At 38.1% G+C, this 72,089-nt stretch overlaps 1 protein-coding gene and 1 pseudogene across 1 annotated transcript; both read left to right on the top strand.

Moving 5' to 3' along the window:
• The first annotated feature begins 11,378 nt into the window (after positions 1 to 11,378).
• LOC124252674 lies at positions 11,379 to 13,974 on the top strand (annotated as a pseudogene).
• An 18,564-nt stretch (positions 13,975 to 32,538) lies between these two features.
• On the top strand, positions 32,539 to 50,609 carry LOC124252663 (probable glycosyltransferase STELLO1). The gene is made up of 4 exons (XM_046686328.1): positions 32,539 to 33,376; positions 44,361 to 44,562; positions 49,504 to 49,680; positions 50,204 to 50,609. The coding sequence occupies exons 1-4, from the start codon at positions 32,539 to 32,541 to the stop codon at positions 50,607 to 50,609; spliced, it is 1,623 nt and encodes a 540-aa protein (XP_046542284.1).
• Positions 50,610 to 72,089: the final 21,480 nt, after the last annotated feature.

The following is a 72,089-nucleotide window of genomic DNA, read 5'->3' as shown; positions in this document are numbered from 1 at the left end:
CAATATCCGACATAAACCTAAAATATCATACATAAACCAACAATACCAAACATGAACCTACAAATTCCAACATAAACCAACAATACTCGACATAAACTTTAAATATCCTACATAAACTTACAATATCCTATATAAGCCTACAATATTTTACATAAACCTACTATATCCTACATAAAACTACAATACCAGCCATAAACCTACAATATCCTACATAAACCAACAATATCTCACATAAACTACAACACCATATATAAACCTACAATATACTACATAAACTACAACACCATATATAAACCTACAATATCTGACGTAAACCTACAATACCAGCCAAAAACCAACAAATTCCTATATCAACCTACAACATCCTATATCAACCCAAAATATCCGACATAAGCCTACAATACCAAACATAAACCAACAATACTCGACATAAACTTAAAATATCCGACATTAACCTACAATACCAAACATATACCAACAATACTCGACATAAACTTAAAAAATCCGACATAAACCTACAACATCCTATATAAACCTACAATATCCGACATAAACTAACAATACTCGACATAAACTTAAAATATCCGACATAAACTTACAAGACCATATATCAACCTACACTATCGCACATAAACCTACAATATCTGACATAAACCTACAACATCTGACATAAACATAAACAAAATCCAACCTAACCGTAAAACATACTACGTAAACCTACAACATCCTATATAAACCTACAATATCCGACATAAACTAACAATACTCGACATAAATTTAAAATATCCGACATAAACTTACAACACCATATATAAACCTACACTATCGCACATAAACCTATAATATCCCACATAAACCTACAAAATCCGACATAAAGCTACAATACTAAACATAAACCTACAAATTCCGACATAAACCAACAATACCCGACATAAACCTAAAATACCCAACATACAACATCCTATATATACCTACAATATCCTACATGAACTACAACACCATATATAAACCTACAATATCCGACATAAACCTACAATACCAGCCATAAACCTACAATTTCTCATATCAACCTACAACATCCTATATAATCCTACAATATCCTACATAAACTACAACACCATATATAAACCTACAATATCCTACATAAACTACAACACCATATATAAACCTACAACACCATATATAAACTACAACACCATATATAAACCTACAATATGCTACATAAACTACAACACCATATATAAACCTACAATAGCTGACATAAACCTACAATACCAGCCATAAACCTACAATTTCCTATTTCAACCTGCAACATCCTATATAAACTACAATATCCTACACAAACTACAACACCATATATAAACTACAACACCATATATAAACCTACAATATCTGACATAAACTACAACACCATATATAAACCTACAATATCCTACATAAACTACAACACCATATATAAACCTAAACTATCCGACATAAACCTACAATACCACACATAAACCTACAACATCCCACACAAACCTACAATATCCTTGTAAACCTACAATATCCGACATAAACCTACAATATCCGACATAACCTACAATATCCTAGATAACCTACAATATCCAACATAAACCTACAATATCCGACATAACCTACAATATCTGACACAAACCTACAATATCCGACATAACCTACAATATCTGACATAAACCTACAATATCCGACATAACCTACAATATCTGACATAAACCTGCAATATTCGTCATAAACCTACAATATCCTATATAAACCTACAATATCCTACATAACCTACAATATCCGACATAAACCTACAATATCCGACATAACCTACAATATCTGACATAAACCTACAATATCCGACATCACCTACAATATCTGACATAAACTTACAATATCCGACATAACCTACAATATCTGACATAAACCTACAATATATCTGACACCGATATAACCTACAATATCTGACATAAACCTACAATATCCGACATAACCTACAATATCTGACATAAACCTGCAATATTCGTCATAAACCTACAATATCCTATATAAACCTACAATATCTGACATAACCTACAATATCCGACATAAACCTACAATATCCGACATAAACCTACAATATATGACACAAACCTACAATATCCGACATCACCTACAATATCCGACATAAACCTACAATATCCGACATAACCTACAATATCTGACACAAACCTACAATATCCGACATAACCTACAATATCTGACATAAACCTACAATATCTGACATAACCTACAATATCTGACATAAACCTGCAATATTCGTCATAAACCTACAATATCCTATATAAACCTACAATATCCTATATAAACCTACAATATCCTATATAAACCTACAATATCCGACATAAACCTACAATATCCGACAATGTTCCAAGACACAGATGTAGATGTACCTTGTTGTTATGCTCCTTATCAAGTTCATAAAGGAAGGTGCGGAATCTGACTCTACTGGTGTTCTGCGGAGTCCTGGGAGATCAACTTGTGCTCGGTAGCTCTGGTGCAGCTTTGAACCAAGCAAGCAAATACCAATGATTAAAACTTCTACTTGCATTTAAAAAAGCTTTGAATCAAAACTACCTCACTGATGTTTTAAAGGGGCATTTGCCTACAAAGCTGTGCTTTACAATCCGACAGTGTGACAATACTTTTGTGGTACCCCCAACTGAGCCCGAGCTTTCAGGTAGGCTGCCATCTAACACCAGTCCTTAAACACTTGGTAATGCAGTGCAACGCAATTTATGGGTGCCCAGGTTGGCTCATGGCTGCAAGCGAAGGGCTTGACAATTTGTTTTGCCGTTCAACGCGTTTATACAGGAAATCTGCGATCGTTGCTATTCAATCCTTACTGCAGGAAGTTGGAGTCCAGATTTATGGGCGACACGACACATTGGAGGTCAAGCTCAAGGGGAAGCCCAACTGTAACTTCTGGTAACAGCCGACTTGTTGTATTGAACAGAACGTCTGACCCTATTGCACCTCACCTACCTGAGATAAAATATGACGTTGCATTTAGCGATCTTGCCCTCAGTCAGCAGATTGTATGATACTGGAGTGTTTAGTTTGTTTTGTTTTGTTGTTTAATGCCGCACTCAGCAATAGTCCAGCTATATGATGGCGGTCTGTTAATACTCGAGTCTGGACCAGACAATACAGTGATCAACAACATGAACATCAATCTACGCAATTGGGATACAATGATATGTGTCAACCAAGTCAGCGAGCCTGACCACCCGATCCCGTTAGTCTCCTGTTACGACAAGCATGGGTTACTGAAGACCAATTCCATCCGAGATCTCCACGGGTCTGATAATGATGATATTAAGGAACATCAGTGGTGATACACCTAGCAGGTGTTTCTTGTTATTGAGTGAGTGTGTGTTTTGTACTCGTAAGTGCGCGCGCTTTCGCACTAGGTGCTTTAAATAGACAAGTCATTTTAATATTAAACATCAACGGAATAAACAGTGCTTTTATACAAATGAATGACTTTGAAAAGCTTTATGAATTAATCGTAAACACAATATTTAAGGTTAAACTTGATTAAAAACGTATTAATACACTTTTTTTAAAAACCGAATAAGGTCTTTTAGAAGAATTTATTGCGTTAGTTCAAGAGCAATTATTTATGTAATTTCAATGGACAAAACGGTGCAAATTCACACGTCTATGGACAAAGAGTTCGATAACACAACAGCAGCCTTTATTTTTATGTTTCTCTTTACTTGAGTCCACTAGATGGTGTCAAAGTCAGTACTTTGCATGGCCATCACTGGCAACAATTACATGTACTGCTCGACCCCGTCTCGGCACAGACTGGATAAGTCCACGAAGTTACTCTTGTGGAATTCATCCCCACTCTTCCTGCAATGCAATGGCCAGTTATGGACGTGTCTGAGGCGTATTTTGACGTTGACGTACACGTTGATCTAGTTCACCCCACAGGTCTTCTATCGGGTTTAGATCTGGTGATGGGGAAGGCCATGGCATGACGTTGACGTTAGAAATGGCAAGGTAGCGGACCGTAGCGCGTGCTGTATGTGAAGTAGCGTTGTCATGCTGTCGGTCCATATCGGAAGTAAGTGACGTGCAAGGACTTCGTTGATGTCCTGATTTGCTGTCAGATTTCACAAAATCAGATCTCTGTGTGCTGGATATCCCACCCCACCCTATGACACTTTCGCCACCGAATCCGTCAACCTGTCGAATGCAATTAGGGGCAAAACGTCCATTTCTCCGACGGTAAACACGCTGTCTTTCATCTCGCCGTTGAAGAAGAAATTGTGATTCATCACTGAACCAGACTCACTCCCAGTTTCTAAGGTTCCAGTTCCGGACTCTACGACACCACCGCAAGCGGTTGCGCCGTCAGAAGTCTCTAAAAACAGGGGCGGTAAATGGCTTTCTTGGTCGAATCCCAAACTTCACGCAATCGATTTCTGACAGTGTGGTCGGAAATTCTTCTCAAACCAAGGATGCGTTGTGCAGTCTCCGCGACGGTCAACGCAAATGAGCATCCCGTATGTAGCGGTCCTGGGCTTGGGTGGTTACTCTTGGACAGTCGCTTCTCGGGCGATCGTGGGCGGAATTGGTCTGCAGGAAACTATCTCAAAGCCGAGATATGGTCCTCTGATGAACGTTGTATTGGGCAACTGCATACTGCGACTCCCCGGCTTCAAGGCGGCCTTTGGAGATGTTTCCACTGGCGGCACTCAGCCGTGGCATGATGATTTCCTGTTTTCAAAGCAAAAACGAATGATAAAATTATACACAACGTTTGCCTTTTCATAGTGATCTATTCCAATTTTCGATTACTTGCACATGCATTTTGCATTGCATGTTTTCTTGGTGACGGTTTCGCGAATATTTCTTCAAACGCTTCTAAAGGAAACAAATTAACATTGCCGCGTTTTGGCGCTGGAGCTGTTTACAATCACACAAAGATGAGGTTTTGGAAATAATAGCATATTTCTAGTGTTTTTTGCGCAGCTACATCAGTCCAATATTCTCAAAATCACCTATAGATGTGTTTCTTTTTCTGAAGAGTGCATATATTGATATAAAGTTCGTAACTGATCACCTCTTGGTGCATAGCAAATTGAGTTTAAACTGCAATATATTGGAAAACATAATACCCAAACGCGAACATGGGAGCTATTCCGTAAAGAAATATAAGCGACAATACCCATCCCACACCTGTAAGAAATCACTGCTAGAAGCAGAGTCGCTTGTACAATTTATCATGTGTTTATGTGTATGCAAAGGTTTGTCAGTTGTTCCCTTGAAAAAAAACAACAACCTGAAACGTGTAGTACAAGTCAAAAAAGGGAACATCGGGCACACGTTTTGTCACTGATTCGTTAAGTTTAGAAATTTCCTCCACATGTCCACCATAAATATTTTAGAGCTTTACTGTTGCAACCTCGATAGAAAACCAATCTACGACGATCGTGAGACGCTCGTTGAAATCTTGCTGAAATGAGCATTCTCGATGCTTGTGTTCTGTTTACCACAATCGTAAATCTTGACATCATAGAGAGTGTTTACTTTAAACTGAAGACAAATAAATTCAAAACGCAAATCGTTTATTATATCATCATAGAACTAGCAACAGGAATGATTATTGCACAGGCCTTCTTGGCAAGGCTTTGTTTCCTTTCACTGTAAGTGATTTACCACACAGGCGGTCGTTATTCAATCTTTTGTGTCCGCGATATCCGTCGGTAATGTACATTCTACTCCGCGTACTGACAAGAAACAGCCGCTGACGAAACTTCCAGCAAAAATGTTCATGAAGAAATGGTTTTTGTATCTGATACTTCTCAGTGTTGGATGTTTACTCGTAATTTTCATCAATGTGAGCAGGTCATCATCATCAATGTATTTAAAGAAGTGGATCCAAACTTATACAAGGTAAGTATCGCCAGTTTCTTGATTTTAAAGGCATTGATACTAATGTTGTGTCTGTGTGTGTGCGCGTGCGTGCGTGTATGTGTGAGTGTGATGTTGAATGTTGATTTGATCACAATGGGTTCACAATTTAGTCGCCCTTTAAGATATACCGATGGTTCTCTACAGGATTTAATTTGTTTTTTATAAACATCTACTTTAATCTAACCATATGCTCTTGATACATGAGTAACCATAAAATTTTTTTTTATGGCACCAATCAACCATTTTGCAAATCATGGAACGAGTCATTGACAAGTACACAACACCTGTGAATAGCAGGTATGGGATCCACAAGATGCAGTGACATACTGAAACCTAGGATCCATGCTTACAATAAGCTTAGATATTTAAGCCAAATTAGACCCCACATTATAGTTTTCTGTCGAATCAATGTTTTGATCCTTAGCAAAGTGTGAATGGCATAAATAATCATGTTGTTGAATATTTAAAATATTTACATTTGATTATATTTCTGTCATTTTTTAGAAATCAAAATGTTGGCATATGGTTAGTTATAATTAGTAGTGTCACTAATATATTAGTGATTGCTCGTTATCGCCATTACGTTTCACATCACCCTATCGTCATATAGCAGTTTTGTATCATACAATGCTGTCGTTTAGTGACAATATCGACGTTTTACGACTATGTAGCGAATGCCCGTCAATAGGGACGGTAAGGTAGCCTTGTGGTTAAAGTGTTCGCTCGTCACGCAAAAGGCCCCGGTTCGATTCCCCACATTGGTACAACGTGTGAAGCCGATTTCTGGTGTTTCCCGCTGTGATATAGCTTGAACATTGCTAAAAGCGGCGAAAAAACATACGGTGACTCAGCCACAATATACTGTCAACAATAGTGTATAAATAAGAAGAGAACGTACGTTCCTCCGTATGTTAATATTACCTCTGTAAGGAGTGCTGGATATAACGGGGAGCAAAGTGTTCGTTTCTGTATGTATATTGTGGCCTTTTAAACAGTTTTTAAACAATGTGAAATACATATTCTGTATTGATATTTAAATTAACTGGCCATGGACATAAGTCACTCTATTGAAAAAAAGGTATATGTTTTTACAAGAACAGTTTATACATTATATGAAATACATTTAGAATGTGAACAGCGTCGAAAAGCGACGGAAAAAACAACTTGAGTGTCGCAGATGTTTATATAAAGCTAGCACGTCATGATAAAATGGATAACACTGCACAGAACATAACAACATATCACCTATTCTCACGAAATGTGCACCAACTGATAACTGGAAATGATAAAAAATAAATTTCTTTCTTTTTAAATGAAAAGTCATTTTATTGATAGAACATCATTTATTGTTCACAAAATTCAAACCATCGAAAGTCAAATATCAAGGAGAACACGAAGATCGCCAATCATGATTGGGTACACTTGTCACTAGTTAATTTGCATACATTAATCATCAAACTTACTATACAGGTTTATTTAAACTACGTGTTACTGGAAATATAATATTATTTCACATAAGTTTTATCTGTATTAGACAGTAATACACAACAAAACTTTGCCATTTTAAAACTTGAATACAAATTTTGCAATCTACGTTACAGTAGCTCTACCATATCTATATAGAAATTTAGAAAATTACTGGTGAAATGTTGCTGTTCTATTACACAGAGTTACATGAAAAGATACAAAAGCTATTAACTGTTTCTTCGTTTCATTCATTGTATACTCTCCCAAAAAGAAACGCATATAGGAATTTCAACTGTATTTTTATGTTTATTTTGAAACATCTTGTAGGCTTTATGAGTCAATGAAATATAGCGAAATTGCACACTGGGAATGCAGACTTATCCGTCTTTGGCACCAACTCGAGAGAAGTCAGTTTGAGTGTCACATGGAGACGTGTGGTGGCGCTGAAGTCAATACCTCGTGTGACCACCGTGGGTATCCAGAACTGCACGGCATCGCCTCGGCATCGAACGAATAAGTCTCAGAATCTCGTGTTGCCCAATCGCAGCCCACTCTACCTGTAGTGCCTGTGCGAGTTGCTGAAGTGTCTGGGGCTGAGGGTTACGGCGTCGCACCTGTCTGTCCAGGGCACCCCACAGATGTTCGATCGGGTTTAAGTCCGGTGATCTTAAGGGGCGAGGGGAGCACATTGATGTTGTGGTTCTGGAAGAAGTCTCTAGTGTGATGTGCTGTGTGGGGCCTGGCATTGTCCTGTTGAAACAACTCCCTCTGGCGATCAATGATTGGAAGGAGGTGTGGGCGTAGGATTTCGTCACAGTACCGTTGAGCTGTCAGGTTGCCCTGGATCATCACCAAATCACTTCTCCTACGGCAGGTGATCGCTCCCCACATCATAACACAGCCCCGGCCGAATCTGTCCACCTGGGCAACTCAAGCGTTGGCGAAACGTTCACGTCGACATCTGTACACCCGCATTCTTCCATCGCGTCGTTCCAATAGAAATCGTGATTCATCACTGAACCAGATTCTACGCCAATTCGGTAGGTTCCAGGCCTGAACGTTGGTGCACCATTGAAGTCGATGTCGACGATGTTGTTGTCGAAGCACAGGGCCAAAATAAGGTCTTCTGGCACGTAAACCAGACTCTCTCAACCTGTTCCAGAAAGCCTCCTCAATCCGGGTATTTGTCGAGCGGTACTGGTCGCGTAGCTGTTCGATGACGCAGGTGATGTACCCGGATGTAGCGATCCTGTGCCGCAATGGTCGCTCGAGGTCGCCCACTACGAGGGGCATCTGCTACCACATTCTGCCGGCGATATCTCTCCCAGAGCCGTGAAATGGTGCTTTGGTGAACACTCATGCGTCGGGCAACTGCACGTTGAGACTGGCCAGCTTCAAGCAAACCAATGGCGATATGACGGTTGGCTTCACTTAGACGTGGCATTTTGCGTTCGTCAACAATATTCCAAATACAGTGAGTAATCGACAGACAGCGATCAACCTTTTATACCCATCACTGAGACTATCTGATCCCCAACTTTCACGTGCATTGCATGTGAATTGTGTATTCTGTGACACTACATGCCGAAATTGAAAATCATGAAGTTAAATACGGGCATTTTACGGATGGTGCGTTTTGTTGTGATGTTTCAAAACATAAACACCATAGGACTCATGAACAGAGCAAAACCTTTTGTAAAATGAATCACGTTTTAATTCATTGCTACCACAAATTGATAGTTTCATGATGCGTTTCTTTTTTGGGAGAGTATATAAAGTACAGACAGTACATAAGCACAGTGAAAAGTCATCCAAACTATAAACACGTAACAGTTTAGTTTGATGTAGAATATCAACAATGATAGGCCAATTAAAAGTAAATTATCATTTCATGTTTGGAAGAGTTCATGCCATAACTTTAGATCCATAAAACTGTCTTACCTGAGTAGCCGGTGTCCTCCCATTACGCAGAGAGGCAGTTTGCAGACGCCCCACCACAGTGTAAAGTGTAAAGGAAGTGCATGTCCTTCCCCTAGTTGACACTACTGAACAGGTCCGTTCATTTTAAAACTCTTTGTGTGACACTGGATGTACAGGTTGTATCTTATGGTGGTCACGGAGATTACATCCTTAAAACATCTCTACAACTTTAAACCTGTGAAGCATCATGGTGAGAAATCGGCTGAAATTTAGTGGCTATGAGATTGATATTGTATTGTTCCAACATAAAACTGCAAATAAAGAATACTATCTAATGAATACATATAATATGTATACTTATTATATGGTCATTATCATGGGGTAACGTAGATTACACTTTTCGGAGACATACATAAAGTCTAAAAAGATTAAATCAGATGAAGATATGTTCTGGGTACGGACGAAAGGGATGACAAGGTGACTAATTACTTTGAAAGATTCACTCAAAATGTTATACTATTATTGGAGACATGCACATTTTGGTGATTTTGACTAACTTTTTACCCCGAGTCACACAAACGAATAACAGATCATTAACAACTTTTATGTCTCGGGTACCTACTAAGCCAGTCGCCTAATATCAACATGAAATGAACAAGTGAAATCATTAAAAAAAGAAATTAATGCGGAGACACGTAAAATTACAAATGTTGCACATTTCGTGAGAATAGGTGATATCAACAGGCTCTAGATCGCCAGCAACTGAAGGCAGATCACCATTCAGCTGGAGGCCATGGGGACCTATCGTGCCTTTGCTACCTGCATGGTCTCCTGTTGCATTTACATAATCCCTTCAGGTATTGTCGAAATTTAGACAAACATTACAAGTACATATATTTTCTAAAATACTTTGAATGGGGGTGGTCAGTGGCAGCCTCTCATGGGGGCAATAATGTCACTGTACTTCAACCCCGTCGAGGACACGGCAACTAACAATCTCAAGCAATAATTATATAATATCTACATGTAACATAACACAGTTTGTTCATCCGAATGTGTCAGTTTCGATTTCAGGTACAAAAACAATGTATAGGTGAGAAACCACATTTACAATACATATTCCCTTCAAAATTTCTTCTACAGCATCATCAGCAATCGTGACTTCTACGACAGAATAGAAACTTACAAACATATGAAGGGGACAGGTGGATTGTGCTCACAACGATTGCTCATCCTACTCCTGACGTCCAGTTTCTTGTCAACATTCCTGGGTGGAATGTAGTGGTGGTTGGTGATACCAAGACCCCGGCCAGGTGGAGGTGAACATAACAGACTTACATTTATCATATATTGTGTGATGGAGGATATAAAAGTACCAAAAGTCCTTTTTGTCTCAGTAAGGTGGCCTAAAATTGTTCTGTTGCGGTCCACTGCCTAAGTTCCATTTATACCATGTAATATACCGAAATATTCTGTATTTTAAGGTTGATTTGGTTTGTTTTATACCTAAACAGTGACACTTCACTTACACTTTTACTGCTCTTTATGGATAAACGTTTGAAAATTAACCAATTACCATCGCGATATGGCTGCAATATTGCCGATGATATATACATTTTGAACTCACTCTGTCATAGAATATAAGGGATAGTGTTATGAATGAAACAAACCAAGGCGATGAATTATGACATTTACTGAAGAAAGTAGTTAATATCTCAGGCATCTTGTGACGAGAACAGTTCAATCATAATGTCACAAATGACAGTAAACATAGTCAAACAATACGACTCTGAAAAACAAACCATTTCAAACTCTGAAATCTTCTGTTATCGTTTCTCCACAGACTACCAAACTGCGTGTATTTAAGTTTAGAGGATCAACAGAAACTGCCTTTCGAAACAGTAGGTTTTCTACCAAGAAACAGCTACGCAAGAAAAACAGCAGGATACCTGTATGCTATTTCTAAAGGGGCACAAATCATATACGAGACCGATGATGACAATCGACCACAAGACTTACTAAAGAATTTCGTCCAAGAAAGAACGATGTGGGGATTGGTATATAAAGGAGGATCACGCTTCAATCCATACAGACATTTTGGACAACCAACTTTGTGGCCAAGAGGTTACCCTCTTAGTTCCATTGGAGAAAACATCTCTACTGAATATGTACTGAATCACTGGAAAACACCATCTATTCAACAGGGTGTGGTCAACGGTGACCCGGATATGGATGCCATTTTTAGACTGACCCGGAAACAAACCCATTCCCAGCTCAATGTGACCTTTGATGACCGAGCTCCACCAGCAATTGTTCCAGCTGGTGTATTCTCTCCCTTTAATTCCCAGAATACCCTTTTCCTCTATGATGCATTATGGGCTCTCTTGATTCCAACTACAACCACGTTCCGAGTATGTGACATCTGGAGAGGCTACTGGGCTCAGAGACTTCTTTGGGAGATGGGAGGAAACCTGGGATTCTTTCCACCAAATGCTTACCAAAAAGAGGAATTCACATTCCTACATCCGGGATGCTGTGAATGAAAAGGATTTGTATTTTCAAACTGAACGTCTTGTCGACTTCCTCCAAACGTGGACATGTGAACCAGACAAACCATTCTTTGCCTGCATGACTAAACTGTCTATAGACATGGCACATGAGAAATTTTGGAAGGCAGCGGATGCTGACCTCATTTACCTCTGGATCAAAGACCTCAAAGCTCTGGGATACAAAGAACCAAAACGAATTCCATTCGGTTCGCTTCAAAATGGCGTTCAAGTCACACTAGATCCGAAATTGCCAAACCAAACACGCCTGACAAATCAACAGGTCAATGTCACATTCTGGGCAGCTGAACAGACACCACCTCAAGTATATTCCACAGGCAAGGTGTCACCAAATGTTGTCTCACACATTAGTGAAATAGCTTCTTATTGTAACAATCATACCAATCATTCGTTTAGCATGTTAGAACTGAACGGTCTCAATCAAATTAAAACATATCCTAACCTTTTATTAATTGTTGTTTTCAACTTTCCTCATTATGCTAACTTGGCATTTCTTGAGACAATGTACAGATTGCACTTCCCGCACATTGTTTATTGTGGAACTAACAAAAATAAATTTCAAAACTACTCCAAGCCTCTCGGCAAGCATTTGACCTTTGTAGAGGTTGACATTGGCCATGGATGGTTTGCTCAGAACTGTCTCATTCAAGCCATGAAAATGCAATACACTGTTGATGGATATTTATACATGGGTGACGACGTATTGCTTAATGTGTGGAATATTCATACCCTTCCTCTAGACAGACTCTGGCTTGTACGCTCATCGGTTTGGCAACCCTCTGAAAAAACGAAATGGGTGTGGTTTTCACATCCTAAAGTTGGTTTAAAAACGTACCAGACTGCCCTTGCAGCTTTGAAAGTGGTAGACACACGTAAGTATAATACTTTCAAACAAATGATATGGAGAAATTCAAAGCAAAATGATTCCATATTTTATGGCGGATCAGACATTGCTTATGTTCCTGCAAAATACAAAGATCAGGTACTGTATTACATGGATCATTTTTCAAAATTCAGTCTGTTTGTTGAAATCATATTTCACACGGTGTTTGGAGGTACCGAGGAGTGGGTAAAAGTGGTAAAGTTACCGGGAGCATATTTATGGTATGATGGGAAAAGGGACCATTTTGAAAAGTATTACAACAAGCATAATGTTTTTCTTCATCCTGTTAAAATATCTAAATTTGTTTCTGTGCCAGAAGGAAGAAGGTTTTTCTGTGATACATTCCTGCCTTTAACGTTGTATGACTGAACGGGAGAAGAATCTACCGGGTTTAGCTCACCTGGTAATAGTCATGTGATGGCATGTTAGTCCTTTGAGTGTCCTAAACATCTTGTTCTCATAAACAATAGAGATCAAATAGAGATTAATAAAATTACACATGTATGTTTCCACCAATGGTTACATCCCCCAATGGTTACATCTGCCAAAGAGGTTCGATTTCGTTTTACTTTTGCCACCACGTCAATCATGTTAAAAAAACGTATTTTGGGGCCATTACTTTGTCATTTTGTTTTCAAAATGAAATGTAGTTTTGTACACTTGCTTAGCAGTGGGCTATACTCTTTTTGCCACATTGTACCATTTTGTGTTGGATCATACCTTTGCACTTTGACCTGATGTTTGCCTTTACGTTTTGCTTTATCATCTAATCTTCATATCTTAAAATGGTAATTTTCAGACAGTATTTATGGAGTATTTATTATTATAGCAAATGTTTAACGCGTCTGGAATGGTTTTGATCCTAAAACACGGCATCTGTAGACAAAGCAATTTTTTGTTGTTTTTTTAAGAATGTAAGACAGTGAGAGATGGAGTTTATGATTTATGCCATTCTCAGTCGTTTCATATTGGCTCAAAATGTCGCGAATCTTAGGTGTTTTTACATCTGGCGAATTAAACAGGCAATAGCATTTGTGAAATGACAAGAATATGAAGAAAATGATTATGTAATATGCATAATAAACCTAGGATGAAAATTAGGAGATACTATATTGTTGAACAGCCAGTGTGATTTATTGATAAATCATATTGTCAGGATGTTAGCCAAATTCCGATGGGTGTATTGACAATTTTGTGTAAAGGAGGTTTACTAGATGTCATGTGTGCCGAAAGTTACTATATCTATTTGTTCATAGTCATAAAATTGTTTGTAGTTAGTTCAAGTATGTTTTGCAGTGTTCACTGTATTTTTATACCTTCGTAGATGGGGATTTTGAGTGTTTTCTTCTCAAAACACAATATCTAACTATATACCCCGAAACAGCAACACAAAGTGTCAGTGTTAATATTGCGATACTTGGCATGTGTTTTTCCAAGATAATAAGGATTGATATTTTCTTTCTTACAGTATGTTGTTACAGTATTAACCGTTATGATTATTTATGAATCATATTTACCCTTATCGGAATAAATAAATATATAGATGTGTCTGTGTGTCTTGTTTGTTATGTGAAATAATTGTAAGTTCTGATACAGGTAAACTATATGGTCTTTGCAGTAACGCAAACTTGTAACAAGGATATGAGAGTGTGTTGCGATCTGACTGGTTAAAACGGTTGTTGAATGAACTTTCATGCTGAACATCTACCACTATTAAATGCTCTTCTTGATCATGAACTGTTTCCCAAATCTACAGCCTGTTTTTAGATTATGTATTGTCAAATAGTGCTATTAATTCTAACTTCACATACTAATTTTAGTTCGAACTGTGGTATTCTATTTGTTGTAGTATCAGTTGACGACAGGTTATATAAAATATACATATTCTTTATAAACATCAAATTTGTTCTCGTAACGATATGGCTGAAACATTTCCCATGTGACGTTAAATATTCACTCACTCACTCTCATCCCAATTTTGATACATTTAAAACCTACTATTCGGTATGCATCAAAATGTTTTATCAATATTAATAAAACAAACCCTAACATTCGCCATTTTTTTTCATGTAATAAAATGATAATTAATAGCATGTGTATCAGCAAAACCTCGAAAGATTTGATTGAAATGTGTAGGAAATGACAATGTTCGATTCTGTCACAGGACAAGGTGATTTAACAAAGAAATTTAACTTTCCACCATTTGTAATGTTACGTGACTCCGCATTGAACACACACCCCACCCCAACCCCCACCCCAACCCCACCCACCCCCTTTCATAATGACTTCACCTGTTCATTTCATGTTTATATCAGGCGATAGGCTTGGTAGGTGTCCGGGACAAAGACATTGTTAATGATCTGTTATTCATGTGTGTGAAACAGATTGACAGGATAAAACGTTAGTCAAAATAAAATAAAAATGTACATGTCTCCAATGATATATAACATAAATATACCATCTTGAGTGAATATTTCAAAGTAATAATTCACCTCGTGTGAACAAAACAGATTTCATGTTCAGCATAAGGTATTGTCCCATTCGTCTTTACCCAGAACATATCTTCATATGGTTTATTTTTTTATAATTAGAATTTATGTTTAATATGATCTTCATCCGACTTCTCACCATGATGCTTCACAGGTTTAAAGTTGTAAAGAATTTAAGGATGTAATCTACGTGACCACCATAAGATAAAACCTGTACATCCAGTGTCACCAGAAGGGTTTTAAAATGTATAGTTGTGGTCGTGATAGGACCTGTTCAGTGGTGAGATGCTCTTCCTTCACACTTTAAACGTTTGGTGGACGTCTATGTAATCCTCGTTATGTAATCTACGTGACCACCTTTCAAAGGAGCATATTTTTTCGCGGTTCCACACAACAGTTACATACCTTTGGCACTGACCGTCCACTGGTTCCAGAAGTAATATTGGCGCAGTCATCCAAGCGCCAAAAACACACATGACATGACGGACATTTTGTTCAGTGGCGTCATTGAAACATGGACGATTGTCCAGTGACACTTTACAGTTTATCACACACTACCAGGGTGCCGTTCCACTAACCGATCTTAGCCCTACGCCAATCGTAAACCCCTAAAATCCCAATCTTAGCGTGACGTTACGATCGGCATACCGTTCCACTAACCAATCTTACCCAAGTCAATCGTAAAGTTAAGATTCAAAGTCTAAGTTGCTCATGATCAACTTAGGATAGCTAAAATCAATCGTAGAGAAACCAAAATGGTGGCTTTCCTATTCTGTGTGAAAAATAAGAGCGAGCATTTCACCGTGAGCGTCCCCTAAAGTCACCATGAAATGAATTTGTATATTTCTGTGATGTAAACAAACACTGCACTGAAGCCTTACAAATGTCAGGCCAGTCTGACCACTGTCGTCATGGGAACACAACCGAGCGTGTCGGTATAACACATTTGTACAACAGTATTGCAACGTCATGCTTAAGAATAGGGACAGCCGTGAAGTGAACAATGTTCTGAAGCAAACAGATACAAATATGTTTGATTTCACTGCGCATATTTGGTGGGGGATTCTAAAGGCAGGCCGCGTGTTATTCAAGACCACTGACAGATTCTACATACGTTATAGCCCCGTCACGCCTTGTTTATTTTGATTGACAAGGTTCAGGCACATATTAAAAGCTCTGACACAATTGACATTTTTAAAGTCCAGACTTAAAACCTGTTCTCTGTATATTACTTATAATCTCGGCTGTAAATATTCTCGAGTAAATTATCTGTTCACAGCGCTTTGAGCATGCCCAAGGATGTGGAATAGGCGCACTATAAATATGCCTTTATTATTATTATATTATGCTTGGTACCCAGCGTTCACACGCACTTGCACCTGAAACCAAGGTGTTCACTACCCTAATATTTTGCTCGAGGTTTTTTCTCCACGTTTACACTTGGTTGGAAAAATACCCATGAAGGCCCGGGTTAGAATATTGAACTTCAATAACCCATGCCTGTCGTAAGAGGCGACTAAGGGGATCGGGTGGTCAGGCTCGCTGACTTGGTTGACACATGTCTTCGGTTCCCATTTGCGCAGATCGATGCTCATGCTGTTGATCATTGGATTGTCTGGTCCAGACTCGATTATTTATAGCTAAGATACATAGCGTTCACTAACATGAACGCTCATGTTAGTGAACGCTATGCATCTTAGCTAGATTATTTACAGACCGCCGCCATATAGCTGGACTATTGCTGAGTGCGGCGTAAATCTAAACTCACTTCGTAAACTACTTTCTATCATTTGCTAGACTATGCAAAGGGAGATAACTCGTTCCTCGCATTCCTGTATCTCTCGCACGAAAGAGTCTTGATCTAAGCTTGGATCGGATCGTAAGATCGGGACCGGCTACGATCGGCCTAAGATCGGTTAGTGGAGCGGGTGTAACTTTTAGCTAAGAAGATTGTAAAATTGGCGTAACTTGCTAAGATTGATCTTTGATAAGATCGGTTAGTGGAACGGCACCCAGGACTACTCAGGCTAGACAGTTTTATTGGTCTAAAGTTATGGCATGAACTCTTCTACATTAAATTATTATTTACTGTTAATTGGATTATCACTGTTGATGCTCTACATCAAACTATACAGGTGACGTGATTACAGTTTGGATGAATTTTCACTATGCTTCTGGGGGCGGCGGGGTAACCTAGTGGTTAAATCGTTTGTTCGTTACGCCGAAGACCCGGGTCAGAATCCTCGCATGGTACAATGTGTGAAGCCCATTTCTGGTGTCCCCCGCCGTGATATTGCTGGAATATTGCTTAAAGTGGCGTAAAACCAAACTCACTCACTCACTGTGCTTCTGTACTGTCTTCACTTTAAATAATGAATGAAACGAAGAAACTGTTAATAACTTTTGTATCTTTTGATGTAACTCTGTGTAAAGGTTTAGCTCGCTGACTTGGCTGATGCATGTCCTCATTTGGGTTTTGGAAAAACTTTGATATCGCTGATTTGTCTTTGTTTCTAGATCAGTACAACAAGCAGACGTTTCTAACTGAAGTCAATTTATGTCTGCGTCAAGATTTTGTTAACATTAAGAGGGCTTGACGAGGTCATCTGTGAGTCAGGATGAAGATATCTGCACCGATACGCTACTGTCCATGCTATATACTCTAACTGCAGAGAGAATCAACTACACTTACCAAGTTCTATATGATTTTGTGTACAGTGGATATTGATTGCACAACGTTCCCAGGTAGTCAAGGGACCCGTGAAGATCCATACTTGTCGTAAGAGGCGACTAACGGGATAGGGTGGTCGGGGTCACTGACTTGGTTGACACATGTCATCGTTGATGCTTATGATGTTGAACACTGGATCGTCTGCTCCAGACTAGATTTGTTACACACCGCCGCCATATAGCTGGAATATTACTGAGTGAGGCGTTAAACAATAACAAAACCACACCAAAGCACTACTACTACTACTACTACTACTACTACTACTACTACTACTACTACTACTATTATTACTACTACTACCACTACTACTTCTACTGCTACTACTACTTCTACTACTATTACTACTACTATTACTACTTCTACTACTTCTACAACTATCCTACTGCCACTTACCAGCGACTACTACTACACTTATTACAATAGCTACTGAATCTAGAATGACTATCTTTTACAAAACCCAGTTACATGTTTGGTGTCTTAAGACTTTTAAAGATAGGTCTGTTACATGTCAAGCTGAGAAATCATTATAAAAGACACGACTTTGAACGATTACGCCCGGTAGAGTGAAACACGTTATCGGAACAAAACGCTGAATCAATCAGAATTGTAATGGACTGATAACATTTTCTGTGTGGAGTACTTTTTCGTAAGGTGACCTGACTTCAGTTGCTGGCGATCTCTAGACGCTTTATATCGTTTTATTAAATGATAGTTTAATGTATTAAACGCTTAAATTAGATTACATTACAACAGATGTGATAATGCCATTATCAGGGCTCCTTGCCACAAGGCAGGAGACCTATTGGAATCGTTAATGTTTTTATTATTTATTATTCCGCCGTATTTTGTACCAGTCCTACAAAAAGCACCGCTGGACAGAATCGCTTGAAAAAAATCACCATGGTGCCGACAGTGCTGAAGTTGTTTCTGCAAAAATCTCAAGGCTCTAGGCCCAATGGCAAAGGGGAGATAATTCAAAATTAATTCAAAATTTTCAATTTCCAAAGCAATAATCTCCGAAACTACAAGTCCGATGTCTACCAAATTTCTGGAGCAGGTCTGGAATCCGATTACCTTCAATTTCAACTGCAGGATCCATGGGGATACGAGGCACCGTTTGGCCGCCATATTGGATTTAAGGACAATTCACGTTTTTGACGGGTAGGCATTTCTGCAATCCATAACTCTGAATGTATGATGTCAAGAACTTTGCACATTTGCACATATAGAGTATATACCTCAAATATGAACATCCTCGAGCTACGTTGCGATATCTTGATTAGTTACGGATATCTAGATTTTTGGTTTTGTTGTTTATTTTTTACTAAACTGTATCTTTAAAGAATCGCAGCGTCATTACTATTTCAACTACGCAGCTAGAATCTGGCAGCATGCAATAACTTGATGCGCTGAACAGTTTTTGTTCTTTGGTGCATGTCAAAATGTGAATCGTTTGGCGGCCATATTGGATTTCGGCCCATTCTGGTGACACTACTCTAGAAACAGCGTAGCTGCTCCGATTCTGCACAAAAAGACATGAAAGTTGGTACAATGCATAAGCGTACAATGTTTAACATTTTGTGTTCTTAGATGCTTATCAAAAACTGCGTGGTTTGGCGGCCATATTGGATTGAATCTTACACACATGGATTTACAAAAACAATCACAGCGTCATTACTATTTCATCTGCGCAGCTAGAATCTGGCAGCATGCAGTAACTTCATGTGCTGAACATTTTCTGTTCTTTGGTGCATGTCAAAAGTCACTGCAAGCGCTACGGCGTTCAACATTATCCGTGTGAATACAACGTATGGGAGGTAAAAGGAAAAAATACTGTTTGAGACGAGCCCCAAATGAAAGAAAAAGAGTGCAAAGCAAACTGACCGAAAACTCGAGGCACACCACACCAGAAATCACTAAAACAGACTATTAACATCGTACCAGTCATCATAAATGATACTTACACTCAAAACCCCAAAGTTTGGACAGATTTAACAAAATACGGACTTCTTTATATCACCGACGGCCCAGGGATACATTGCCGAATGTGTCATAAGTTTCATCGACATTTACAGCACAGCAGATTACCCGTGCAAAACATGCGACAGTCTGAAGGAAAGCGAAAGGACGATATCTCCTATAAAGAGACTACCACTGCAAAGCGTGGTCCACGTGCAGATATGGGAGACGATGTCAATTTCAATTGACAATGACGAGAGCTGTCCAGCGTGAGCGGGTTAAACACAAGCTAAACGATACTGAAGTAAGAAATAGTATGTCTAAGTGTATTTTCCAAGACAACAGACGGACAAGTGAAATTCTATTTTCCTCACTGTATAGTTTCTATCGTTATTGGTTCTCTAGAGAGCGCAATGAAACTTTGCAGTATGTATCTCAAACGTTTGCTGATCATTTTCTGTTCATGATGAGAGCATAAACATGTTATTCTTTCCGTCGAATGGCACAGGTGTTATGTGCCAAAAACCCAGAGCGTTACACAAAATTAAAATACAGTGCAGTAGAGGTGTTATATCTTCATTGAAATTCAGTCTTTTGTAAGGGTTATGTGTTTAGGCGGCTTTTAAAGACTGTCAATGAATGAGCGTTCCTCGTCATAGTAAAAGTTGTAGCTGTGGTCTAAGGGGGGTAACTCTGGTCTAGCTGAAGGAAGCGCTAGTAAAATATTTCCACACCCATCACTCGCCGGCTTTGCATGGATTTTAAAACTTCATATGTGACCTTTATTGAGCTGTTAGGTGTATTTCCAGTATATATACCTGCTCTCGATTCACTATTCATTTGCAACAGCCCAATTGTAACAGTGTAATGGATACTGATACAAAACTACTGAAGTACCTTAACTGCTGTGTAATCACAAGTTCACTTGCGTGAGCGTGAGTGTGACTGAGTGAATGAGTGAGTTTGGTTTTACGCCACACTCAGCGATATTCAAGCTGTATGTCCGCGGTCTGTAAATAATCGAGTCTGGACCAGACAATCCAGTGATTATCAGCATGAACATTGATCTGTGCAATTGGGAACCGATGACATGTGTCAACTAAGCTCAGCGTGAGAGAAACAGTGTTGTGGATATTGGTACATGCTACACAAATACAGAGTACGGGCGCTTTGTGTCCCATTTCAACTTGGCTGTTGTTGATATTTAAATGGAAATTGTATCTACACTCACCCAAAAATAAACACCATAAACACCACATTTTCAGTAAATTATTAGCAATTGAACGTGCATTATTCTTTTTCCTTCGAATCTCTAATCAAGCCAACAGCTGTTTCCAAAGCCATAAGTGCAATTACCCATACCATACAACACAATCCTTTGTTTCTAACCCTAAAAACATAAGAATTCAAGGTTTACTACTGAAGTATTTCTCATTACTAACAGTGATATGATCCATATCAGCTATAGCCTTTACTGCTTTCGACATCTGCATGACAGGTACCAAATGGCTAGAAATTATCCAATCCGAGGAGCCCTCAATGTTGCTCGCCACTTTAATCTTTATCTGTTGTTCTTAACAGAACTTTCTGTACGGTGACGTATATTTCACGTGTACATGTATCTCTCATTGCTCTTGTCACTGAGAAAACGTACACATTTAAATGAGCCACTGCACAAGCGTGGGTTCACAAACAAGTTCACATGGTCAGAGGTGATTGAGTTTTCTTCCAAGTCACTCACTTCCGGTTCGGATTATTAACCGGACCATCAAAAAAACAAAACCTCTAAATTAGAATATTACAGAAGCGCTCGTAATAGGTAAATGCAAATGAGCTCGCAGTTAGCTCAAAACAGTTTAAGGAAAGTATTTCTCTTCACCAGTAGACACGTGTCCTGTCGTCAGCTGAGAGAAGAAGGAAACGTGATTCATCAGTTAATCTCCATTGGAGGCGTCGATGTTCTGGTTTCAGAATAGGCCGTCATCCACGGCTGCCTTGGTCGAACCTTTCTTGCAGATACACCTCTGTTTCCAGGCACGGCACGGGTTGTAATTGCTGCTGGCAAGAACCTGTGTCTGAGGTGCGTGGTTCTAATCCATCGCACTTGAGGTGGAATTGTTACCAGTGGGCGGCCACTGCGGGGACGGTCTTTAACTTGATTGTTTTGATGAAATCGTCGTCATAAATGCCAAATGTCGTTTTCATGGACGTTGAATCGACGGGCACCCTGCTAGGTACCAACCTGAAGCATACGTATAGTTTTCCATGTGTTATTTTACCAAAAACGCGACATGTCGAACTTGTTCCAGAACAAAGAATTTTCTTTGACTACTGCACTTCCTTTGACTGCATTAAGTGGAATTAATAAACGGTTGGCTACCACGCTCTTTACAGGTAACATTAAAGGTCACATGCAACGTAAAACAAAACTTTGCAGATTCTGATACCTTTCGGTATGGACTTACCGAAACAAATCATCAAAAATGCAAATTCAACTTATAAAGTTGAAAAATAACGCGATGAAAAAAACCGCGCGAAATCGTAGTTCAAACGATTCACTAATATTCCCCCAGCGTTTGGGGGGAATTCAAGTGGTTCCAACAGCTGGGCTGCGCTCATAGCACGTGCGCAGTGAAATAGGTTCGCGCAACTTGGAAGCGGGTTGTCCGGTGAATACACGGTGAAGGATTTGGTGTGAGCTATTTTTCTAATGTTTTGTTGATATCTCACAGGCGCGAGCTTTTTATACGTTATGACAGTAAATTAACTGTTTATATAATTTCATTTGTCTATTTCACCACACGTTAACAAAATGCATTGATTTATGGCCCGAGTTCGGTCTCTGTCACATTATGTAATTACACAGACAGGTAGGTGTGATACTTGAACACATGACATGTCATGATGTCTGTTGATTGCAAAATGTTATACACAAAAAATGAGCATGTATTTACAAAACCCAACATCTCTATATATACACACACAATGAGCCGTGAGGGCATCTGCAAATGAACCAGCCGTTACACTTGAGTGCACACCCACCTGCTCAGACTTGGTTCGGTATCCCGGCTGCTTCGTTTCTTGGGAAGTAAACCCAAGTACACAATATTGCACTTTTGATTTGCGTTTGTACGCTTATGATTTTGTTTATATGTGTTTTTCATAACCAGCAATGTATATTATATATCATGAATAAGTGATAATTGTGTTTTAATTATGTTTGATTTTTTGGTTGCATGGGACCTTTAAAAAAGAATGCTTTGACTTCCAAAAAGCATGTTATCAAAAGGAAAAAGAGGATATTTCTAAAACTCACAGTTTGCTTTGATTACCTCGATATCCGTCCAACATTCCAGACCCGTGAAGATCCGGGTTAGAATACTGATCTTCAGTAACCAATGCTTGTCGTAAGAGGCGACTAACGTGATCGGGTGGTCAAACTCGCTGACTTGGTTGACACATGTCATCGGTTTCCAATTGCGCAGATCCATGGATTGTCTGGTCCAGACTCGATTATTTACAGACCGCCGCCATATAGCTGGAATATTGCTGAGTGCGGGGTAAATCTAAACTAAACTCACTCACTCACTCACTCCAACATTATGTAAGTATGTACACAGCAACACATATGGAAAACGTGAAAAATCTGTTTTATGACCGGTTTCCTCAAAAAGAATTTTTGAGGCTAGTTAATGACAATATACACATCTCCAAGCCTCATCATGAGCGTGTTTATGAATCACTATGTGATAGTGATGATACCAGGTGTTCACGATGAAACCTGTCCCATCGGTGTCTCCCATTACAAACATATCAAGTGCTATTCAATTCTTCACCTGGAAAAATGCGTAAACATCTGGTATGTCCAAATATGGAATAGCATCGGGCATCATTTTTCACGTTTATCATCTCCTGTTTCCGCCTATTGCACGTTTAAATATGAGAGCGGTTATTCACAAGTATTATATTTTGAACTGAATATTTGAAGAAGCGTTGCTTAGTGTAGAGTTGATGGTGCACACATTCATATGTGTGTGCGTATGTGTGTCTGTGTGTGGGTGCGCGTGCACGTGCATGTGCGTGTGTGCTCGTGTGCGCTGTATATCAATGCGTGGCGACCTAAAAATATCGATTACCGATAGGCCACTAGTGATTACTGTTACGAGGAACAGTCCACGACATAGAACTACAGTGAAACACTGAGTCAGAAGGCTCGTTAACCCAATCCATTCAGTGACTCATAACGACGGCCTAGGCTGCCGGGGGCGAACATGGAATCCCCACTCATTAATAGGCTCCTATAAACAATTTTGCTCATTCGGATAAAGAATACGAGTTATGTTTCAACATTTGCAATGAAACTACAGACATCCAATGATCGAGGGAAGTAACAGCGCCTTGAGCATGTACCAGTTACGTGGATATGTACGCTACATAAATATCCTATAATAATAACATAGGCATTTAATGTACATTGTCCTTAAAGAAAACTCGTACACTATTGCAATCAGTTAATTACATATTATAGATATCATATTGCTCCACACAACAGCGTAGTAGAAATTACCCCGAAAACCCGATATAAGCCTACAATATCCAACATAACCTGCAATATCTGCCATAAACGTATAATATCACAAATACCAAAACAGCATGGACTGCCGTCCTCTGAAGAGGGCTATCACAATTATTGAAACCACCTTCGGGCGTATAACGTCCTGACTGCACTATCAATTAAGCAGAGATTGTTATATACTAGCTATAGGGACCTTTCGAACTAGAAATCACAAAGGGCTCTCTTTATATTTATGGAATGTGTGAAGACACGTTCTACCACGAGTCTTCACCGTTATCAGTTTCATTTTAGAACAAATATATAACGTCCATGCCACAGAACAAAGAGTCTACATCTTCCAAACAACAGGATCAATAAGTATAGTTTGAATAGTTTAGATAGTATATTATGCTTAAAAAGTCGAGTGAGACTATTCTGCAATCTCATTTGATTAAAGATCATTGTTTAAAAGAGTTGAGCTTGTTCTTGATATTTTAGTAATGTTTATTTTTTCTTTTGCTATTCCGAAACAGGAAAATGTTTTATTAACTATAAACAGGAGAGTAAAGTTATCATGTGAATTCCATCATTGTAGCATAAAGGGAAGTTATTTATGATTTGTACTTGTGATTCGCGAAATTCAGGGTAGTGAAGAAGATTCAATATGACAATGCTTATATTCGACGTGCAAATTTACACACCAACCAAATAATAATGAGTAATTACTTTTATTTGAAATTTAATAAGGTTTTGAATCCAAATGGCCCCGCGAATGTGTCAAAAGGTTATAAAAACCACGGCTACTGCAGAAAAATCCCATTGAGCGGTATCCCTACGAACTAACAAATGCATGTGAACGCCTTAACCACTTGGGTATGCAGTTTGGTTAAGCGTAATTTATGGGTGCTCAGATTATCGAAATGTAGTTGCCATTAAAGTTCTGTGACGCGTTTAGACAGGAAATCATTGCTGATTAATCCTTACCTCACGAAGAAATGGTTGGAGTCCAGATTTATGAGCGAATCACAAATTGGGGAATGCTATTTAGCGATCTCATCTTCAGTCAACAGAAGATATGTTTAAGTGTACAGCCGCGGGGATAGCCATGGGCTGGACAATCTTGGAAGCATGTGTTTCTGAATAATATACAGGCCCCAAACTGTTTTCAAGGAAACTGATTTTTCACGGCCATATGTGAGCTGTGTACGTTGATTCTGATCAGTAAATACGAATGGTGTTTCAGCATTTGCAGTGAAACTACAGAACATAGGTACTGAAATGTCAGTAGTCCTTAAAGAAAACTCGTACACTATTGCAATCAGTTCATTTTCATTTGTAATCTAACTGCTCAATGCAGCAGCTTTGTGGAAGTAAACCTACAACACCCGATATTAACATACAATATCCGATATAAACCTACACTATCTGACATAAACCTACAATATCCGACATAAACGTAAAACATACTACATAAACCTACAATATCCTACATAAACCTACAATATCCTACATAAACCTACAATATCCTACATAAACCTACATTATCCTACATAAAACTACAATATTGCACATAAACCTACAACATCCGACATAAACCTACAATATCCTACATAAACTACAACACCATATATATACCTACAATATCTGACATAAACCAACAGCATCCAACATAAACCTACAATATCCGACATAAACCTACAATACCAACAATAAACCTAAAATATCCGAAATAAACCAACAGCATCCTATATAAATCTACAATATCCCACATAAACCTACAATATCCGACCTAAACCTACAATATCCAACATTAACCTACAATATCCCACATAAACCTACAATATCCCACATAAACCTGCAATATCCTACATAAACCTCCAACATCCTATATAAATCTACAATATCCGACATAACCTACAATATCCAACATAAACCTACAATATCCCACATAAACCTGCAATATCCGACACAAACCTACAATATCCGACATAACCTACAATATCGGACATAACCTACAATATCCTATATAAACCTACAATATCAAACATAAACCTACAATATCTGACATAAACCTGCAATATCCTATATAAACCTACAATATCCGACATAACTTACAATATCCGACATAAACCTACAATATCCGACATAAACCTGCAATATCCGACACAAACCTACAGTATCCGACATAATCTACAATATCTGACATAAACCTACAATATCCTATATAAACCTACAATATCCGACATAAACCTGCAATATCCGAAATAAACCTACAATATCCTATATAAATCTACAATATCCTATATAAACCTACAATATCCTATATAAACCTATACAAACCTACAATATCCGACATAACCTACAATATCCGAGATAAACCTACAATATCCCACATAAACCTGCAATATCCGACACAAACCTACAATATCCGACATAACCTACAATATCCGACATAACCTACAATATCTGACATAACCTTCAATATCTGACATAACCTACAATATCCGACATAACCTACAATATCTGTCATATCATCACAACATGGACTGCCGTCACCACAGGTTGGCTATCGCAATTATTACAAGACGCTCGGGTGTACAGCGTCATGACTGCACTATCAATTTGCCATTGGTTGCTTGGAACCTTTGGAACGAGGCGTCCCTTGGATTATCTTTATCATTATGGCGTGGAGGGGAGGGGTCCATTAATAAAGGGTCAAATGGGGCTGGGTGAGTGGGAGCGACAAACATGAAGCTCGGTCATTCAACATCTTCTGTGCCCTCCTCGCGTTTCAAAGACACAGATGTAGATGTACCTTGTTTTCATGCTCCTTATCAAGTTCATAAAGGAAGGTGCGGAATCTGACTCTACTGGTGTTCTGCGGAGTCCTGGGAGATCCGCTTGTGCTCGGTAGCTCTGGTGCAGCTTTGAACCAAGCAAGCAAATACCAATGATTAAAACTTCTACTTGCATTTAAATAGGCGTTGAATCAAAACTACCTCACTGATGTTTTAAAGGGGCATTTACCTACAAAGCTGTGCTTTACAATCCGACAGTGTGACAATACCTTTGTGGTACCCCCAACTAAGCCCGAGCTTTCAGGTAGGCTGCCATCTAACACCAGTCGTTAAACACTTGGTAATGCAGTGCAAAGCAATTTATGGGTGTCCAGGTTAGCTCATGGCTGCAAGCGAAGGGCTTGACAATTTGTTTTGCCGTTCAACGCGTTTATACAGGAAATCTGCGATCGTTGCTATTCAATCCTTACTCCAGATTTATGGGCGACACGACACATTGAAGGTCAAGCTCAAGGGGAAGCCTAACTGTAACTTCTGGTTACAGCCGACTTGTTGTATTGAACAGAACGTCTGACCCTATTGCACCTCACCTACCTGAGATAAAATATTACGTTGCATTTAGCGATCTTGCCCTCAGTCAGCAGATTGTATGATACTGGAGTGTTTAGTTTGTTTTGTTTTGTTGTTTAATGCCGCACTCAGCAATAGTCCAGCTATATCATGGCGGTCTGTTCATACTCGAGTCTGGACCAGACAATCCAGTGATCAACAACATGAACATCAGTCTACGCAATTGGGATACAATGATATGTGTCAACCAAGTCAGCGAGCCTGATCACCCGATCCCGTTAGTCTCCTGTTACGACAAGCATGGGTTACTGAAGACCAATTCCTTCCGAGATCTCCACGGGTCTGATAATGATGATATTACGGAACATCAGTGGTGATACACCTAACAGGTGTTTCTTGTTATTGAGTGAGTGTGTGTTTTGTACTCGTTACCGCGCGCTTTCGTACAAGGTGCTTTAAATAGACAAGTCATTTTAATATAAAACATCAACTTAATAAACAGTGCTTTTATACAAATGAATGACTTTGTAAAGCTATATGAATTAAAACGTAAACACAATATTTAAGGTTAAACTTGATTAAAAACGTATTAATACACTTTTAAAAACCCGAATGAGGTCTTTTAGAAGAATTTATTGCGTTAGTTCAAGAGCAATTTTTTATGTCATTTCAATGGACAAAACGGTGCAAATTCACACGTCTATAGACAAAGAGTTCGATAACACAACAGCAGCCTTTATTTTTATGTTTCTCTTTACTTGAGTCCACTAGATGGTGTCAAAGTCAGTACTTTGTATGGCCATCACTAGCAGCAATTACATGTACTGCTCGGCCCCGTCTCGGCACAGACTGGATAAGTCCACGAAGTTACTGAAATATATTGGAAAACATAATACCCAAACGCGATCATGAGAGCTATTGCGTAAAGAAATATAAGCGACAATACCCATCCCACATCTGTAAGAAATCACTGCTAGAAGCAGAGTCGCTTGTACAATTTATCATGTGTTTATGTGTATGTGTTAATGAATTCTTTTTGAAACATATGCAAAGGTTTGTCAGTTGTTCCCTTGAAAAAAAAAGAAACAACCGGAAACGTGTAGTACAAGTCAAAAAAGGGAATTGCATCGGGCATACGTTTTGTCACTGATTCGTTAAGTTTAGAAATTTCCTCTACATGTCCACCATAAATATTTTTAGAGCTTTACTGTAACAACCTCGATAGAAAACCAACCTACCACGATCGTGAGACGCTCGTTGAAATCTTGATGAAATGAGCATGCTCGATGCTTGTGTTCTGTTTACCACAATCGTAAACCTTGACATTATAGAGAGTGTTTACTTTAAACTGAAGACAAATAAATTCAAAACGCAAATCGTTTATTATATCATCATAGAACTAGCAACAGGAATGATTATTGCACAGGCCTTCTTGGCAAGGCTTTGTTTCCTTTCACTGTAAGTGATTTACCACACAGGCGGTCGTTATTCAATCTTTTGTGTCCGCGATATCCGTCGGTAATGTTCATTCTACTCCGCGTACTGACAAGGAACTGACGCTGACGAAACTTCCAGCAAAAACGTTCATGAAGAAATGTTTTTCAAGCAAACAAATGGCGATATGACGGTTGGCTTCACTTAGACGTGGCATTTTGCGTTCGTCAACAATATTCCAAATACAGTGAATACTCGACAGACAGCGATCAACCTTTTATACCCATCACTGAGACTATCTGATCCCCAACTTTCACGTGCATTGCATGTGAATTGTGTATTCTGTGACACTACATGCCGAAATTGAAAATCATGCTGTTTAATACCGGCATTTTACGGTGGTGCGTTTTGTTGTGATGTTTCAAACCATAAACACCATAGGACTCATAAACAGAGCAAAACCTTTTGTAAAATGAATCACGTTTTAATTCATTGCTACCACAAATTGCTAGTTTCATGATGCGTTTCTTTTTTTGGGAGAGTATATAAAGTACAGACAGTACACTAGCACAGTGAAAAGTCATCCAAACTGTAAACACGTAACTGTTTAGTTTGATGTAGAATATCAACAATGATAGGCCAACAATGAAAGTAAATAATCATTTAATGTTTGGAAGAGTTCATGCCATAACTTTAGATCCATAAAACTGTCTTGGCTGAGTAGCCGGTGTCCTTCCATTACGCAGAGAGGCAGTTCGCAGACGCCTTAAAACAACAACATTAGTAGCCCAGATAGTGTGTGATCAGTTCTACTCAGGTAAGACAGTCACTGGACAATCGTGCACATTTCACTCATGCTACTGAACAAAATGTCCGTCATGCCATGTGGTTTTGGCGCTTGGATTACTGCGCCAATATTACTTCTGGAACCAGTGGACAGTCAATGCCAAAGGTACGTAACTATTGTGTGCAATCCGACAAAACAATGATGCTCCTTTGGATATGAAGTCACGTAGATTACATAACGTAGATTACACAGACGTCCTTTAGGCCCCACACACAGTGTTAAGTGTAAAGGAAGAGCATCTCCTTCCCCTAGTTGCTACTACTGAATAGGTCCGTTCATTTTAAAACTCTTTGTGTGACACTGGATGTACAGGTTTTATCTTATGGTGGTCACGGAGATTACATCCTTAAAACATCTCTACAACTTTAAACCTGTGAAGCATCATGGTGAGAAATCGGCTGAAATTTAGTAGCTATGAGATTGATATTGTATTGTTCCAACATAAAACTGCAAATAAGGAATACTATCTAATAAATACATATAATTTGCATACTAATTATATGGTCATTTTCATGGGGTAACGTAGATTACACTTTTCGGAGACATCGCAATATACATAAAGTCTAAAAAGTTTAAATCAGATGAAGATATGTTCTGGGTACGGACGAAAGGGATGACAAGGTGACTAATTACTTTGAAAGATTCACTCAAAATGTTATACTATCATTCGAGACATGCACATTTTGGTGGTTTTGACTAACTTTTTACCCTGAGTCACACAAACGAATAACAGATCATTAACAACTTTTATGTCTCGGGTACCTACTAAGTCAGTCGCCTAATATAAACATGAAATGAACAAGTGAAATCAGTAAAAGAAAAATTAATGTGGAGACACGTAAAATTACAAATGTTGCACATTTCTTGAGAATAGGGGATATCAACAAGCTCTAGATCGCCAGGAACTGAAGGCAGATCACCATTCAGCTGGAGGCCATGGGGACCTATCGTGCCTTTGCTACCTGCATGGTCTCCTGTTGCATTTACATAATCCCTTCAGGTATTGTCAAAATTTAGACAAACATTACAAGTACATATTTTCTACTTTTAAACAGTGGTAGATATAAAATACTTTGATTGGGGTTGGTCAGTGGCAGCCTCTCATGGGGGCAATAATGTCACTGTTCTTTAATCCCGTCGAAGACACGGCAACTAACAATCTCAAGCAATAATTATATAATATCTACATGTAACATAACACACTTTGTTCATCCGAATGTGTCAGTTTCGATTTCAAGTACAAAAACAATGTATAGGTGAGAAACCCCATTTACAATACATATTCCCTTCAAAATTTCTCCTACAACATCATCAGCAATCGTGACTTCTACGACAGAATAGAAACTTACAAACATATGAAGGGCTACAGGTGGATTGTGCTCACAACGATCGCTCACCCTACTCCTGACGTCCAGTTTCTTGTCAACATTCCTGGGTGGAATGTAGTGGTGGTTGGTGATACCAAGACCCCGGCCAGGTGGAGGTGAACATAACAGACTTACATTTATCATATATTGTGTGATGGAGGACATACAAGTACCAAACGTCCTTTTTATCTCAGTAAGGTGGCCTAAAATTGTTCTGTTGCGGTCTACTGCCTAGTTTCCATTTATACCATATAATATACCGAAATACTCTTTTTTTAAGGCTGATTTGGTTTGTTTTATACCTAAACAGTGACACTTCACTTACACTTTTACTGCCTTTTATGGATATACGTTTGAAAATTAACCAATTATCATCGCGATATGGCTGCAATATTGCCGATGATATAAACATTTTGAACTCACTCTGTCATAGAATATAAATCAATCATTCGTATCATAGTATATAACGGATAGTGTATAAGGGATAGTGTTATGGATGAAACAAACCAAGGCGATGAACTATGACATTTACTGAGCAAAGTGGTTAATATCTCAGGCATCTTGTGACGAGAACAGTTGAATCACAGTAAACAAATGACAGTAAACATTGTCAAACAATGCGACTCTGAAAAACAAACCATTACAAACTCTGAAATCTCCTGTTACCTTATACATCAATATTACATTTAATATCATTAAAAGAAAATCTATTTACCAACAGCAACTAAAGACTCCCCTATAATAGAAATAATTGATGCTGAATCGTTTCTCCACAGATTACCAAACTGCGTGTATTTAAGCTTAGAGGATCAACAGAAACTGCCTGTCGAGACAGTAGGTTTTCTACCAAGAAACAGCTACGCAAGAAAAACAGCAGCATATCTGTATGCTATTTCTAAAGGGGCACAAATCATATACGAGACCGATGATGACAATCGACCACAAGAATTACTAAAGAATTTCGTCCAAGAAAGAACAATGTGGGGATTGGTGTATAAAGGAGGATCACGCTTCAATCCATACAGACATTTTGGACAACCAACTTTGTGGCCAAGAGGCTACCCTCTTAGTTCCATTGGAGAAAACATCTCTACTGAATATGTACTGAATCACTGGAAAACACCATCTATTCAACAGGGTGTGGTCAACGGTGACCCGGATATGGATGCCATTTTTAGACTGACCCGGAAACAAACCCACTCCCAGCTCAATGTGACCTTTGATGACCGAGCTCCACCAGCAATTGTTCCAGCTGGTGTATTCTCTCCCTTTAATTCCCAGAATACCCTTTTCCTCTATGATGCAGTATGGGCTCTCTTGATTCCAACTACAACCACGTTCCGGGTATGTGACATCTGGAGAGGCTACTGGGCTCAGAGACTTCTTTGGGAGATGGGAGGAAACCTGGGATTCTTTCCACCAAATGCTTACCAAAAGAGGAATTCACATTCCTACATCCGGGATGCTGTGAATGAAAAGGATTTGTATTTTCAAACTGAACGTCTTGTCGACTTCCTCCAAACGTGGACATGTGAACCAATCAAACCATTCTTTGCCTGCATGACTAAACTGTCTATAGACATGGCACATGCGAAATTTTGGAAGGCAGCGGATGCTGACCTCATTAACCTCTGGATCAAAGACCTCAAAGCTCTGGGAAACAAAGAACCAAGACGAATTCCATTCCGTTCGCTTCAAAACGGCGTTCAAGTCACACTAGATCCGAAATTGACAAAGCAAACACGCCTGACAAATCAACAGGTCAATGTCACATTCTGGGCAGCTGAACAGACACCACCTCAAATATATTCCACAGGCAAGGTGTCACCAAATGTTGTCTCACACATTAGTGAAATAGCTTCTTATTGTAACAATCATACCAGTCATTCGTTTAGCATGTTAGAACTGAACGGTCTCAATCAAATTAATACATATCCTAACCTTTTATTAATTATTGTTTTCAACTTTCCTCATTATGCTAACTTGGCATTTCTTGAGACAATGTACTGCTTGCACTTCCCGCACATTGTTTATTGTGGAACTAAGAAAGATAAATTTCAAAACTACTCTAAGCCTCTCGGCAAGCATTTGACCTTTGTAGAGGTTGACATTGGCCATGGATGGTTTGCTCAGAACTGTCTCATTCAAGCCATGAAAATGCAATACACTGTTGATGGATATTTATACATGGGTGACGACGTATTGCTTAATGTGTGGAATATTCATACCCTTCCTCTAGACAAACTCTGGCTTGTACATTCATCGGTTTTGCAACCCTCTGAAAAAACGAGCGGCCGTGGTTTTCACATCCTAAAGTTGGTTTAAAAACGTACCAGACTGCCCTTGCAGCTTTGAAAGTGACAGACGAACATAAGTATAATACTTCCAAACAAATGATATCGACGAATTCAAAGAAAAATGATTCCATATTTTATGGCGGATCAGACATTGCTTATGTTCCTGCCAGATACAAAGATGAGGTACAGTATTATATGGAACATTTTTCAAAATCAATCTGTTTGTTGAAATCATATTTCACACGGTGTTTGGAGGTACCGAGGAGTGGGTAAACGTGGTAAAGTTACCGGGAACATATTTATGGTATGATGGGAAAAGGGACCATTTTGAAAAGTATTACAACAAGCATAATGTTTTTCTTCATCCTGTTAAAATATCTAAATTACATTCTGCGCCAGAGGGAAGAAGGTTTTTCTGTGATACATTCCTGCCTTTAACGTTGTATGACTGAACGGGAGAAGAATCTACCAGGTTTAGCACAACTGGTTAATAGTCAGGTGATGGCATGTTAGTCCTTTGAGTGTCCTAAACATCTTTTTCTCAGAAACAATAGAGATCAAATAGAGATTAATAACATTACACATGTATGTTTCCACCAAAGATCACATCCCAAGCTGCCAAAGAGGTTCGATTTCGTTTTACTTTTGCCACCACGTCAATCATGTTAAAAAACGTATTTTGTGTCATTACTTTGTCATTTTGTTTTCAAAATGAAATGTAGTTTTGTACACTTGCTCAGCAGTGGGCTATACTCTTTTTGCCACATTGTACCATTTTGTGTTGGATCATACCTTTGCACTTTGACCTGATGTTTGCCTTTACGTTTTGCTTTATTATCTAATCTTCAGATCTTAAAATAGTAATTTTCAGACAGTATTTATGGAGTATTTATTATTATAGCAAATGTTTTAACGCGTCTGGAATAGTTTTGATCCTAAAACACGGCATCTGTAGACAAAGTATTTTTTTGTTGTTTATTTAAGAATGTAAGACAGTGAGAGATGGAGTTTATGATTTATGTCATTCTCAGCCGTTTCATATTGGCTCAAAATGTCGCGAATCTTAGACGTTTTTACATTAGGCGAATTAAACAGGCAATAACATTTGTGAAATGACAAGAATATGAAGAAAATGATTATGTAATATGTATAATAAACCTAGGTTGAAAATTAGGAGATAATATGTTAGGAGATAACATGATTTATTGATAATCATATTGTCAGGATGTTAGCCAAATTCCGATGGGTGTATTGACAATTTTGTGTAAAGGAGGTTTACTAGATGTCATGTGTGCCGAAAGTTACTATATCTATTTGTTCATAGTCCTAAATTGTTTGTAGTTAGTTCAAGTATGCTTTGCAGTGTTCATTGTATTTCTATACCTTCGTAGATGGGGATTTTGAGTGTTTTCTTCTCAAAACACAATATCCTAACTATACACCCCGAAACAGTAACACAAAGTGTCAGTGTTAATATTGAGATACTTGGCATGTGTTTTTCCAAGATAATAAGGATTGATATTTTATTTCTTATAGTATGTTTTTACAGTATTAACCGTTATGATTATTTATGAATCATATTTACCCTTAATGGAATAAATAAATATATAGATGTGTCTGTGTGTCTTGTTTGTTATGTGAAATAATTGTAAGTTCTGATACAAGTAAACTATATGGTCTTTGCAGTAACGCAAATTTGTAACAAGGATATGAGAGTGTGTTGCGACCAGACTGGTTAAAACGGTTGTTGAATGAACTTTGATGCTGAACATCTACCACCATTAAATGCTCTTCTTAATCATGAACTGTTTCCCAAATCTACAGCCTGTTTTTAGATTATGTATTGTCAAATAGTGCTATTAATTCTAACTTCACATACTAATTTTAATTCGAACTGTGGTATTCTATTTGTTTTAGTATCGTTTGACGACAGGTTATATAAAATTTTCATATTCTTTATAAACATCAAATTTGTTCTCGTAACGATATGGCTGAAACATTTCCCATGTGACGTTAAATATTAACTCACTCACTCTCATCCCAAATTTGACACATTTAAAACCTACTATCCGGTATGCATCAAAATGTTTTTATCAATATTAATAAAACAAACCCTAAGATTCGCCATTTTTTCTCATGTAATAAAATGATAATTAATATCATGTGTATTAGCAAAACCTCGAAAGATTTGATTGAAATGTTTAGGAAATGACAAAGTTCGATTCTGTCACAGGACAAGGTGATTTAACAAAGAAATTTAACTTTCCACCATTTGTAACTTTACGTGACTCCGCATTAAACACACACACACACACGCACACACACACACGCGCGCACGCGCACACACACACACACACACACACCCTTTCATAATGACTTCACCTGTTCATTTCATGTTTATATCAGGCGATAGGCTTGGTAGGTGTCCGGGACAGAGAAATTGTTAATGATCTGTTATTCATGTGTGTGAAACAGATTGACAGGATAAAACGTTAGTCAAAATAAAATAAAAATGTACATGTCTCCAATGATATATAACATAAATATACCATCTTGAGTGAATATTTCAAAGTAACAAAACAGATTTCATGTTCGGCACAAGGTATTGTCCCATTCGTCTTTACCCAGAACATATCTTCATATGGTTTTATTTTTTTAGAATTTATGTTTAATATGATCTTCATCCGACTTCTCACCATGATGCTTCACAGGTTTAAAGTTGTAGAGATTTTTTAACCATCGATGTAATCTACGTGACCACCATAAGATAAAACCTGTACATCCAGTGTCACCAGAAGGGTTTTAAAATGTGTAGTTGTGGTCGAGTTCAGTGGACCTGTTCAGTGGTGAGATGCTCTTCCTTCACACTTTAAAAGTTTGGTGGACGTCTATGTAATCCACGTTATGTAATCTACGTGACCTCATTTCCAAAGGAGCATATTTTTTTCGCGGTATGCACACAACAGTTACGTACCTTTGGTACTGACTGTCCACTGGTTCCAGAAGTAATATTGGCGCAGTCATCCAAGCGCCAAAAAACAAATGACATGACGGACATTTTGTTCAGTGGCGTGATTGAAACATGGACGATTGTCCAGTGACACTTTACAGTTCATCACACACTACCAGGACTACTCAGGTAAGACAGTTTTATTGGTCTAAAGTTATGGCATGAACTCTTCTAAACATTAAATTATTATTTACTGTTAATTGGATTATCACTGTTGATGCTCTACATCAAACTATACAGGTGACGTGATTACAGTTTGGATGAATTTTCACTGTGCTTCTGGGGGCGGTGGGGTAACCTAGTGGTTAAAGCGTTTGTTCGTCACGCCGAAGAACCGGGTCAGAATCCCCGCATGGTACAATGTGTGGAGCCCACTTCTGGTGTCCCCCGCCGTGATATTGCTGGAATATTGCTTAAAGTGGCGTAAAACCAAACTCACTCACTCACTGTGCTTCTGCTCTGTCTGCACTTCAAATGATGAATGAAACGAAGAAACTGTTAATAACTTTTGTATCTTTTGATGTAACTCTGTATAAAGGTTTAGCTCGCTGACTTGGCTGATGCATGTCCTCATTTGAGATTTAGAAAATCTTTGATATCGCTGATTTGTCTTTGTTTCTAGATCAGTACAACAAGCAGACGTTTCTAACTGAAGTAGACCATGTCAATTTATGTCTGCGTCAAGATTGTGTTAACATTAAGAGGGCTTGACGAGGTTATCTGTGAGTCAGTATGAAGATATCTCCACCGATACATGTCAATTTATGTCTGCGTCAAGATTTTGTTAACATTAAGAGGGCTTGCCGAGGTCAACTGTGAGTCAGGATGAAGATATCTGCACCGATATATGCTACTGTGCATGCTATATACTATAACTGCAGAGTGAATCAACTACACTTACCAAGTTCTATATGATTTTGTGTACAGTGGATATTGATTGCACAACGTTCCCAGGTAGTCAAGGGACCCGTGAAGATCCATATTTGTCGTAAGAGGCGACTAACGGGATAGGGTGGTCAGGGTCGCTGACTTGTTTGACACATGTCATCGGTTCCCAATTGCGCAGATCCATGAATTGTCTGATCCAGACTCGATTATTTACAGACCGCCGCCATATAGCTGGAATATTGCTGAGTGCGGCGTAAATCTAAACTAAACTCACTCACGCACTCCAACATTATGTTAGTACGTACACAGCAACACATATATGGAAAACGTGAAAAATCAGTTTTATGACCGGTTTCCTCAAAAAGCAGTTTTGAGGCTAGTTAATGATAAAAAAATACACATCTCCAAGCCTCATCATGAGCGTGTTAATGAATCACTATGTGATAGTGATGATACCAGGTGTTCACGATGAAACCTGTCCCACCGATGTCTCCCATTACAAACATATCAAGTGCTATTCAATTCTTCACCTGGAAAACTGCGTAAACATATGTTATGTCCAAATATGGAATTGCATCGGGCATCATTTTTCACGTTTATCATCTCCTGTTTCCGCCTATTGCACGTTTAAATATGAGAGCGGTTATTCACAAGTACTATTATATTTTGAATTGAATATCTGAAGAAGCGTTGCTTAGTGTATAGTTGATGGTGCACACATTTTATATGCGTGTGTGTGTCTGTGTGTGGGTGCGCGTGCGCGTGCATGTGCGTGTGTGCTGCATATCAATGCGTGGCGACCTAAAAATATCGATTACCAGTAGGCCACTAGTGATTTCTGTTACGAGGAACAGTCCACGACATAGAACTACAGTGAGTCAGAAGGCTCGATAACCCAATCCATTCAGTGACTCATAACGACGGCCTAGGTTGCCGGGGGCGAACATGGAATCCCCACTCATTAATAGGCTCCTATAAACAATTTTGCTCATTCGGATAAAGAATACGAGTTATGTTTCAACATCTGCAATGAAACTACAGACATCCAATGATCGAGGGAAGTAACAGCGCCTTGAGCATGTACTAGTTACGTGGATATGTACGCTACATAAATATCCTATAATAATAACATAGGTATTTAATGTACATTGTCCTTAAAGAAAACTCGTACACTCTTGCAATCAGTTAATTACATATTATAGATATCATATTGCTCCACACAACAGCGTAGTAGAAATTACCCTGAAAACCCGATATAAGTCTACAATATCCGACATAACCTGCAGTATCTGCCATAAACGTATAATATCACAAATACCAAACCAGCCTGGACTGCCGTCCTCTCAAGGGGGCTATCACAATTATTGAAACCACCTTCGGGCGTATAACGTCCTGACTGCACTATTAATTAAGCAGAGATTGCTATATACGAGCTATAGGGACCTTTCGAACTAGAAATCACCAAGGGCCCTCTTTACATTGGTGGAGTGTGTGAGGACACATTCTACCACGAGTCTTCACCGTTATCAATGTCATTTCAGAACAAATATATAACGTCCATGCTACAGAACAAAGAGTCTACATCATCCAAACAACAGGATCAATAAGTATAGTTTGAATAGTTTAGATAGTATATTATGCATAAAACGTCGAGTGAGACTATTCTGCAATCTCATTTGATTTAAGATAATTGTTTAAAAGGGTTGAGCTTGTTCTTGATATTTTAATAATGTTTATTGTTTCTTTTGCTTTTCCGAAATAGGAAAATGTTTTATTAGCAATAAACAGGAGGGTAAAATTATCATGGAAGCATGATAAAATCCATCATTGTAGCATAAAGGAAAGTTATTTATGATTTGTACATGTGATTCGCGAAATTCAGAGTAGTGAAGATTCAATATGACAATGCTTATATTCGACGTGCACATTTACACACCAACCAAATAAGTATGATTAATTACTTCTATTTACAGTTTCAAAAGATTTTGAATCCAAATGGCCCCACGAATGTGCCAAAGGTTATTTAAACGACGGCTACTGATGGTGTCCTTCCATTTGTGAGAACTCCCAGTTGTGAGACACATTAATTAATGGTTCAGTGCACTTAGGTGGTGTTTCCACATCCCTACAATGAAAGTGGGACCAGCCCAGCCCAGTACCCACAGGAGGCATAGTTCATTGATAAGTTGATTAATGAAATAGATTATCAAAGATTATATTTACACAGAAGAAATAGTTCATTGAATATTTTATTTATTCAGAAGAATATGTAATTATGATAACAAATTTTTATTGACTATTATGATCATATTATAAACATATTTTATTATTATTTATGAAAATGAATTGGGATTGGTGAAGTATTACTGCTTATGTTAAAACCGCTCCCATGCAACATAAAATATAAAATGAAATGGAGGATGAGACGTCATCGATATTGACTATTGCATAAATATATCGGCGTTTGGGTCGCTAGATCCGAGCCTGAGGCAGCAATGAACGAATTGACAAAAACAAGAGCCATAATTAAGATCAATATAAATCTTGTTTTCGGTTTTTGTAATTAGGTTTTAAAATTCTTTGAGACTGCATGACTCTTTAGTTTTTGGTAGGGCATTCCATAAATTTATTGTGTCGGGTAGAAACGGTTTGGCATAAGGGGCATTTCGACTGTAAATTTCAGAGTTATTTCAGAGTTATTTCTTAAACTATAGCTTGTAGTTTCGGAGACGGAGTAAGTCTGAGTACTAGTTAAATTAATTTCTCTTTGATCACGAAGTTACCTACACAAAGTGTTTAATTATTAAAGACATTTACCTGAGTATGTTAATCAATTTATCTTATAAAGATTCATTAAGTTACCTCCACAAGATTCAGTTACATAGCAAATCAGTAATTAGCTAGGGTGAATCCATTCCATCAGACAGGGGAGTATGGAATGTTTTCGTTGTTAATTACCTACTCCACTGTCTCATAACTGGGAGTCTCACAACTGGGATAAACCCTACTGATAAACCAATGGAGTGAAAATACCTGTGTGGTACCCCACACTGACACGAACTAACACATGCACGTGCACGCCTTAACCACCTGGCAATGCAGTTTAATGTATGGGTGCTGAGATTATCGAAATGCAGTTGCAAGTAAAGTGCTATGACGCGTTTAGACATGAAATCATTGCTGATAAATCCTTACCTCACGAAGGAGTCAAAATTTATGAGCGAATCACAAATTGGGGGTCGCTATTTAGCGATCTCACTTGGAGTCAACAGGTTGTCATGTGTTTGTAATCATTGACGCCCAGTCACACTGAAGATTCTAATTGAATTGCACGACACTGTGAACACAACAAACACCCACGAGTTTGTTTAACCAGCTGCACAATCACCACAGCTGTTCCACTGTAAATGGCTTTTTAGATACTACCCTGTGTAACAATTATTTTTTTCATCCAAAACTGTGTTCCACAAGAGATATCGCTTGTGTGAGATCAGACGATATCTCCTAGGAGATATCGTTTTGACAGTAGATTTTGTACAATGCCCTGACAATGCTATGACGTCATGAACTTGATGACGTCACAATGCTATGACATCGCTGCACTGCAAATCTAATGGCAGTACTGTGTTCAGAGATGTACATTTTTCATTGAAAACTAATGAAGAGTGATTTTTGATGATAAATAGAATCTCACCCTCGTGTCTTCTGATATCAAATATATCAACACTCGTTGATAAAAGTAAAAATATCCTCGGCAAGCCTCGGATATTTGTTACTTTATCAACTCGTGGTGATATATTTGATATCAAAAGACACTCGGGTGAGATTCTCTATGAATTGACTGAAATCTCCGAAATCCGTCATAAGCTCAGTAGCATTGATCTATGATGACTCAGCTGCAGAAGAAATCTTTGATCCGAGATATAATACCTAATCGATAAAAGAACTGTCGAGGGGTGCAGCCACGTATGTGTTGCGGGGATAGCCATAGGTATGACAAGCTTGGAGATATGGGTTTATGAATAATATAAAGGCCTCGAAAATGTTTTTTAAGGAAACTATTTATATAACTGTTTTTTTCAAGCCCATATGTATGCTATGTAGGTTGATTCTGATCAGTAAATACGAATGGTGTTTCAGCATTTGCAGTGAAACTACAGAACATAGGTACTGAAATGTCAGTCGTCCTTAAAGAAAACTCGTACACTATTGCAATCAGTTCATTTCGATTTGTAATCTAACTGTTCCATACAGCAGCTTAGGGGAGTAAACCTACAACATCCGACATAAACCTATATTGCAATTATTTACACGACCCACGGGTGCACAACTTCCTTGCTGCATTACCAATTTGGCATTGGTTGCTAGGCACCTTTGGAACGAGGCCCCCTCGGATTCTTTTTATCTTTGTGGGGTGGAAGGAGTCTTCACGGCTTTCAATTTGATTTTGTAACAAATATATAACGTCAATGGCAGAGAATATTGAATCTCGATCATTAAAAAACAGGTTCCTTAAAAGGATGGTGTAAGTTGTTTCAGTTGTGTAGTATGCATAACAAGGCGAGAGAGACTGTATGCTGCAGTCTCATTAATTGAAGGTCCCGTGAAGATCTGGGTTAGAACTGGTCTTCAGCAACCCATGCTTGTCTCCCCGTGAAGATCCTGGTTAGAATTGATCTTCAGTAACCCATGCTTGTCGTAAGAGGCGACTAACGGGATCGGGTGGTCAGGATCGCTGACTTGCAGGACACATGTTATCGTATCCCAATTGCGTAGATCGATGCTCATGTTGTTGTCTGGCAAAGACTCAATTATTTACAGACTGCCGCCATATAACTGGAATATTGCTGAGTACGGCGCTAAACAACAAACCAAACCAAACTAAACACTCCAGTATCAGACAATCTATTTGACTGAGGGCAAGAACGCTAAATGCAACGTTATATTTTATCTCAGACAGGTGAGGTGCAACAGGGGCATACGTTCTGTCCAATACAACAAGGTGGCGGTTACCAGAGATTACAGTTAGGCTCCCCCTTGAGCTTGACCTGCACGGTGCCGTGTCGCCCATAAATCCAACTTCCTGCAGTAAGGATTAACCAGCAACGATTGGAGATTTCCTGTGATAACGCATTGTACGGCTACAGAAACTGTTTAGCACTTTACTTCCTTCAAATTTCCCTGAGATAAGATAATGGCAAACGTGAATTTGTTTGCTCAGGCAGTCAGAAAAAATATATATGATCAGTAAATTTGTCTTTCACTCACTGTATCGTCAAGATATAATGTAATAATGAAGCTGTTTCTTACTTAGTTATATGCACGCACTGATCACATCTTAATTAGTGCAAACAGTGATATTAAAGTGAAATCTATTTGCCTAGAGGCGAACATGGGTGCTATCGAGTAAAGAAATGAAAGTGACAAAACACATCCCACATTTATAAGAAATCCCTGCTGGAAGCAGAGTCACGTCTACAATTTATCACAGGTATGTGTTTATGAATCATTTGAAACATATGCAGAGGTTTATCACTTGGAACGGGAACGTGTAGTACAAGTCAAAATATTAATTGTATCGGGCATCATTTTTGTCACTGATTTGTCTAATTTGGAAATTTCCTTTACATGGCCACCATAAATAGTTTTGGGAGTTTCACTGTTGTAACCTATATAAACAGCCTATCTAGCACGAGCCGTATGACGCTCGTTGAAATCTTGATAACATCATCATGCTCGATGCTTGTCTTATGTTTACCATAACCGTTAATCGTGACATTATAGAGAGTGTTTACTTTAAGATAAGTATACATGATGCTTATTATCCCGAAGTTAATTTTCTCTACACGGTTAACATTGAAAACACAAACAAAAGATACATGTACATACGACCACAAAAACACCCATACGTATGTTAGATAGTACTAAAATAGCTGGAAACAACGCCCAATATATGAGGTAAAGAAATAATGAATAAATAATAATATTTTTAAGATTTAGAACTATGGTGGCGACATTAAAATTATGCTGAGAAACATTAGCACTAAATGTATATTAATATAACAGTTTGAAACAATTGATAAAGTATTTTAAAATGATTAATAATCATAAAAAATAATTAATTTAAAACACTGATGCTTGCTGATGAAGAATTTCGAGCCGTGTGTATTCTCAATATCGGCGTGCGCAGTCGCCGGCCATAAGGAAGATGTTGAAATTCTGGAAATAGGACATGAGTGCTGTCATTTAAAATTGTACGTGCTTTCTTTTCAATTTGCTGCTTGTAAATAGGGTCGATATCTTGCGTTTTAACTCCAGACATTTCCCTTGCTGTGTTAACGATTTTGGAAAGTTTACATGAAAAGTTTACATTACAGACAGACCCCATACATGCAATGTACATTCTAAAAAGGAGGCTTGTAGAATAACGACAATATGATTGTGTCAATCATGAAATGACGAAGACGAGGAAATCTTTAAACTGAAGACTGTCATCACAGAACTAGCAACAGGAATGATGATTGCACAGGCCTTATTGGCGAAGCGTTTTTCCCTGTCACTGACGTGATTTACCATACAGGCGGTCGTTATTTAATCTTTTGTAGGCGTACCCGTCGACAATATTCATTCTACTCCGCGTACTGACAAGAAACAGCCGCTGACGAAACTTCCAGCAAAAATGTTTATGAAGAAATGGTTTTTGTGTCTGATACTTCTCAGTGTTGGATGTTTACTTGTAATTTTCATCAATGTGAGCAGTTCATCATCATTAATTTATTTAAAGAAGTGGATCCAAAATTATACAAGGTAAGTGTCGCCAGTTTCGTGATCTTAAAGGCAACTTTGTTGAATGTTGATTTGATCACAATGGGTTAACAAGTTAGTCGCCCATTAAGATATACCGACGGTTCTCCACAAGATTCAATTTGTTTTACATAAGGATGTAAACTTTTACCTTGCTTGAACATCGTAGAATGAGTAAGAATTTTGGTTGTATTCTTATTTACTGAAAGGCACTGGTAAATGTGATTAAATTTAAAGTCTTATCTTGATAATTCGTTTTTCTCAATCCCAAATTTACAGAACGTTCATTACATATTACGTTTGATCAATATTTACCAAACCTTCGCTTTAGTTTGGTTGCTCCATATAATGCTAACCAGGTGTGTTTAAATACAGTTATTTTATCTAATTTTAGCAGTGAACTGTAATATGACATGTGCTGTTGTTTGATCCTGATATGAGGGTTCCATAACATAACATTCTTACATGCCCGGTTTTGCTGCTTAAATCCATCAACAGGACAATCTGTGATCTGCCTATATACATTATCACGTTTTTGAATACTAGTATTTAAAATATTTACATTTGATTCTATTCCTGGTCATTTTCATAAATCATAATTTGTTTAAAACTTTGATGAAGTTTTGCATATGATTAGTAGGGATGGGCGATAATAGCGGTTAACCAGTATATTCCAATTCGAACTTCTCAATACGATATATTGAGGTACACTTTTCACGAACCGGTTCACCCAATACGATCGGTAATTTTCGTGATATAGTTAAAACTACCAATAACATTTGCATTTCCTTTATATTATTATACATAGTTTTGAGAATGTTTATTGGTCATATAATTGCATTTGCGTGACTTTTAAACCATATAAATAAACAAATTAGATTGGTACCGGCACAGGTAAAGAAGGATAAACAAACTAACGCTTTTTCTCGAGTTCCAAACGTTAGAGCGAAATGTTCAGTTTGGAAACATTTTCTATTGATCTCTTGTACAATTACATCTGAGTCATGACAGTAGCCATTGGCATTGTTTCAAAAGAAAGAAAAAATAGTAGTTTCATTACCTTAACCCATGTGTTACACTTTCACAATATATTGCAATACTTATTGCAATACGCCAACACATATCACAATATATCGCAATACGAACACTTTGGCAATACCCAACCCTAATGATTAGTTATAATTAGTAGTGTCACTCTGCATATATCAATGATAGCGCGTTATAGCAATTTCGTTTCACTTTACTCTATCGTGATATAGCAGTTTTGTATCATACAATGCTGTCATTTAGTGATAATATCGATGTTTTATGACTATGTAGCGATTGCCCGTCTCGGCCACAATAGGGGCAGTAAGACAGCCTTGTGGTTAAAGTGTTCGCTCGTCACGTCAAAGACCCGGGTTCGATTCCCCACATTGGTACAATGTGTGAAGCCCATTTCTGGGGTCACCCGCCGTGATATTGCTGGAACATTGCTAAAAGCGGCGTACAACCAAACTTACTCACTGACTCAGCCACAATACACTGTCAACAATGGTGTATAAATCAAAAGAGAACGTACGTTCGTCCGTATGTTAATCTTACCTCCGTAGGGAGTGCTGGTGCACTAAGGAATCCCAGTAATAACGAGAAGCAAAGTGTTCTATGCTTTATGTATATTGTGGCCTTTTAAACAGTTTTTAAACAATGTGAAATACATATTCTGTATTGATATTTAAATTAACTGACCATGGACACAAGTCACTTTATTGAAAAAAGGGTATATTTTTTACAAGAACAGTTTATACATTATATGAAATACATTTAGAATGTGAACAGCGTCGAAAAGCGACGGAAAAACAACTTGAGTATGGCAGATGTTTATATATAGCTAGCACGTCATGATAAAATGGACAACACTGTACAGAACATAACAATATATCACCTATTCTCACGAAATGTGCACCAACTGATAACTGGAAATGATAAAAATTAAATTTCTTCTTTTTAAGTGAAAAGTCATTTTATTGATAGAACATCATTTATTGTTCACAAAATTCAAACTATCAAAAGTCAAATGTCAAGGAGAACACGAAGATCGCCAATCATGATTGGGTACACTTGTCACTAGTTAATTTGCATACATTAATCATCAAACTTACTATACAGGTTTATTTAAACTACGTGTTACTGGAAATATAATATTATTTCACATAAGTTTTATCTGTATTATATTGTGATAAACAACAAATCTTGGCCATTATACAAACTGAATACAATTTTTGCAATCTACGTTACAGTAGCTCTACCAAATCTTTTTAGAAATTTAGAAAAATTACTGGTGAAATGTTGCTATTCTATTACACAGAGTTACATTAAAAGATACAAGAGCTATTAACTGTTTCTTCGTTTCATTCATTGTATAAAGTACAGACAGTACATAAGCACAGTGAAAAGTTATCCAGACTGTAAACACGTTACCTGTTTAGTTTGATGTAGAATATCAACAATGATAAGCCAATTGAAAGTAAATTATCATTTAACGTTTGGAAGAGTTCATGCCATAACTTAGATCCATAAAACTGTCTTGCCTGAGTAGCCGGTGTTCTCCCATTACGCAGAGAGGCAGTTCGCAGACGCCTTAAAACAACAACATTAGTAGCCCAGATAGTGTGTGATCAGTTCTACTCAGGTAAGACAGTCACTGGACATTCGTGCACTTTTCACTCATGCTACTGAACAAAATGTCCGTCATGCCATGTGCTTTTGGCGCTTGGATGACTGCGCCAATAATACTTTTGGAACCAGTGGACAGTCAATGCCAACGGTACGTAACTATTGTGTACAATCCGACAAAACGATGACGCTCCTTTGGAAATGACGTCACGTAGATTATATAACGTAGATTACACAGACATCCTTTAGGCCCCACACACAGTGTAAAATGTAAAATAAGAGCATCTCCTTCCCCTAGTTGCTACTACTGAATAGGTCCGTTCATTGTGTGACACTGGATGTACAGGTTTTATCTAATGGTGGTCACGGAGATTACATCCTTAAAAAATCTCTGCAACTATAAACCTGTGAAGCATCATGGTGAGAAATCGGCTGAAATTTAGTAGCTATGAGATTGATATTGTATTGTTCCAACATAAAACTGCAAATAAGGAATACTATCTAATGAATACATATATTATGTATACTAATTATATGGTCATTATCATGGGGTAACGTAGATTACACTTTTCGGAGACATACATAAAGTCTAAAAAGATTAAATCAGATGAAGATATGTTCTAGGTACGGACGAAAGGGACGACTATAGTACTGTTGGAAATAGAAACAAACTGTTTTTAGGCTGTGACTCTGTATCCCTAAAATTTTCACAATTGCAAATAGCATATGTCGAAATAACCCACTTCGGCCTAACTGGGCGTTCAGTGGGATTCGTAATACGATATCCAGAAAAACATGTTTACTCGTAAAATCAGGCAAAACTCACCTGGCATGAAATGCACGTGCTGCCTACAGGCACAAGGGGTCATCTCAAAGATATTTTGTGCTTTTTCATGTGTGTTGACTATGTCTCATCTATTGATTAACATCTTATGTGTCTTTCTTTCATAAAGTTTATGTTGAGATATGTAAAAGAATATGATAATCGAAAACTATAGAAACGCATCGTAGTATATAAGAGGCATGACCACCCGAATATCGACAGGACTGGATATTATTTGTAAATTGTTATGACGTGCCGTGTACCTCCCCAGTATAATTGCCCTGAAGGGTTATCTTATCTTAGCTGATATCTCTATCCCCAAACCCGAGCCCAGGTTTTGCTTTTGAGGCGACCCCTCCTATCTGTCTGTATTTATAGTCACAATGAGACTGCATGGTAGCTAAATCCTTAATAGTTTCAGCATAAAAGTTATTATTTTTTACGCCAGCTATCGTTTATAATGAATCTACGTCTAATTTCAAATTGGGCATTTAAAAAGTTTCCTTTGTAATACAATATCGTTGCACACTAATTTGCATAAAGCCATGGTCTGTTCCAAATAAGTCTTTTTGGACTTAGTAAAAACCGCATTGCTCATTTCTGCACTAATTTCCCCTCAGTAAAGTCCTTTTTCTCCGTATCCTATCTCTCTATCACTGAGACTGTAGTTAGGCCGAACTTAGTTTAACAGACATTTCACACTTGCACATATTAACTACATAAATTGTAGAGATAAATGAGAGAATACAGTTTTTTTCTATTTCCGACAGTACTTAAGATGACTAATTACTTTAAAATATTCACTCAAAATGTTATACTATCATTGGAGACATGCACATTTTGGTGGTTTTGACTAACTTTTTACCCTGAGTCACACAAACGAATAACAGATCATTAACATTCATATGTCTCGGGTACCTACTAAGCCAGTCGCCTAATATAAACATGAAATGAACAAGTGAAATCATTAAAAAAAAAAATTAATGTGGAGACACGTAAAATTACAAATGTTGCACATTTCGTGAGAATAGGGGATATCAACAGGCTCTACATCGCCAGCAACTGAAGGCAGATCACCATTCAGCTGGAGGCCATGGGGACCTATCGTGCCTTTGCTACCTGCATGGTCTCCTGTTGCATTTACATAATCCCTTCAGGTATTGTCGAAATTTAGACAAACATTACAAGTCCATATTTTCTACTTTTGAACAGTGGTAGATATAAAATACTTTGATTGGGGTTGGTCAGTGGCAGCCTCTCATGGGGGCAATACTGTCACTGTACTTTAATCCCGTCGAGGACACGGCAACTAACAATCTCAAGCAATAATTATATTATAATATCTACATGTAACATAACACAGTTTGTTCATCCGAATGTGTCAGTTTCGATTTCAGGTACAAAAACAATGTATAGATGAGAAACCACATTTACTATACATATTCCCTTCAAAATTTCTTCTACAGCAGCATCAGCAATCGTGACTACTACGACAGAATAGAAACTTACAAACATATGAAGGGGGACAGGTGGATTGTGCTCACAACGATTGCTCACCCTACTCCTGACGTCCAGTTTCTTGTCAACATTCCTGGATGGAATGTAGTGGTGGTTGGTGATACCAAGACCCCGGCCAGTTGGAGGTGAACATAATAGACTTACATTTATCATATATTGTGTGATGGAGGACATAAAAGTACCAAAAGTCCTTTTTATCTCAGTAAGGTGGCCTAAAATTGTTCTGTTGCGGTCTACTGCCTAAGTTCCATTTATCCTATATAATATACAGAAATATTCTGTATTTTAAGGTTGATTGGGTTGTTTTATACTTAAACAGTGACACTTCACTTACACTTTTACTGCTCTTTATGGATAAACGTTTGAAAATTAACCAATTCCCATCGCGATATGGCTGCAATATTGCCGATGATATATACATTTTGAACTCACTCTGTCATAGAATATAAGGCATAGTGTTATGGATGAAACAAACCAAGGATATGAATTATGACAGTGACTGAAAAACGTAGTTAATATCTCAGGCATCTTGTGACGAGAACAGTTCAGTCGTAATGTCACAAATGACAGTAAACATTGTCAATCAATACGACTCTGAAAAACAAACCATTACGAACTCTGAAATCTCCTGTTATCGTTTCTCCACAGATTACCAAACTGCGTGTATTTAAGTTTAGAGGATCAACAGAAAATGCCTTTCGAAACAGTAGGTTTTCTACCAAGAAACAGCTACGCAAGAAAAACAGCAGGATATCTGTATGCTATTTCTAAAGGGGCACAAATCATATACGAGACCGATGATGACAATCGACCACAAGACTTACTAAAGAATTTCGTCCAAGAAAGAACAATGTGGGGATTGGTCTATAAAGGAGGATCACGCTTCAATCCATACAGACATTTTGGACAACCAACTTTGTGGCCAAGAGGCTACCCTCTTAGTTCCATTGGAGAAAACATCTCTACTGAATATGTACTGAATCACTGGAAAACACCATCTATTCAACAGGGTGTGGTCAACGGTGACCCGGATATGGATGCCATTTTAGACTGACCCGAAACAAACCCACTCCCAGCTCAATGTGACCTTTGATGACCGAGCTCCACCAGCAATTGTTCCAGCTGGTGTATTCTCTCTCCCTTTAATTCCCAGAATACCCTTTTCCTCTATGATGCATTATGGGCTCTCTTGATTCCAACTACAACCACGTTCCGAGTATGTGACATCTGGAGAGGCTACTGGGCTCAGAGACTTCTTTGGGAGATGGGAGGAAACCTGGGATTCTTTCCACCAAATGCTTACCAAAAGAGGAATTCACATTCCTACATCCGGGATGCTGTGAATGAAAAGGATTTGTATTTTCAAACTGAACGTCTTGTCGTCTTCCTCCAAACGTGGACATGTGAACCAGTCAAACCATTCTTTGCCTGCATGACTAAACTGTCTATAGACATGGCACATGAAAAATTTTGGAAGGCAGCGGATGCTGACCTCATTAACTTCTGGATCAAAGACCTCAAAGCTCTGGGATACAAAGAACCAAGACGAATTCCATTCGGTTCGCTTCAAAACGGCGTTCAAGTCACACTAGATCCGAAATTGACAAACCAAACACGCCTGACAAATCAACAGGTCAATGTCACATTCTGGGCAGCTGAACAGACACCACCTCAAGTATATTCCACAGGCAAGGTGTCACCAAATGTTGTCTCACACATTAGTGAAATAGCTTCTTATTGTAACAATCATACCAATCATTCGTTTAGCATGTTAGAACTGAACGGTCTCAATCAAATTAATACATATCCTAACCTTCTATTAATTGTTGTTTTCAACTTTCCTCATTATGCTAACTTGGCAGTTCTTGAGACAATGTACAGCTTGCACTTCCCGCACATTGTTTATTGTGGAACTAACAAAGATAAATTTCAAAACTACTCTAAGCCTCTCGGCAAGCATTTGACCTTTGTAGAGGTTGACATTGGCCATGGATGGTTTGCTCAGAACTGTCTCATTCAAGCCATGAAAATGCAATACACTGTTGATGGATATTTATACATTGGTGACGACGTATTGCTTAATGTGTGGAATATTCATACCCTTCCTCTAGACAAACTCTGGCTTGTACATTCATCGGTTTTGCAACCCTCTGAAAAAACGAAATGGCCGTGGTTTTCACATCCTAAAGTTGGTTTAAAAACGTACCAGACTGCCCTTGCAGCTTTGAAAGTGACAGACGAACATAAGTATAATACTTTCAAACAAATGATATCGACAAATTCAAAGAAAAATGATTCCGTATTTTATGGCGCATCAGACATTGCTTATGTTCCTGCAATATACAAAAATGAGGTACAGTATTATATGGAACATTTTTCAAAATTCAATCTGTTTGTTGAAATCATATTTCACACGGTGTTTGGAGGTACCGGGGAGTGGGTAAACGTGGTAAAGTTACCGGGAACATATTTATGGTATGATGGGAAAAGGGACCATTTTGAAAAGTATTACAACAAGCATAATGTTTTTCTTCATCCTGTTAAAATATCTAAATTACATTCTGCGCCAGAGGGAAGAAGGTTTTTCTGTGATACATTCCTGCCTTTAACGTTGTATGACTGAACGGGAGAAGAATCTACCAAGTTTAGCGCACCTGGTTAATAGTCAGGTGATGGCATGTTAGTCCTTTGAGTGTCCTAAACATCTTGTTCTCAGAAACAATAGAGATTAATAGATATCAAATTGCACATGTTTGTTTCCACCAATGGTTACTTCCCAAGCTGTCAAATAGGTTCGATTTCGTTTGACTGGTGCCATCATGTCGTCATATTTAAAAAACGTATTTTTGTGCCATTACTTTGTCATTCTGTTTTCAAAATAAGGTGTAGTGTGTACACTTGGTTAGCAGTGAGCAGTTTGTTTCCTAGGATTTCAAGTGGTGAGACTAGGCATGTTAGTTATACGAACTCTAACTAACTGCTGAATCAACTCAGAACATTTCGAGTCTCGATATAGCCGACCTGTAGTCAGAGATACATTCCACCATGTTTTCCCGTACACATGTGACTTTTCAGTCGACCCATGATATCTTTACTACTTGTATTGAACACTTACAGAACCGTCTAGCATTATGAATTTACTTCTACTCATCATGTATATAATGGTTATAACTTCGTTTGACGTGTTGCAGAATTTCGTTATAATGGCAGAGTCAGGTCTCCTACCGCCACCAACTTTGAACATGAACGCTAGTGACTTGAGTAATGAATTGTTTGAAATAGCCAGTGGAGTTGATGAAAAAGAAGATAGAGTGAGAAGCGCAACGTTACTTCATTGTTTGGGACTTCCATGTCAACGTATATTTCACACGTTACCTGGTGAAAAAAACTCTTATGCTTCAGCTGTAACTACATTGGAGGGTTATTTCATTCCAAAGAGGAACATTGTTGCTGAACGTTACAGATTTAGGTCCAGAGCACAGAGTTCTGATGAAAGCATTGATGTTTATGTGACAGATTTACCTGAACTTGCTAAAACATGTGATTTGGGTACTTTGAATGATGAAATGCTTCGTGATCAGATAGTTGAAAAGTGCTATTCCAAACATTTGCATTTCCAAGATAATTTGACTTTGGAGTCAACTTTGAAGATAGCTAGATTATATGAGATGGCTATGGAGAATTCAAAAACATTTTGTGAAAACTTTAACTACTGTAAATAAGGTTAAGGTGTCTTCGCAGCCTGCTAAACCATTCCAGTGCTATAGATGTGGTTATTCTGATCATCATCCATCTGAATGTGGATCTATTGGTGCAACTTGTCTATGTTGTAAAAAGAAAGGTCATTTAGCTAGAGTGTGCAAAAGTAGAAAGTCTAAGAAACCTGAGGCTAGTGTTTCTGCTTCACACAGGTCTAGAGGTAAAGGAAAGAATAAATCTAAGCAGCATGGTTATAAGCCAAGGTTAAATTCAGTCTTTGTAGAGGACGGTGATTCTGATTCATTTTCTGAAGATGCAGAGTTTGTACACTATCTTGACTCAGATTGTTCAACTACTGTTGATGTAAATGAATGTAACATAACCATGTATGTTGATTCTGGATCACTAAACAACATTATTTCTTTAACAACTTATGATAAGTGTTTCAAACATGTTCCTTTGTCGAGAACTGCTAAGACGTTCAAAGGATATGGACAGTCAAAACCATTGAACTGTTTGGGATATTTTGTTGCTACACTCAGACATAGTGGTAAAGAAGTTTCTGACAGAATCTAGGTTATGTCTGGTAATCAAGTGTCATTACTGGGAAGAAAATCATGTTTGGATCTTGGTGTGATAAGCATTACCACTGTTCATTCACCTGTTGATATTGACTATCTGTTTGATGAATATGAAGATGTGTTTGATGGTATAGGTATGATCAAGGGTTTTACTCATACTATCAAGGTAGATACTATCTGTTCCTCCAGTTACTCAACCTTTGCGTCGTTTGTCATATTCTATGGTTGAAGCTGTGAATTCAGAATTGGATCTAATGTTGGATGATGACATTATAGAACAGGTTCATGGTGCTACACCTTGGGTATCTAACATTCATTGTGTACCAAAGCCCAATTCATCAGAGATAAGGGTGTGTTGTGATCTTCGTGAGGTGAACAAAGCAGTTGTTAGGAGAGATTTCCAATTCATACGATTGATGATACCCTTCATGCTTTGAAATCGGCTAAGTACTATGTTAAGTTGGATTGTAAGCGAGGGTTTTGGCAAATTGAACTTGCTGAAAATTCCAGAGACATTACCAGTTTTGTTACTCATAGAGGATGTTACAGATTCAAGAGATTACCATTTGGTTTGAACTCAGCATCAGAGGCTTATCAGAAAGCTATGACTTATGTTTTTCAAGGTATAGGTCTTGAGAAATACATTGATGATTTGATCTGGTATGCAGAAACATTGGATGAACTAGTTCTGAGATTAAGAAAGATTTTTTCAGAGGTGTAGAGACTACAATCTGAGGTTGAATAAATCAAAGTGTAAACTTGGACTAACAGAGATTGAAGTGTTAGGACATGTTGTATCACCTTCAGGAATTAAGCCTAATCCAAAGAAAGTACAAGCAGTAGAATTAGCTTCCCCACCAACGAATGTGTCAGAACTTAGATCATTTCTTGGTACGTGCAACTATCTCATGAAGTTTGTGCCTAATTTTGCAGAATGATGTGAGCCATTGAGAAAGTTGACTAGAGCTAGTATTCCGTGGAAGTGGGATGCTCATGTTGAAACTGCATTCAATACTTTGAAGAATGCTGTTAGTGAAAGTGCTTCTTTAGCATACTATGATTTGAATGCTACTACAGTTCTCATTACTGATGCTAGTCCAGTTGGTCTTGGGTCTATATTGTTACAAGAACATTCAAGTGGTCCCATGAAACCGATAGCTTTTGCAAGTCGTTCTCTCACTGAAACAGAGGAGGTATTCACAGATTGAACGTGAAGCGTTAGGATGTATTTGGTTAGTTGAACATTTTCACAAATATCTGTGGGGTAGGAAGTTTGTTTTGCAAACTGATCATCGTCCTTTGATTTATATGTTGACTCAACAGAAAACTGTACAGTTACCTCCACGCATTCAGAGATTTGCTTGGAAATTGCAAGGGTATGAATTTGACATTGTTCATATTCCTGGAAAGAGTAATATTGCTGACTTTTTGTCTAGACAACCATTGTCATCAAAGAAATCTGAAAATCTTTATGTCAGGTCTGTGGTTGATACTTGTGTTTTGGATTTGAATTCAGTTTCACTGGATGAGTTGAGAGATGCTACTTTGCATGATTCAGAGCTTGTAAAATTAGGGAATTCAGTTGATTCTGGAATTTGGAATTGTGAAAGTGAATATTTTAGATACAAAGATGAACTCTCTATGTTTGAATCATTATTTTGAGAGGAGAAAGAATAATTGTGCCAACTGTGTTGAGAAAGAAAATTCTGGACATTGCACATGAAACTCATCAAGGAATAGTCAGGACAAAACAGTTTCTACGAGCAAGATTCTTCTGGCCGAAGATGGATTCAGATGTTGAACATTTAATCAATAACTGTACATCGTGTGTATTGAATCAACCGCTGCAGGATGATACCCCTTTACAACCCGTTGAACAAGCGCCTGAAGTTTGGTCGAAGATTGACATTGACATTGTAAGACCTATTGGATCAGTCTATTTAGTAACTGTGATTGACTAATATTCGTCATTTCCGTTCGCAGTTGTGATTAGAGACATTACGTCATCTTCAGTGATTGAGAAGCTCGAAAGGATATTTTCAGAGCATGGATTTCCTGAAGGCATTGTTACTGACAATGGCCGACAGTTTGTTAGTTCAGAGTTTTGTAAATATCTGAAGATGGCAAGTATTTCACACATCGGATCTTCACAATATTTTCCTAAAAGTAACGGGAAAATTGAACGTTTTCACAGATACCTTAAGAAATCTTTCAGAACTGCAACCAGTGATGGAAAGGATTGTAAAGTACAACTTCCAAGAATTCTGCAAACTTACAGAGCTACAACTCATCGTGCAAGTGGGGAAATTCCAGCTATGTTATTTCTTAACAGGGACATTAAGACAACATTACCTGTGTTGAAATCTACAAAGGTTGATCCTATTATCTAGGAAATTGGAGTATGCAGAGAAAATGAAGACCTATGATGACGAGAAACGTCATGTGAAACATTACATTTGATGTGGGCGATATTGTGTACGTAGCAAACATTGTGCGTGGAAAGTTAGAACCGACATCCAACAATGTGAGACATGTTATCTTGCATAAGAAACATAGAGACTGTTTCCAGAATGTTAATTGCAATGCTGGAGTGATCACTGTCAGAAATGTGAAGTATCTTAGACACGTCCCATGTATGGAAGGTTATTCAGAGATATTAGAAGAAACCATCCAGGAACTGGTGCCTCGAGCTCCGAATATACATGTGACACTACCTGCTCCAGAGCAACCTAAACCTGTTGACACTGGACATGGTGAGACAGAACATTCAGATGTTGGTCCAGAAGTACCAATATCGAACGTTCTTCAGGTTAGAGAACCAGGACGTTCGCAGAGAATCAGAAAACTACCTGAACGATTTCACGACTATGTCTTGAAATGAACATCGCCTATATCTGAATGACTGAAAGAATTGAGAACTAGTTTACTCTTAAACTTTCTGTATAATATGTATATAATATATCAGGAAATCAATTCTTTGATATTGGGCTGGTGTTATTTGATATTGCATTATTTCGTAAATATCTTGTCATTGGTGAATTGAATGTTTGGTATTATTTGATATTGCATTATTTCGTAAATATCTTGTGGTGAATTGAATGAAAGTATTGTAATGTACAGGGTAATCGATAATAATTACCCTATATAAATATCTTTACTATTTATGACGTATTTTGGGTATACTAATTCCCGCGGTATCAGTTACACTGTCCATGTAGTTGTCCAATGCCAGTGCACTGCAACATATAGTTTACCGTGATCTTAAGATTACGAGAGCTCATACCGATGGAATTAGTATGTAAAAGAGATCCAAACCTTCTCTTCACCTCGTTCCATCAGTCTACCTGATGTGGCATAATTTATTTAGCGACTTTGGTGTTGACTTGTGCTGCCTCAGGTAAGCTACGTCTCGACATTGGCGCCGCCATGTTGTGACGTCATAGCGAGGTGTTTTAGAAGGTTTCGTATCTAGGATTTAAGTCACAATAGAAATAACGGAGACGAAGGATTCTTCGATTAACGGTTGAAGGAGATAGACGAATCACTGAGAGTTGGATGGTTGCATCTCCATCGTAGGGAAGAAAACCATGAATAACCTGTAAGTTTACACCCGGCTTGCCGGAGGCACTCTACTCAATGAAGCGCATGTAAAATCTTTCTACTGTTGTAACTATATATAATTGTACTGTACCTTATAACTTGTAGAGTAACGCTTTGGGCGGCGTGATTGCATATTGTCTTTACTGTTAGAAGTTTGCTATTGTATATAATAAATTTTGCTGTTGGTAACTTTTATGACTTATGAAATTATTTACTAGTTAAAACTGTTGTGTTGCCGTGGCTGGAAGGGAGAGATCCACATACCCACAATGTCGTAGTACATACCTCTCCAGCCACCCCGTCGGCCGTTACAGTATGATACATATATCAGGTATCTAGTAACAGTAAACAAATATATATATCAATACAACATTTATAGATAAGTTCTACAAATGTTATATATTTTCATATTAACATTTTACAGTTGTTGAGAGAATGATTAGAACCAACTCGTTTGTGAAGGGTGTGAATGATTAAACATGGGAGGAATGTAGCGTAGTAATATTATACATCATGTGATGCAATTTGATGTAGTGCGCATGTGCGTGGCGTACCGGATGCTCTGGCACTCGGGAAGTAAAAGGCTTATCGTAAACACTTAGCTGTGTCTTCTCTCCTCCTGGGAACAGCAAGTCATGCAGTGAAGGACCCATAGAACACTACAATACCTTTGCACTTTGACCTGATGTTTTGCAATTACGTTTTGCGTTATCATGACATCTAATTTTCGAATAATAAGATGTTGGTTTTCAGACAGTATTTAAGCAGACACTAAAAACGTAGCCAGCAGACACACATCTTATTCAAGAGGAAGATATAAACTAAACGCCAAAGAAACGCTACCCTCCTTTCTTAATGACGGAGGTACCTATCTTCAGCTGGCGTTGTGATGCGTGGACGTCTACTTCTTGGTCTGTCTACGGTGAGCCCAGTCTCTGTAGGGCTGAATAAGTCTTATGACCGTCATACGGTGGCATCCGAGGGCGTTGGCAACAGCATTGTATGTCGACCCCAAATGCACATCCCAATGGCTCTTTCTCTCTTCAGCTGTTCATCGTGGCGTATTTCTTGTACTTGTGTATCATATCATGCATTCTAGTCTCTCTTTATACCCTGCAGAATCAGTCTACAAGTGAAATGGATGCAAATACTTTTTGAATACTGCTACGTTTTTGCGATTGATATTGCTATGCTATGTGAAAATGGAAAAATGTTACTTTGCAAGGAAAATGTTAACAAAAATAATTTAGATGTTCCTAAACACTTTTTCACAATATCAAAGACACGTTTTACTTGTTTTCAGCAGAAAATGTTTTAAAAGACTGAAATCATAGCAATGATTATTTTAATATTTTACACACTCTACAACAGTTGTTTCTTGTTTTAATAGTTGGAAAATGGTGACTTTGAATGATTTGATTTTTTCTCAAAAGAGGATTTTATTTCAACCTTTCTTTTGGACATCTAAATCACTGTTATTGGTTTATTTCGGCATGGAAGAAAATAGTACAATTTATTTTTTCTGAAAAAGATGCATTTCACCTAAATATGAATGCATTTGAGAATTTGTTTTCGTGCTTTGCATTAAGCTGTGCTGTCCAGCTTTCGTGTAAACTAATGCCTTCTAACATATCTTTGATAGTTTTTCAGTAATTCATAAAGGTAGGAGGGTAACGTTTCTTTTGGCGTTTAGTGTATTTATAAACGGTTATACGCGTCTGGAATGCTTTTGATGTCGCTAACACCAGGTGAAAAACACATGCAATTGTATTTGTCAAATGACAAGAACATGAAAGAAGATGACAATGTAACATGATGCATGATAAATATAGGATGTAAATAAGGAGTTAATATATTGTTGAACAGCCAGTGTGATTTATGGATAAATCATATTGTCAGGATATTAGCCAAAATCCGATGAGTTTATTGACAGTTCTGTGTAAAGGAGATTTAGTAGAAGTAATGTGTGCCGGAAGTTTCGATATCAACTTGATCATAGTCATAACATTGTGTGTAGTTTGTAAAGTATGGTTTGTAGTGTTCACTGTATTTTTTTGCCTTCGTAGATGGAGATTTTGAATGTTTTCTTCTCAAAACACAATATCCTAACTATATGCCCCGAAACAGCAACACAAAGTGTCAGTGTTAATATTGAGATACTTGGCATGTGTTTTCCCAAGATACATAAGGATTGATATTTTATTTCTTACAGTATGTTGTTACAGTATTAACCGTTATGATTATTTATGAATCATATTTATCCTTATCGGAATAAATAAATATATAGATGTGTCTGTGTGTCTTGTTTGTTATGTGAAATAATTGTAAGTTCTGATACAAGTAAACTATATGGTCTTTGCAGTAACTCAAATTTGTAACAAGGATATGAGAGTGTGTTGCGATGTGACTGGTTAAAACGGTTGTTGTATGATCTTTGATGCTGAACATCTACTACTATTAAATGCTTTTCTTGATGATGAACTGTTTCCCAAATTTCTCATCCCAAATTTGACACATTTAAAACCTACTACTCGGTATGCATCAATTACTTTATCAATATAGAAAAATGATAATTAATGCAATGTGTATTAGAAAAACCTCAAAGGATTTACCTGAAATGGTCAAGAAAGGACAGAGTTCGAATCTGTCACAGGACAAGATGATTTAACCAAGAAATTTAACAAAGAAAGACTTGGCTGATGCATATCCTCTTTTAAAAAAAACTTTGATATCGCTGATTTGCCTTTGTTTCTAAATCAGTACAACAAGCAGACGTTTCTAATTGAAGTAGACCATGTCAATTTATGTCTGCCTCAAGATTTTGTTAACATAAAGAAGGTTCGACGAGGTCATCTGTGAGTCAGGATTAAGATATCTGCACCAATACGTTATTGTGCATGCTATATACTCCATAGTCCGTTTGGCTCAAAAGCGGACCGATGAATTGCAATCTAACTCGAAAACTACTAAACATATAATACTCAATGAAACATACTGACAATGTCAGTAATCAAATAATCAAAACATCAGGCCAACTCTGTGATTTTTTCGCAGAATTTCTGTCCTAACACTTAAAATGCTGTTTAAAAACTAGCTTTAACATTTTGACAAAGTTCACTATTTGTTACGAGGGAGGACTGCAAAGAGAGGAACGGGCTATAACTGAAGAGAGAATCAACTACACTTCCCAAGTTCCATATGATTTTGTCTTTTCAAAGAGACATTACTTTTTAAAAAAATATATATTTGGAGTTGGCTTCAGCTATGTAACACAAAACAATAACTGGGTCGATTATAAAGCCGTACTTTGAACGAAGTTCACAAATTATATTTACTTTATTATTTCTTGAAATGAAAGACTTCTGAATGTTTTGAGAAAACCAGTTGCAAAACACAATGCTGTTGGTTCTGTTTAATTCGAATAATACTTGTTGAAACATTTCATTCATTTTGTTCATTTTCTTACTAACATTAAAAGAAACCCACTGTACAAATCATGTTTTCTGAAAGTTGTTTTTTTAAAATTAAGATAATAAGTTTTCACCAGCTAAAATGCGTAATAAAGGCGGCATAGCGTAATAAGCACCAAAATTGAAAAATTATGAAAAATGGAATGAATGCTGAATAATGTTTGTAAATCTCTTATAGTTTGCTGAATGTTTGGAACATACATAACCTTCCGTTTGATAAGGTCTGGTTGATTAATGCAAAACTTTTGCAACAATCTATGAAGAAAACTGTTTGGACCTGGTTCGCATAGGACTGAAAATTTTAACGTTGCGTCGACATTGTTTGAGGTATATAGCAACTCCCAAGTGAGACATGCATCTACTTATTACATTGTGGGTGAGATACTCCCAATGTCGCTACACTCAGAAATGTATTTTGAACATATTCATAACAAATATTTAAACTATGGTGTGTTTTGTGAACATATTGTTATCAATTCTTAAATGACAACCCGCAACAGGTTTTGCGTGGGTATTAAAATGGACTCTCGTCTTTTCCTAACATAAAAGCAGAAAGGGAAGGTTATATTCTTATTCCTAAAGGCGGAATAAGAGAAAATGTCTTGTTGTACAGATCCTCGTAGAGGGAATTATAGACACAGCTATAAGCAGGGTTTTATACGGCGTTGTTTAAGAGTTGGCTCTTCGGCCAGAGAGACTATCAGGATCTGAAGGATGCAAGACAAAGCCTTAAACCTTGGTAATGAACAGAATCTAATAGTTTACATTCATCACCACTCGCCCCTTTCCGTAACCTCCAAGAACACTCGTCCCCGTCTCGATGCTTGTTATGTACGAAAATACGACAAACCAATCATAACGCGCGCGTAATGATTGCGGTGCTTTGACAAATGTAGTCCCGACTACTTATCGTTTATGGCATTATGTTATTGTTTCAAAAATCACAGAAAGTTCAAGGAACATACCTAACAGAATCGTGCTGTCTAATGTGAAGTTTTTAATAAGAATCATGCGATTGACGGTGAGAGATTCAAATACACGAACGGGCGTTTGTTGACATAACGGCTCTCACTGGTCCAATTGAGTGTATTTCTGACGATCTTGCGGGTCTTGTTTTGGATATTGTACGTGCGCTTCCAACATTTTAGGAACTGTAATTATAAATCGCTACGAGTTTCAAAACAATAATAATGTTTTATTATATCTGCAAGAAACTAATCAACTTTAATCTTTAACATTGGGCTTATTTTTCACATCTCTGGGAATATTTTAGTCTAACATTTTTGTGGTCATTCAGCGTAATCATTTAAACTTCCACCAGGGGTATGACAGCAAGGTTACACGAATGTTCAGTTTGAGAAATATTTTAAGGTCAAGTTTGAGTATCTGCTTTTGGACTTAATGTAGCTGAAAAAGATTATTTTATTTGCATATTCAATAAAACAATTCCCATTTGTGATCCTTAAACCCTATTTAGAAATAGGTTGTTGTAATAATTAAGTGGGAATATGTCTTTTACAAATACGTTTCCTCCTTCTTTTAGTTGTTCGTTAAGATAAATAAGTGAAAAAAGAGCAATACAATGTACGAGTGCTTCGGTGATATTCAGTACAATTGGAATCAAGCAGGAATGGAGTTATCGTTCTTGTTTAAAGTAGTTCTGGTGCTCATGCGCCAATATGAAATCTTTCCAGAGGGGTACGAGTTGCTACTCGGCTTGTCCCGGAATAACACGAGTTGGTCACGAATGAATAGTTTACAGTTGCTGTTACAGGCTCCACCATGTACGGTAGAGCCGTAATGAAGTTTCGAGCGGATGACTGGTCTGAATAAGTGTAAGAGGGTAGCTTGGCTCTCTCCCCACTTTGAATTAGAAACGACTTTCAACAAGTCAAGTGCCTTCAGGCATTTATTTTTTAGGTATTTAATATGTGGTAGAAAAGTCACATAAGAGTAAAAAATAAGCCCAAAGGTCTTTGAGGCCTTTGCAACTTTGATGGGGTGCCATTTAGAATGAATTCTGTTTTTTTTATGTGGTATATATTTACGGCAGAAATGTATATAATTAGTTTTGGATTTACAAAAATTTAAAGCCTTTTTCATTTGACGATATGTGAATTTTGTGTGCATATTTTTACCACGACATGAAACATTAAAATCATCCACGAAAATATCACCACCAGCTGATATATCTACTGAACATGTCCCAACTTCATCAACGTCTTCAACAAACAACACAAACAAATCTAAATAGTGGTGTGGTCGTGGCTTCAATAACAGAACTTGTGTCTATCCAAATCAAGATACAAACAATATTGACTGTTCTGGGAGAAAATTAAATCTCTGTCTTTGGAACATTAACGGTTTGTGATGCTATTCTGGTGACATAGCTGTGTACACAAAAGCAGAACCTGTAAAATACTTAACTAGGGTCTACAGATTGGGAAAATGCTGTGTTTTTCAAATTTGATAAATCAGAAACTGCCAAGACTTTCATTGGTTTTATTTATGTACACAAAGATTTTCCAAATACAAAAATTCAGAAAACATCGAAATTGGAAAGTGAATGAGTATGGTCTAATGCCGCTTTTAGCAATATTCCAGCAATATCACGGCGGGGGGACACCAGAAAGGGGCTTCACATACTGTGCCCATGTGGGGAATCGAACCCGGGTCTTTGGCGTGACGAGCCAACGCTTTAACCACTAAGCTACCCCACGGTTCCTGGAACGTTAGAAGATAAACTGTTGCAAATGATATATGGCTGTTGAGATATTGTGTGTTGACTTAAATGACCCGAATTTCAACCTAAATAATGAGTTAGTGAGTAAGTTTATTTTTACACCGCTTTCAGCAATAATCCAGCCGGCAGATGACACCAGAAATGGGCTTCACACATTGTACCCATGTGGGGAATCGAACGCGGGTCTTCGCCGTGACGAGCGAAAGCTTTAACCACTAGGCTACCCCACCGCGCCAGAAGTCTTAGTGAGCTTAGTTAAGTCTACAGATTCAGTCCGACCCTCAGATAAACGAGTAATAAAATAATAGTTTATTCGTGATTAGTGCGACAAACTTATTGATACGTAACCGGGTTACATTACCTGTGTGGAAAATACGCATTAATCGGAAAGCGCACGTAACATCTCCAAATCGTCATGATTATCAAGATCATCATCACAATCATCATCGCCATCATCAAAGTCTTTGAACTGCATTTAGATGTGTTACACTTAAAACGCGATGTCAACTTCTTTATTACGAGGAACACGATGATTCGGTGAATATTCTTCCTCAAATGAATGAAAACAGGGAGGCAGTTGATGCCTCAAGGACCATTGGCTTCCTCTTATTGTCATTGTTGTTGTTGTTAATCCCCTTGATTCATACCTACATGTTGTTATTACTTAATCCCTGTTGATGTATATAAGTCCGTTCTGTGCTGTAGTACTTCATTCTTGCTTGACAACGGTATACGAATCCATACCGAAACGTCGCATCAAAGTGAGATCATATATTTCATAGAATTTATTTAAATATCCAAGTTGTAATAAAAGTCAGTAAACATGTATACGGGTTTTTTTGCCTCTAGCGGTCTACTGAAAGGGAAGTAACTCTACTGCAGTGTGGTGTACTGGACTTGTTTCAGCAAACCCAACGTTTCACTATCCGAACATTTTTAATGAAAAATGGCACTGGATTAACACGGCCTGACTGTATATCAAACAGGGGCTCCTTTCACGACCCAACCTTTCCTAAGGTTAACCGTAACTCCCATTCTTTAACATTGCAATAAGGCTACCTTAGTGACTTACGATCACCTTAGTGCTTTGTGAAAGAAGGCCCAGATCCCAAAGTGGTGCCTTTTGTTTTCGAAAATGGATTTGTTTCCTGTTCCTGTTTCTAATATAAATGACCACAACAAACGTCAGACTAAATTATCTTCTGTGTAGTGAAATGGAGGTTTTAAGCGTTTACGATTAAAGTTGATTAGTTATATATAAATATATTGTTAATGTATATAAACACATTACTTGAACATATTTATCACCTAGTAATACAGATCAAAATGGGAATAAAACACAAATACACTATGTAAACCCAACAAATGGCCAGGCTGTATGTGAAATACACATCATATTGGAATGACCCGTTAAGAGCCGGGGTAGAATTGGTCTTCAGTAACCTATGCTTGTCGGAAGAGGCGACTAACGGGATCGGGTGGTCAGGCTCGCTGACTTGGTTCACACATGTCATCGTATCCCAATTGCGTAGATGGATGCTCATGCTGTTGATCAGTGGATTGTCTGGTCCAGGCTCGATTATTTACAGACCACCGCTGGAATATTGCTGAGTGCGGCGTTAAACAACAAACCAACCAACCAACCAATCATATTGGAAAGCGCACGTACAATCTCCAAACCATAATGAAAGATCGTCTGAGAAAACGGTCAATGGAAAACCTGGTGGCTGACATGTAAACAAACGCACGTGTGCAGATTTGAATCCCTCACTGTCCATTGCAATATACTTATTGGAAGCATCTATCCTAGCAATAAACATGGGTGACTAACTATATTCCTACATTTCAGAAATACAACAGGAAAAGAAAAACTTATTAATTCAAAATCAAGGTGGAAGATTGAAATGAAATCTTTTTTGTTCATGAGCTCCAAACTGAACAAGCGCATGAATTATTATCTTGGTTGTTTTTTTGTATCGTATAAATGTCTTCGGCCCATATACAAAGATACATAGAGAATACTACACTTGGTCTCATTACATACGAATTATACGAAACGAGTGTCCTTCCTATGGTATCTGACCGAGCGAAAGCGAGGTCAGAAACCATAGGAAGGTCACGAGTTTCGTATAATTCGTATGTAATGAGACCGTGTGTGGTATTTTATTTATTACCCACGTCTTACATACATTGAATTGACAAAATAGCGTCTTTTTGTTATTGTTATGGTTTAGAACCGAAACCGGTTTCATAAAGAGGTTGCGGAAGAATTTTGTTCTGAAGTACACTTTTGCATGACGTCACACTGTATTGACGTCACTACGCCATTCTCGTCTGTCCCCTTGGTAACCGACGTCACGATGCATGTCAGTTGTCATCGCCTCTCGTACGGCTTCCTACAGTAAACTACTCCGTAGCACCCCGTTTCTTGGTTTGCAACTGCTTCACTCGGCTAACATCACTGGTGGAAACATTGCGTTTATGTTTTTCGACCGATATAATGTCTCAGTTCTACTCACAATTAAACAGCGACACGGCAACGTTCGCAATGTTTACATTCCCACAATGTATCTAAGTTGTAGAATGAATGAATTCACGTGTTTGTTATGCATGAACAAGTAGTTCCGTCACAACGTGACCTAACTGAGAGGTCATCGATTATCCAATCAAATCGTTAGAATCTCAGGTCAAGTCGTTACGACACAGGTCAACGCGATACGACGCTCGTGTGACGTACGAGATTAGTATGCAACTACCCATACGTTGACCACGTGGGTAATAAAGGTAATTATTACAATGATGAATATTTCATTAGTACATTATAAAAACGTATAATTCAACATAATACAAATATATAATCTATTAACCATCCTTTGTCTCAGCTCAAAGCACTAACATAAATATTTACAAAGATTATTCAACAATTCAGCTAATGTAGAAGACAACAATTGTTGAAATTTATAGAACGACGGATTGTCGTTGTACATTTGTGGTAAATAACAGTTTCTTAGATTATTATAACATTCACACATAAGTTTAAAATGAAATTCAACTTCTATTCCTTTATTACATATGGGGTAAATACGTTGATTAAAATTAACTCCCAACCACCGTCCCTCGTGAACCTTTAATTTTAAAATTCCCGCCCTGATCCTAGTAAGAATATTCCTAAGTTTTGATTTGTTAACAAAGTTAAATGTGTTTCTGGTTCTAAAGTGCTTTCATATTGTCTGTACAGCTTATGCCTTGAACCTTCTTCAGTTGTACTATAGTCCATGTCTGTATATACGTGTCAACTGCAACTCTTTTAAACATCTGAGGAAACTGGAATTCATTAAAGACACATTGAAATAACCAAACATAACCAAAATATTATGAAAACAATAAATCACGCACAAATGAAACATAGTTTGCATAACCACAATTATCATAATGTACATTAACATATCATTAGTTCTTTTTAAAATTCTTTGTTGATGCAAGTTTAAGCCAATATTTCATAAAACGACATTGAGCATTAATGTACAGTGGATAACGACCACATTATCCATAAACAATTACATTCGGTGTTTGAGGGTCAACATTTAAAATATCTTACATGCAGTTAAATGTACATTTTCAATCTATAAAATGTATTGGTACCCTGCAAAAAGTTGGAATATTGCTGAATGCGGCATTAAACAACAAACAAGACGATATTACGTAAATATTGTTAAAAGAGGCATAAAACTGCACTTTTATCAACTTTCTGGTCGTCAACAAATCTTTAATGTCGGAGTGCAAACTCCGGAATTCCCATGGGTTTCTACTTAGTCTCCCATTACACCTCAGCAGTGTAGATGTTATCTGCCCATGAGTGACAGGACTGTAAGGCTATGGGAGCCTGGCGATGTCAAAGTTTTACCTTGGCATGTACTACAAGAATAAAAATTCAATGTAGCAAATGTCCGACGACCTTTCACTACATATGTTGATTACTAAAGAGATTTATATGAAACTTCAATGCATCAAATAAGTGTACAACCCTAACGCACCTCATCTGGCCACAAGACTGATACAGTAGGACATTCAAATCTGGATTTAGAAAAGAGAAATATATTAAAAATGTATGTTTTGGAGTCTGTCTGCATCCATACATTTTACCGTGGGTCTTCATAGCATACTTCTTTACACTATGGCTTCATTTTATGATGAACCGGTAAGTCAAAGTCGTGATATTTCATGGAATGTACTTGAATACTGCATCACTTTGTATCGAAAGACAGCTTTGATAAGGCAAGGGGGCCACACCCTATCTGTGTATAGGTTTGAACCCGGCCTTTAGAATAAGCTACATGTTGGCGTTACCTATAAACGTGAAATTACCCTACAAGTGTTGAATTGTGTGTGTACAATATGCAGGAACATTTTCATAAACCCGATTAGATATTTATGGCCGACATGTCGAAATCTCAGTACTGTGTATTTTGTTACCAAGAGACAGCCCAAGCTTCAGGTAGTAGTAACGAAGCACTTCCGTTGGAATGAAAAGCCTAATGATAACAAACATGACCGCATTTATGATCCACTCGTTATTCCGGGACAAGCCGAATAGCGAAGTTGAGGAAAAGTACGAGTGGTGACGAATGAACATCACCAATACAAATTCTCTGTCGGCCCCATTCGTGACTACTCGTGTTATTCCGGAACAAGCCAAATAGTGAGGATACGGAAAGGGGCGAGTGGTGACGAATCATATCTTACATTTGATAAAGTGATAATTCCGAAATCGCAAGTTTTTCTGTTCTGTCAGAGTTTAGTACAAGCTATCTTTTTTCATTACCTGTTTTCAGAAAATTAAAAACTGTTTGTTGTTTTTCGACAGGTTGTTCATGTTTTCTTATAGAAAACAATTTATAAACCAACAAATAAAATAGCGCCTTTGGGATACTGATGAAGGGAATTTTGAAGGCCATCCTTGCTAAGTTTAACATACTGACTCGCGATTACTTTAGACTCAAACTGTATTGCTGCTAATATTCGTATTTCAAAAAACTATTCTCAGTGCTAGGAATATGGTTTGTTTTTTTAACAGATAGGGACCCGTGAAGATCCGGGTTAGAATTGGTCTTCAGCAACCCATGATTTTCGTAAGATGGGACTAACGGTATCTGATTGTCAGGCTCTCTGACTCATGGTTGACACATGCCATCCCAATTGCATAGATCCATGCTCATGTTGTTGATCACTGGATTGTCTGGTCCAGACTCTATCATTGACAGACCGCAGCCATTTTACTGTAATATCGCTGAGTGCGGCTTTAAACAACAACCAAACCACACATAAGGTAACATAACATGGTTTGTCCAGTCATATTTACGTGACCCGTTTACACTTGTGTTAAAGTTGTGTCATCTTTAGTAACTATAGCCTCCGTGGTGTAGTGGTTAGAGCGTCCGCCCGGAGAACGGAAGGTCGCGGGTTCGATCCCGGACCGCGTCATACCAAAAGACGTTAAAATATGGTACTTGTTGGTCCCTGCCTGGCGCTCGGCATTAATGGGTACAACAGGTACTGGTCGGCTCGGAGTCAGTATAATGTGTCTGAGTGGGGTATTCATGCTTCACTGCGGCATGGTATCTCAGTGGGCTAGCACTATAAAACCAGCTTAAGTCTGGGCTAGTACAAGCAGCCGCACATACACATACACACGCATGCACGTCGTCATATGAGCGAAATATTCTCAAGTACGACGTTAAACCCAATTTCACCTCACCTCACCTTTAGTAACTATAAACCTGGTTGTCATAGGTAACACGCTGTAAGTGTTCTTTGTTGTGACCGCACGCTGTTCCATATTCGGGAGATATAAGCACTTCTCCCGTTGTCGTCTGCTTCACGCCTAATCGATCGTCTGACTAATCTAACGCTGTTGGTCACGTGTGAAAGACAAATATGGTAATCTGCAAATATGGTGACTCTGGGTATAAGATCTAGACACGGTATATTTTGTGAAGTCAAGTTTCAATATTTAGAGGCGACTAACGGGATCAGGCGGTCAAGCTTGCTGACTTTGTTGACACATGTCATCATATCCCAATTGCGTAGATTGATGATCATGATGTTGATCGATTATTCACAGAACTCTGCCATAGAGCTGGAATATTGCTACGTGCGGCATAAAACTAAACTCACTCACTCCCATTGGTCGTAAACTGCAAACCAGGATTGAGAACCGAAAGAAGTGACCACTGAAATCCTGTGACACCAGGTGTTCGTAATATGGCTAACCATGTAAACTAAATATGTGACAACGGGTTTGAATTGTCCATTTTCTGCATCAAAATAATTGTTTCAATAACAGTTTCAGCTCTTTCCCAAATCCTGTTACACCTTTCATGCTTAGAGGACTCGACTGAGAACATAAATCTGCAGGCACATCTTCCTCTCGAACGTATGCAATCCTAGAACTGTCGCCTCAAGGGAAATGTGCCAAAAAAGGGTTAATAGAACGCGAGACAACATGACGCTGTGACATATTTTCACCTTGAAAACTGTCAAGCTAATTATATTATTCAAAGCGCGACAAGCGACATATGACCAAAATGTGGCATTGTTCATGTCGAAACGTTTTGCCTGTTTTTGTATGGACAACAACTATGCGACAATATGCCTTCTGGGAGTCCATACGGAAGTGTGTTTGGGCTAATATATAAATAACACACTTCTTATCTGAAATGAAATTCCAAACAAAGGTGTTCCGCTATGTATTTACCCGGTTACCAAGGACCAATGAAAGTCACCACATCTTATCTTGTCCAATCGCTGCATATGAATAATTGACATCCGGGCATTTGCTCGTTAAAGTAAACATGAACCCGTCATCCAACATTCCTCTGCATTCGGGGACGCTATCTACGACGTGCTCAACGTCCACACCCTGTTCTGCTGCATCCGGGTCCTTTCTAATATGTTGCCGAGATCGCGTGGTCAGGCTCGCTGACTTGGTTGACACATGTCGTCGTGCCCTAACCGCGTGGTTCGATGCTGATGATGATGATCACTGGATTGTTTGGTTCAGACTTAATTATTTACTGACCGCCGCCATATAGCTGGAATATTGCTGAGTGTGGCGTAAAACAAAACTGGCTCACTCACTCGTACAACGTGGCGATTACGAATAAAGTTATTTAAAGGAATCAGGTTCATCATTTCATATCGAGAAATATTGACTTAAGTGTCACGAGTAAGTTATTGCTAAGGTAAACGTCACGTGAACTACTGAAACCAGTAAGTCCAGTTTCTTGCGACTGTGGCCAGACAAGACCTCTTGTATGTAGGTGAGGGAGCTATTCTGTCTCACAGTCCCTGAACCACATTATTTTCCCTACTGCCCAGCCCTCCCTGCAATGTAGTCTGTCTCACAGTCCCTGAACCACATTATTTCCCCTACTGCCCAGCCTTCCCTGCAATGTAGTCTGTCTCACAGTCCCTGAACCACACTATTTTCCCTACTACCCAGCCCTCCCTGCAATGTAGTCTGTCTCACAGTCCCTAAACCACATTATTTCCCCTACTGCCCAGCCCTCCCTGCAATGTAGTCTGTCTCACACTCCCTGAACCACATTATTTCCCCTACTGCCCAGCCCTCCCTGCAATGTAGTCTGTCTCACAGCCCCTAAACCACATTATTTTCCTTACTACCCAGCCCTCCCTGCAATGTAGTCTGTCTCACAGTCCCTAAACCACATTATTTTCCTTACTATCTAGCCCTCCCTGCAATGTTAAAACCCTAGATGAAGCAAGTCTAGATTTCCTCAGGGTCTGAATCTCCCATCTCACTGGGACTCCTTTTCAATTAAAGTGGGTTCATTTGTTTCTCTCAAAATTATATATTTTCAGAAACTAAGCGTTAGTCAAGTGAAGAGCCGTCACTGTTTGCTGGAAGTGTTTCACTATGTACCACTATACACCACTTCATATCACTATATATCACTGTATATCATGTAATCCCCAAGTTCACCCACGCACATATATAAACTCGCTTCATCGCTCAGGACCGTTTCAGGATAACAGAATCATATTATGGCTTCAGTGATTTCGAAATTTGAGGTACTGATTTGAGATAAAAAATACAACAAGCGCCTTTTGCACGAGGAAATCAGTGGTATTGGCTTGTGAAACTCCCGTTAACCCGGAAACCCCACCTTCCGAACGATTTTATAGGGGAGTGTCTACATGTTGGAGGAAGTCCGCCATTTTCCCTGATTTGTTAAATACGGATGATTCAACTAGGGAGTATCTACATATTGTGGGATTGAATCCATGATTCGTTAATCGCAGTAATTAACTTTATTGGAGAATATTTTTATAATGTAGGGACATCACGCCCTTCCAAAGATTCGTTCATCAAAAGGATTTTGGGTCTATATAATATTAAAATATCACTTCTTGTCTGTGAA

Source organism: Haliotis rubra, unplaced genomic scaffold, assembly GCF_003918875.1.
Source record: "Haliotis rubra isolate DU_JTF1 unplaced genomic scaffold, ASM391887v1 Scf1139, whole genome shotgun sequence".
Classification (NCBI taxonomy): domain Eukaryota; kingdom Metazoa; phylum Mollusca; class Gastropoda; order Lepetellida; family Haliotidae; genus Haliotis; species Haliotis rubra.
The sequence above is the reverse complement of the archived record's forward strand: the minus strand, read 5'-3'. Positions and strand labels throughout refer to the sequence as shown.

What these genes read in the sequence shown, in the direction of transcription:
- LOC124252663 (XM_046686328.1), top strand. Translation starts at nt 32,539, where the DNA reads ATGTGGGGATTGGTGTATAAAGGAGGATCACGCTTCAATCCATACAGA. An exon ending in TGGATCCAAAATTATACAAG is followed by an intron (nt 44,563 to 49,503) that starts GTAAGTGTCGCC and finishes TTTCTTCTACAG; the next exon opens with CAGCATCAGCAATCGTGACT. An exon ending in AAGACCCCGGCCAGTTGGAG is followed by an intron (nt 49,681 to 50,203) that starts GTGAACATAATA and finishes GTTTCTCCACAG; the next exon opens with ATTACCAAACTGCGTGTATT.